This window comes from Bos taurus, chromosome 5 (assembly GCF_002263795.3).
Source record: "Bos taurus isolate L1 Dominette 01449 registration number 42190680 breed Hereford chromosome 5, ARS-UCD2.0, whole genome shotgun sequence".
NCBI classification, from domain to species: domain Eukaryota; kingdom Metazoa; phylum Chordata; class Mammalia; order Artiodactyla; family Bovidae; genus Bos; species Bos taurus.
Genome location: NC_037332.1, coordinates 73,486,058 through 73,547,259, shown reverse-complemented (window position 1 = coordinate 73,547,259; position 61,202 = coordinate 73,486,058). Strand labels below are relative to the sequence as shown.

Below are 61,202 nucleotides of genomic sequence, written 5' to 3'. Positions count from 1 at the left end.
TGATGGGCTAGAGCTCAGGGTGGCAGAAAGCATACAAATGTTGTGGGTGGTCCTAGGACACATCTCTGCCATTCATTTACGGTGTGATTCAAACAGCAGGCTTCCATTTTCTCTGAATTCTGGAATTAGATCAAGGACTTCTAAACTTTATTTTTTTAGGTCACAGGATCCTTTGAGAAATTGTACAAAGCATTCGAGCGTTTCTGAAGAAAAAAGGCAAGATAGAATTGTACCTCAGAGGGGTTCTGGGGTCCCTGAGGTACATCAGTGGACCCCAAGCTAAGAATCTCAAAGGCTTTCTCCAGCTTTGTAATTCATATATCTTCTTCCATGTTCCCGTGTGCCATGTTTCAGCTGTGTCACTTACTCATTAGATATCTTATCTATTGGTTATATTTTTTTGCTTCTAATGACATGCACTCCAAAAGATACAATAACCACTGCTTTGGTAGTCTGAGCTACTGCGAGGTGATTTAGTATTTATCGAACATATTTGTGAATTTTTAATTTGAAAGGCTAGTAATTTTCAAATTTAGGATGATAGAAAACCTGAATTACAACTTTATCGCTTCTGTATGTTAACTGAACAGTCAATAGGGTCTGACATCTTTATTGTACCATATAAAAGCTTTATTGAAATCATGTACTCCTGTGCTTTGAAGTGTTTTAATAATGCTCATGAAACATGTTAATACATAACCAGTCCCCCAGTAGTCTAGATGCTCCTTGAGGCTGGGATGCTATGTCTGTTTCTCTCACTGTTGTCCAGCACGATGACTAATGCTTGAAAATTTAAATTAGCAATGGCATTTAGCCTATAAAGGGGGGATGTGCACTTATGATGATTTTCATGTCAGGTAGGTACCTTCCATGTTTTTTTTCATTTAAGCATATTGCTTGTTAGTATGGCAAGTATTTAGCATGATTTTCCTTTGGATTCTTCCATTAACCTTTAATATCACTATGTTGGATGACTGGAAGTTCTTGCCTTCTTGCATCACTCTGGTTTGAAGTGATTATAGGCAGATCTTGGCTTTACTACAGAGAATAGAACAGCCATAAGTTTCGTCCTTCATAGTAAGAAAGCAGAAACAACCCACATACCCCCAAACAGGGAGTGAAATTATATTAACTCCATGCAGACAGAAAGTTGTACAGCTATTAAATTAGAAATGGAAGTGTGTAGATTTTGTCGATACAATAAATAGTAATGTAAATGGAAAACATTAAGTGCAGTACAAACTATGTCTTCAAACTATTTCCTAACAGAACAAACTCATTTAGTAAATAGTCTGTTTTAATTTTTCCTTTTAAGCATTTTAGCAATATCAATATCAAATGCCTTACTATGGATAAAAATGTTGAAATCCCTCAAGACTGACAATGCATAAATGTAATATAATTGATTATAACCTTTAAGTACATTTAAACAAAAAAATTAAGATACTCTGCTTCCAAAATTTAAAGACCACAGTATGACAAGAAAAGTGAGATCCCTATAGTAAAGTCCAGCTAGGACAAAAGAACATTTGGACAATGAATAGTTCTGATAGTTTTCCTGCAATCACATTTGCTCAGGACTGCAGATAATGGAGAAGGATTCCGATGAATTACATACACAATTTAAATTCGAAGGTGGCTTGGGGTAGAAGAGCAGAGAAGGCAATGGCACCCCACTCCAGTACTCTTGCTTGGAAAATCCCATGGACGGAGGAGCCTGTTAGGCTGCAATCCATGGAGTCGCTAAGAGTCGGACATGACTGAGCGACTTCACTTTCACTTTTCACTTTCATGCATTGGAGAAGGAAATAGCAGCCCACTCCAGTGTTCTTGCCTGGAGAATCCCAGGGACGGGGGAGCCTGGTGGGCTGCCGTCTATGGGGTTGCACAGAGTCAGACATGACTGAAGTGACTTAGCATAGGATAGCATGGGGTAGAAGAGAACCTCGGCTTTGGGGTTTGCTGTTCCAGTGTGCTTATTCTGGCTTTGCCATTTACTTAGCTGTTTAAACTCAGGGAAAGTGCTTTCCTGTACCTGTCTCCTTATTTGTAAAAGGGGATAATATTTATAAATCTTTGGGGGAGGATTAAGTGCAATAAAATATGCAAAGCACTCTTCAGCAATATGGTGATCTCTTTCTTGCTGCCTCTCTGTAAGAAGTGAGCCTTACAGCCAATCATAATATTTTATTATTTATGACTATTAACACCTTATGTTTGTGTTGAAAATTTTACCTTGAAAGTTCTAATCTCATATATTAGATGTTCACAGTATTACTAAACATACATGTCAGGCTGGCTGGCTGCAAGGCTTGGAAACAGGGAAGTGACATTAACACTTTTATAGACAGGACTGCAGATACCTATAAAATTAAGTGATTTATCCAATCCAGTGTAACTCAGCAAATCAGGACAGTACTGAAACACATGATTTAGCACACAATTTGAATGCAACTCTTATACAAGACTGATAGATATTTGACTTAGGCCAACAATGTAATGTGCATACAATTTCATTTGCCAGTGAATATAGCTACACTTACAGAGCCACTGGCTTTGCAATTAGCAAAAGAGAAGATGAAAGTCCTCAATGTAAAAGTTAATAGAAACAGAGCAAGATGTTTGTTAGGAAGATAGCTTTGATCAGAAACTTGACCTCTATTCCAGATGGGCTTTTTTTTTTTTTTAATGTGAAAGACAGGTTTAAAATTTCATAGGCACTTTGGTTGCCACAGGAAAAAGATAGCTGACACTGGACTACAAATATTAAAAATGTGATTTTTAATAATATAAGTACAAAATTTTATTTCTTTATACAACTGTAATGGGATTTGGATCAAACTGCTAGAATTTATTTAAAAAACAAAATAAAACAATGATATAAAAACTGCAAGAAGGTCTGAATCCAAAGTTTTTCCTCTAATAGTACCAAATACCACAAGGAACAGATTATTATACAAATGTTTACAAATTTTAAATACAAATACAATAGGGTTGGACTTTAAAGGAAAACAAACAAACAAAAAGCAGGCGCTCGTCAAGACGTCGTTAATGTGTACAAATGACGATGGTGGGACTGGCTTCTTTCTGTACTCATCCATGTCTCCGAGGCCCCTTCCCTGATACCCTGTGTCCAACAGGAGATGACCTGGGTAGAGAGGAGGTGTGCGACAAGCGCTGACACACGAAATCAAACCAGGACTTCTGCTCTTCGTAGTTTTGGTTCCCAGACATTCCTGTTCCCTTCTGTTTCCCCAGTTCAATCTCAAAACTGCTCTGAGGTGAGAAAGGCATTCGGCAGCCAGAATACCTTTAAGGAACACAGTCCTGTGACCGTATGGATGGGAAGGAAAAAGGATGGAAGGAGTTACACAGGATGCAGGCTGGGGGCACTATCCTCAGAGATCGACTCTGATGCCTCTGCTCCATCCAGGCCAAGGGAAGCAAGCAGTCACCTCAGAGCTTGGTTTTGATGTGGACTCTTGCACCAAATTTAAAAACAACCCTGAAGGGCTCAACTGTTTTCTTTGGAACTGGAAGCAAAATCTGGTTCTTTGGAAATGAGGGCAGCTGGGAATGGTAACATTCCTTTTTATTTCACTTTCTTGACATTATTTAATTGTAAAGAACTAGAATCCCAACATAATGATTCCGTCTTGAGGCACGATACCCTAAAGAGTGGGTGATCTGGAGTTTGCAGAGGAGGCCAGAGGAAGGAGGGGAGGAAGAAATGACAAATCTAGTCTCTTCCACATGCTGTTGCTGGTGGAGGCTCTTGTTTTTTAAATTATATATACAGAAATTTACAGGATAAATTAAAATCTAAGGGAGTTTAAAGAGTTAAATACACATAATTAAAACACATTCATACTCGCACATAAATAAACCTACATGAGAACACAGTACTTTTTTTTTTTTTTTTTTGCAATTCGCTTATGTGTGGAATGCGAAACGCCATGTATCTGGCCAGCAGGGGAGCCAAAGAGAAGATCCCAGGAATTAGGCTGGGCAAAGTTCACCTTCTACATCCGCCCAACAACCAAGCGGGAGAACTGTGAGCTGAGCTGATGCTGCCCATGGAAGATACCAGCTCTTAGTGCTGCTGACCAAATGCTCTGGGTCAGTTCACAGTACAGACTGTGCAACTGGTGACACTGATGACTTTACCCACTCCAGGGCTCACAAAACTCCTTGGCCCAGACAGAGGCTGCCAATGGTACCAATGATTACAATAAGTTTTGAGACATGGACACCGATAGAGCAGGAATTGGAATGAACCCTCTACTAAGTTTACTTAGGCCATCACAATAACTTTCAGATGGGAACGATGTTATCGCCTCCCACCTAGGTCACTTCAAGTTGAAAAGCTTTGTATTTTCAGTTAACTGATGTCTTCCCATAATCTTTCCCATTACATTTCAGACTGTAAGACAGGTAAGGCAAATGGTCAGTGATGGGTCTGGAGGTACAACTGAGTTTGGAAAAAAATCACATTTTAGCCAACCTTACCATGACGCACTAGGCATCCAAAACTAGCCCCCAGCCCCCAAGTTACACTGATTTTTAAGGCAGATTTATCCACCACAGGAGAAGAAAGAATTCCAAGCCCATATTCATGCCAAGGTTTCGTCTTGGCTAAACCTTTGCCATTTCATAAAATTATTAAAAGCAAAGTACTTACAGTCCTATGTATATATTTTACATTTTACATATATATATATATATATGTGCATATATATAAAAATTTAAAACCTACACCCAGAGGCCAGTGAAGGGATCTGGAACAGTCACATACACACAAGCCAGCAACAGGGCAGGAAAAGGTTTCTGTCCCAAGAGTCTTTGCTGTCACAGTCCAGGCATGATGTAAGCAATGTTGTCTAGTGTGTTTGACTGCAAAACAAGGGGAAAAGTTTCAGTCGAAGAGTACTTTACCTTAGTTCCCTGAGACATATTTCTTTGTTTAGGGGAGAGAGATCAGAAAAGGAGTCTGGAGTTAGAGAAAACGGGGGAGAAGATGGTATTCTGTTGTCTGTTTGCTGGGAGCTTTTCTGCTGACATCTCCCATTAATCCTAGTAAAGCAGTGGCAGCAGACTCGCACTCTCTTCATCTCTGGAAGAGCAAATAGGAAACACAGGCAGTGCAGTGCCTTAGGGGCTACGCTGCTTCTCTCCAAAGGAGAGAAATCTTAGGAAATGGCGTGTCTGCGATTTCACTGAGGGTCCAGCACACATTCAGCAGTCAGTGTCACGTTCCGCGGGCTGACAGCAGTGCGGTATCCAGGGAGCTTTAAGAGGTTGTGCCTGACAGGGCTCCCAAGGGTCTGGCCCCTCCTAAATCCCAGGAAACAAGGAAACTTACCAAGACCTGTTTGGGACAGCCGTTCAACTCAGGTAGTTGTGTGGTCAGACACGCCAAGGGGCCAAGCGCACAGATTATGGAGTCCAGAAGCACGGACAGACTGCCGGACACAGCCACCATGCCCTGAAAGGAAGAGCGTGAGAGGAGGAGGTTGCGGCCTGCATCACACTCGTGAGGCTCCCTCCAGGCCCTGGGTACTTCCTCGCATGGCTCTCTGAGTCTGGGGCAGTTCCAGGAAACTTGCGGCAGAAATGGAAGCTTTCTGCTTTGGTAACTCAATACATTCCAGGTTTCCTGTCTATATTTCTAAACCGTTGTATCCTCTGTGAGACCTTGGGTTGGTCCCTTAGGAAGAGTGGGGGCTGGGAGGGGGGACAACCCTACACTTAAAAATATTTAAAAAGGCCCCACCTATTGTGGAGAACTGCTGGCAAGATTTGTAGGGGTCATGAATGCAAAAGTTATTTTTCTCATGAACTCCACAAATATAGCTCAAATGTGATAACCATGAGAATTCTACATACTAATGATTAATATAAGCACACACACACACAAATTCTCCACATATGTAGCTTTTTGACAGGTGAGGATACCACTTTTCTGTTCTTTTTAAAATTTAACCTCTTCTAGAATTCATATCATTTGTTATCTCTGTGATTCAAAGAGATAAGAAATAAGATTGCTTGCTGCAAATACTGCTGCCGAGCTCTTGTGTAATCTGGTTCAACTAGGAGTACTGTGAGGATATGGGACCTAGAAGGCAGTGTAGCAGAGTCCATCAGAGAAGGAGCTCTGGGCTTCAGACAGCTGGGTTCAGAACCTGGCTATCCCACTCACTGAAAGGGGCAAGTTGCTGTCTATGCTGTGCCTGTAATAGACAGTACTAACAGCATCTGCAGCAAGGAGGGGATTAAGTGAGATAACAGATGTAAAGTACTTGGGGGTGGTTCTTGCTACCTGGTAACTGCTCAGAAAGTATCCATACTGCTTACTAGTATTACCAACATCTTCATCTCCAAAACTGCATTTCAGGCTTCCTGCTAGATCTTCCATTTTGGGTATTTTTCAATCTCAACACACTGTAAAGAGAAATAACCTACCATTCCTCCTAGCATTCCTTCCTCTGCTAAAGTCATCATCACTCACACACCTGCCCAGTCTCAAGGCCATGCCACCACTGACTTTTCTTTCCCTTCATTCTCCTCGTCTAATGTATCCCCCTACTTCCAAGTCAGAAAATAAAGCAAAGGGTTATACGAATGGGCCCTGAGGTCATGCCACCAAACTCAAGGCTCCATTTCAGCACTTAGGGGCTAAATTTCAGACAGAGTTCCTTAATCTGAAAGTCTATTCTTCCTTCTGTAAAATAAGGGAACACAAATTCTGTTTTACAAAACATGCAATGTGAATTAAACGAGAGACTCCATGTATAGCACTCACAAAGCTGCCTGAGTGAGAGTTCAATGAAAGATAGCAATTAATAGTATTACTCCATACTTTTACAGTTAATTATAGGTAATATTTTTTGTCTGACTCTCCCAATAAGCATCCTGAGGGCAGAAACCAAGTCCTATTCTTTTTTATATCCTCCCAGTAACTACTGGGGTTCTGTATAGTGTAATATCCCCCAATAAATATTTGAATTAAATTCAAATCTTTGTCATGTCTAGACTATTGTTATAACTTTTCCCTAATTCTGGTGTCTTCACTCTCAATCTAAAGTAGAAGATATTCTCAAAGAAAATCAGATGAGAGCTGTGATCATTCCTTCTACTCAAAACATCCCCAAAGCTGAGCTGTCATTTCCTTCCGCAACTTGTGCTGGGCCCTTCATAGTTCAGCCTTCCCCCACCTTGGGCGCTGGATGTTCTAGTTTTTCATCATTTAAGCAATAAAACCCTTTGAAAATAAAACCTCAAGTGGAACCCTAATACATAAAACAGTTAAAAGATCTGGTGAAGGTAGGAATGGGGGTTGAGAGCCCCACTGGGTCTCTTCTGACCTATCTTGGCAGAAGACGCCAGGGCTGAGAAGCACATGTGCACTGTGGTCTTGGTTTAGGATGCTATCTCCATGATTCAAGTCCTGCCTGTCCTTCTGGGTCCTGATGGAACCCCACCTCCCTTTCAGAGCCTCTCCTGACCCCCTCACTCTGCTCTCGACTACTGCTCTAACTGCTTCAGGTGGCAGAGCTGTAGAATGACAGCAGGCTGCACAGTGGGGCAAGCTGAGCCTGTTCACAGTGAGTTGTGCAGACTTATGATAACGGTCACAATTTTATTAGGCTTCAGGTATTCAATTTTAAACGAGCAACTATATATAAATCAATGCTCCTTAAAGTGTAGTAGTTTACTAATTTCAGGTGGCATACAGGTGAACATTAATCGGTTGATAATGCACATCCATTTTTCCAATGTACATTAGAAAAAAGACTAGAATACCACACTTGTGATATCCAGGATATCACTGTGAAAGCATGGATAAATGTATTTAAATAAAAATACAAAGTAGATAACAGTATAAGTGGTCTGAGGAAATTGCAAACTTGTGAAGATATATGCAAATGATTAAAGTCTGGGGAGAAGTGGATTAGAAGGGGAATTACTGCTTACTGCTGACACACTGTTGTTGTTTAGTCACTAAATTGTGTCCAATTCTTTGCAACCTCATGGACTGTAGCCTGCCAACCTCCTTTGTCCATGCAATTTCCCAGGCAAGAATACCGGAGTGGGTGGCCACTCCTTTCTCCAGGGGATCTTCCTGACCCAGGGACTGAACCCTCGTCTCCAACAATGGCAGGTAGCTTCTTTACCGTTGAGTCACCAGGGAAGTCCACTGCAGATACATGTGGGGTCTCTCTTGGGGATAGTGAAAATGATCTGGTATTAGACAGTAGTAATGGAGCCAGAAATCTGTGCATATACTAAGCCACTGAATTCTACATTTTAAAAGGGTAAACTTTATGGTTGTTGCTGTGTTAGTCACTCAGTTATGTTCAACTCTTTGCGACCCCATGGACTGTAGCTTGCCAGGCTCCTCTGTCCATGGAATTCTCCAGGCAAGAATACTGGAGTGGGTTGCCATTCCCTTCTCCAGGGATCTTCCCAACCCAGGGATTGAACCTGGGTCTCCTGCACTGAAGGCAGATTTTTCATAGTCTGAGCCATGACAGTTATATCTCAATAGGACTGTTTCTTATGTTTTTAAAAAAAGTGGAATAGAGGGTCTGCAACGTTCTTTTCCCTTTTCCAGTCAATATGGACATGTAACCCTCCCATGGCAACTGCTCACAGAAGCTAGCTTGTTTTATTTGCTCATTTTGTATCTATTTTATCTTTCCAGTTACACTGCAAGTTTCTTGATGATATGAAATCATCAGGAAGCTATTAGGAATTCTCCTCTCCCAGTTTTTGGAATTATGCCTAAGTATTCAACAAGTATTTGCTAAACTAAAAGGAAATGGCAGGGAAAATCTGTAACATGGGAGGTGAATTTTATTGCTGTTTAGTCGCTCAGTCGTGTCCAACTCTTTGCAACCCCAAGGACTGCAGGATGCCAGGCTTCCCTGTCCTTTATCATCTCCCGGAGTTTGCTGAAACTCACGTCCATTGAGTTGGTGATGCCATCCAACCATCTCTTCCTCTGTCATCCCCTTCTCCTGCCTTCAATCTTTCCCAGCATCGGGGTCTTTTCCAGTGAGTCGGGCTCTTCGCATCCGGTGGTCAAAGAACTGGAGCTTCGGCTTCAGCATCAGTCCTTCCAACGACTATTCAGGATTGATTTCCGTTAGGATTCACTGGTTTGATCTCCTTGCAGTCCAAGGGACTCTCAAGAGTCTTCTCTAGCACCACAGTTTGAGGGCATCAATTTTTCAGTGCTCAGCCTTTTTTATTGTCCAGCTCTCACAACCATAAATGACTACTGGAAAAACCATAGTACTGACTATACAGACCTCTGTTGGCAAAGTAATGTCTCTGCTTTTTAATACACTGTCTAGGTTTGACATTGCTTTTCTTCCAAGGAGCAAGTAACATTTAATTTCATGGCTACAGTCACTGTAACTTTTTAGGAAACATAAGAATATCTAAATACGAAAAATAAGTAAGGATTCCAGAATATTTTCTTCTAGAAATATCTATATCCATTCAAATATCCTAGCCTACCAGGAAGTGTCTGTTTGTGACACTTACTAAATTTTGAGAAATTAGCCAAAGAACTTAGACAAAGCTTCATTTCTCATGGCCTCTGGCGTTTTATTTGTTGAATAATAATTCAACTTTCACATAAAAGCCAAGTGGGTAGTTTTATATTTTTACGCTGACTTCTCAGCTTAAAAATGGCTTTAGGAACGGAGACTGATTTCTTTGCTGCAATGTCCTACTAGGACCCAGCAGAAACCTGAAATCCTACACCACTGAGTGAGCCAGGGGGCAGTATGGTTAGAAGTGGAATATGCTAACAGAAATGGGACATGACAGTTTTGCAGGTTAAGTGATTTTGAAACTGAAGCTTAAAAGGACAAAGATCTCCTTAGGGTATACAACACTGTATAATTCAAGTGCAGAGTAATGAAGAGCTTGGACACCTCAATCTCCCCGTTTGCTACCTATTTTCAAAGCTGTAGAGGAACTCTGACTCCCCTGGATAATCTAACCTGTCTATTCAAATCCTTGCTGGAAATGCACAGAAAAATCCAGACTCTCTTGGAAGTAAAAATGATGAAAGTTTCCATGGGATTTGGACTCATTTTTCAAAAATAAAAGTGAGTTGTAGGGTTATATGTCAATTATTTCTCTATAAAGAGGGGAGGGAGAGGAAGTGTCAGGGTAATTTTCTTTTGTGTCATTGTTTCAATAGAAAAGTATCAGTGTAAGCTTTGAGAGCCAGCTTCCAAATCTTTCAGTTCAGTTCAGTCGCTCAGTCGTGTCCGACTCTTTGTGACACCATGAATCGCAGCACTCCAGGCCTCCCTGTCCATCACCAACTCCGAGTTCACTCAGACTCACGTCTATCGAGTCAGTGATGCCATCCAGCCATCTCATCCTCTGTCGTCCCCTTCTCCTCCTGCCCCCAATCCCTCCCAGCATCAGAGTCTTTTCCAATGAGTCAACTCTTCACATGAGGTGGCCAAAGTACTGGAGTTTCAGCTTCAGCATCAGTCCTTCCAAAGAATACCCAGGACTGATCTCCTTCAGAATGGACTGGTTGGATCTCCTTGCAGTCCAAGGGACTCTCAAGAGTCTTCTCCAACACCACAGTTCAAAAGCATCAATTCTTCGGCGCTCAGCCTTCTTCACAGTCCAACTCTCACACCCATACATGACCACAGGAAAAACCATAGCCTTGACTAGACGGACCTTTGTTGGCAAAGTAATGTCTCTGCTTTTGAATATGCTATCTAGGTTGGTCATAACTTTCCTTCCAAGGAGTAAGCGTCTTTTAATTTCATGGCTGCAGTCACCATCTGCAGTGATTTTGGAGCCCAGAAAAATAAAGTCTGACACTGTTTCCACTGTTTCCCCATCTATTTCCCATGAAGTGATGGGACTGAATGCCATGATCTTCATTTTCTGAATGTTGAGCTTTAAGCCAACTTTTTCACTCTCTTCTTTCACTTTCATCAAGAGGCTTTTTAGTTCCTCTTCACTTTCTGCCATAAGGGTGGTGTCATCTGCATATCTAAGGTTATTGATATTTCTCCCGGCAATCATGATTCCAGCTTGTGTTTCTTCCAGTCCAGCGTTTCTCATGATGTACTCTGCATATAAGTTAAATAAGCAGGGTGATAATATACAGGCTTGATGTACTCTTTTTCCTATTTGAAACCAATCTGTTGTTCTATGTCCAGTTCTAACTGTTGCTTCCTGACCTGCATACAGATTTCTCAAGAGGCAGGTCAGGTGGTCTGGTATTCCCATCTCTTTCAGAATTTTCCACAGTTTATTGTGATCCACACAGTCAAAGGCTTTGGCATAGTCAAGAAAGCAGAAATAGACGTTTTTCTGGAACTCTCTTGCTTTTTCTATGATCCAGCGGATGTTGGCAATTTGATCTCTGGTTCCTCTGCCTTTTCTAAAACAAGCTTGAACATCAGGAAGTTCACGGTTCATGTATTGCTGAAGCCTGGCTTGGAGAATTTTGAGCATTACTTTACTAGCATGTGAGATGAGTGCAACTATGCGGTAGTTTGCGCATTCTTTGGCATTGCCTTTCTTTGGGATTGGAATGAAAACTGACCTTTTCCAGTCCTGCGGCCACTGCTGAGTTTTCCAAATTTGCTGGCATATTGAGTGCAGCACTTTCACAGCATCATCTTTCAGGATTTGAAATAGCTCAACTGGAATTCCATCACCTCCACTAGCTTTGTTCGTAGTGATGCTTTCTAAGGCCCACTTGAGTTCACATTCCAGTATGTCTGGCTCTAGGTATTTCTATCACCATCCCATTTCTTTAAAAAATTTTATTTACTTTTAATTGGAGGATAATGGCTTTACAATGTTGTGATGGCTTCTTCTATACAACAGTGTGAATCAGCCACAGGTATACACATCTCCCCTCCCTCTTGAACCTCTCCTCCACCGCCTACCTCATCCCACTCCTCTAGGTTGTTACGGAGCACCAGGCTGAACTCCCTGTGTTACACAGCAGCTTCCCACTAGCTATCTATTTTATGTACGGTAAGGTATGGGGAGAAGGCAATGGCACCCCACTCCAGTGTTCTTGCTTGGAGAATCCCAGGGACAGGGGAGCCTGGTGGGCTGCCGTCTATGGCGCACAGAGTCGGACACAACTGAAGTGACTTAGCAGCAGCAGCAGGAAGGTATGGGGAAACAGTGGAAACAATGTCAGACTTTATTTTTTTGGGCTCCAAAATCACTACAGATGGTGACTGCAGCCATGAAATTAAAAGACGCTTACTCCTTGGTAAAAAAGTTATAACCAACCTAGATAGCATATTGAAAAGCAGAGACATTACTTTGCCAACAAAGGTCCGTCTAGTCAAGGCTATGGTTTTTCCAGTGGTCATGTATGGATGTGAGAGTTGGACTGTGAAGAAAGCTGAGCGCCGAAGAATTGATGCTTTTGAACTGTGGTGTTGGAGAAGACTCTTGAGAGTCCCTTGGACTGCAAGGAGATCCAACCAGTCCATTCTGAAGATCAGCCCTGGGATTTCTTTGGAAGGACTGATGCTAAAGCTGAAACTCCAGTACTTTGGCCACCTCATGTAAAGAGTTGACTCATTGGAAAAGACTCTGATGCTGGGAGGGATTGGGGGCAGGAGGAGAAGGGGAAGACAGAGGATGAGATGGCTGGATGGCATCACTGACTTGATGGACGTGACGGTGATGGACAGGGAGGCCTGGCATGCTGCGATTCATGGGGTTGCAAAGAGTTGGACACAACTGAGCGACTGAACTGAACTGAACTGAAGGTATGTATCTTAATTCTGCTTTCTCAATTTGTCCCGCCCTCTCGTTGCCCTGCTCTGTTCACAGGTCTGCTCTCCATGTCTGTGTCTCTAGTCTTGCCTGCAAACAGGTTCATCAGTAACATTTTTCTAGATTCCATATATATGCATTAATAGACGGTGTTTATTTTTCTGATGTACTTCAGTCTGTGTAATAGGCTTTAGGTTCATCATCTCAGTACAACTGACTCAAATTCGTTCCTTTTTATGGCTGAGTACTGTTTCACTGTATATATGTACCACAACTCCTTTATCCATTCACCTGTCAGTGGGCATCCAGGTTGCTTCCATGTCCTGGCTATTGTAAACAGTGCTGCAGTGAACACTGCCACCCCTCCTTATCACTGTATCCTGAGCACCTGGTATAACAGCACACAGTAGTCGCTCACTGTGTGGATGTGGAATGAGCACACGGGTCCAGACTGTACCAGCAGCTGGAGCTTGCCACTGACGGTGCCCTTACCTCAGTTTCCTGCAGGCGGTGTCCGATGAGGCTCAGGGACTCTCCCAGCAGCTGGAGGTGAGCAGCCACATCAATGGGCTCTGTCTCAGGAGCTTTGGCTGGCGAGGCAGGTAACAGCATGGCGGTGGGTGGGGATTTCTTCTGGGGTGACAGTACTCCCATAGAAGAAGCTGAGAACAGAGAAGAAACAGAGCGATAAAGCTTGCCCAGGGCCTTGTACCACAAAACTGTTCTTCCCGGTTTTCCCTTTCTATGAGCTCCACCAGGCATATGATAAAACTGTAGACTATGGGTTGGATCTGGCTAATAACTTACTTTGTGTGGCCTGTGAGCTCAGAATGATTTTAGATTTTTAAACGGTTGTTGTAGAAGAAATAAAGAAAAATACGTGACAGAGAATGCATATGGATCTCAGACCTAAAATATGTATTCTCTGGTCCTTTACAGAAAAGTGTGCTGACTTCTGACTTAACATTTTCTAAATATTGGGGCCAACCTTTATTATCTGGTATCTGGATATCAAGATCTGCTTCTAATATAGGCCACTCTCCCCATTTCTTAGTAAAGAAGCAAAATTCACAGAGCTGTGGGGAAGAGAATGAAAAGAGAAGGATGTAGTCATTACCTTTCACTTTCATTGAACCTTCTGAGCTGGATGCTTTTCTTTTCACAGTTGTAGCTTCTGCTTTGTTCTGTTTGTGTTGTAGATACTGAGCTTTTTGCTTCCAAACCTGCAATCAGATCAGGGCAAAAATAAATTTCAAAGGGCAAAAAACTGAAAGGGAAAGCAGTCATGGAAGAACAGAATGAAGAAAAGAAAAGGAACAGTGGAGGGGAGCAGACAGAGGATTAGCGTTTCTTTTTAAGCTGGAAGGTCACTGCACAGGCTTCAGCAGTGGTGACAGCAGCATCCCAGGCGAGGACTAGGCACGTCCTTCAGTGCTACTGCTCAGACGGCAGCATTCACTCTGCGATCCCTCTAACTAAGGCTGGAATGTAAAACCACATAGGAAACCTCTGGCTCACCTTTATGTCCATCTGGTTTAAATATTTCTTCTAACCTGTCGGCTTGCAACACCAACAGTAGGATAACAATTACACAAAACTCAGAAACTAAAGATAATCTATCTGGGTGAAAAATATATGTCATCTCACCTAGATGAGCAGTACCTTAAATAAAGCAAAATGGAAATTCTAATTCCTAGACCACCTTTGTATCATCTAACTGTAAGTGACTGTGAGTGATTCAGGTATGACTATTTATCATTGTCTTATTAGTGTTTCTATAGGGCGGTATATTATTTGGTAATGGTTGATGGAGGTGATGACCCAGAATCTATCTTCCTAGTAAACACTGTCCCATGTTTTTATTATTTGCTGTGACTATGGACCTCTTTCCTCAGTTCTCAGACCACAGCTAACTACTAGCTATAGTCAGGGGCTCTGACTTTAGATCCTCTTTTAACACGTATCATTGCCCTAGGTAGGTCATCTTTTGGCTCAAATGTAAGGTTGCTAAGAAAAAAAATTAGATGAGGTTAGAAGACAGCCTCCCTGCAGCTAAATCCTCACCTAGAGTGAACTGGCACCAACTTGTTCACTGCCCTCTAAGCCATTTTCCACCAATCTATAATTTTTCTTTTTTTCCCTATTTTCAGTGTTTGGGATTTCGGGCTTCCCCAGTGGCTCAGAGGTAAAAGAATCTGCCTGCCAATGCTGGAGACATGGGTTTGAGTCTGGGGTCAGGAAGATCCCCTGGAGAAGGCTACGGCAACCCACTCCAGTATTCCTGCCTGGGAAATCCCATGGCCAGAAGAGCCTGGTGGGCTACAGTCCATGGGGAAGCAAGAGTCAGACACGACTGAACAGCTGAACAACAACAACACAGGAGGATCACACACTGGAAGGACAGAGCAATGAAAACGTGCCTGTGATAAGTCTGCTTACCAGTTTGTCCTTCTCTGGCAACTGCTTCCACACCTCAGCCAGTTTTTTACTCAGTTCCCCAAAATCTGGCACAAAAGAGTGAAAAAAACCCAGGAAAACTGAATACAGTAAAGGTTTAACCATAAACAAAACAGAAGGCCGAACAGAACAAAAACTAGGAAGAGGGTTTTGAAGATCAGATTTAAATAGCACAAGATTCTTTCAGCAAACCAAACCAAACCCCACAACTTCCCTTGGGTCTTTTATAGAAGGAAGAAGCTGTTTGGGTCGCTATGAGACAGGCTCAAAATCTCACACATCTACTCTTTAAGGATTTATGCCTGAAGCATCGTATTGGTATCTTTTAGTATGATCCCATGAAACATGGCTTATCTACTTAGGTTAAAGAAAAAATGTTATGTAGAATTTGATAAGAAATGTTAGGTTTTTACCAAATTTCTGAGAGCTCAGAAACAAAGGAGAATTTCCCTAGAGCAGCTCAGAAGCAATCTTTCAGATGTGTGATACTGTGCTCCCCACATTGTAGAGCAAGTTCACACTTTATAAAGCACATCCGAGTCTTTTCTGGTGCTTCATGTGTGCCTCACAGCAGCCCTGGTGAGAGGGTTGAGAAGCGAGTCCACACACCGGGCAGATGAGATTTGTAGATGTTACCTGACTTGTCCAAGGGCTGAGGTGTAGTGTTCTCACCTTACCAACTTCTGATACAGAGACAAATAATGAACAATGTAATATGTCATCTCCATACCCAACTCCAACCCTATACTCTAACTCCATACCCAAGAGGCGGCTGAAGGAAAAAGTCAACTATAGAATCTTGGAAAGAAACAACTGTATGTTTATATACTGTGCTTTTGGACGGGGCGTACTAAGACAAAATCTAAAGAGACCTGTGCAGTTGAGGAGAGAAATGAGATTTGTGTCCTTTTCAGGCCATGGGAAGAACTTTGCCTGCTGACTGCATTAACTGCCTTGCTCCGATACACATGGAAAGTAAGAACACTAAACATGAGAAATGTGCTCACCTATGCCTGGGTGGTCAGCCACAATGGTTACGCGGTACTCCTTGCAGAACACTTGGTAGGCCGACATGTTCTTCTTTTTTGGCTAGCACCACATAAAAACAGAGCACGGTAAGACTTAGTCAGAAGCCAAGTTCAACAACTTTGTGTCTATGAGAACAAAACAGAAAAGTGACCTGCACTTTTTCCTCAAGTGTCCTAAGTTGCCAACCAGCTTTCCTTAAATAGGATAATTATTAAACCATGTTACATATGACTCAGAGATGAGTATAAGTTTTACCTTTAGAAGGTAAAAACCAGATGCTGATTTCTAGATTTTTCAGGTTGTTGCAGCTACTTGATAATTGTTTGTAAAGCTCTTCATTCGTCCTACAAATGTTACCTAATTCTTTTAGAATTGAGTGCTAAGCAAATCTTTACCTCTCCTGGGGTAGCTATTTTTTGTCTTTAAAATAAGAACCACATAACTTTCCTTTACTTTGGGGCTAGAAAATCAAGAACCAAATTTACGTTCATATTGTGCCTCTGGTTTTCATTTCTTCTTCGTTCTTTTGGTTCTGCGGCACGTGGGATCCTCGTTCTCCAACCAGGGGTCGAACCTGCGCCCACTGCATTGGATGTGGATCCAAGGGATCACCACTGGATCACCACTGGGTCACCAGGGAAGTCCCTGGCTTTGATTTCTAATGTTAAAATTTTCTTGATCCTGCTTTGACTGTCACTTGTAGTTTATTGTTATTTTATTATTCACATTCTTGTGGTCCAAGGTGAAAAGTAAATAAATAACCGAGGACAATTCTTTGGTACTCAACGTAAGGTGAACCTTTTCCACATCAACCAAGTGCTTTGTACTACTTGAAGTATGTTTATGCTTCATTGAATTATGACAATTCCAAAAGCAACACAGGATTTTTGAAAAACAAGATTTTAAAATCAACCAAGTGTATATGAAACAGAAGGTATTATACATTACTATGCATTCCACTTTATAATTAACCATAAACTTGGAAGAAAAAAGTTTTCCTACCTGAAAAGGCACATTAGATAGCACCTGTCCAACCCCCTCACTTTGAGGATGAAGAAAAGGAAACTCAGAAAAATAGTGATTTGTCTGGGTCCTGCAGCTATGCCGGTTTTAACACCAGAATGGCTACAACCCAAGCACCTGACCTTTAGGGCTATGCACTATGGGCCAAGGGAAAAAATACATTGCTTCCTTACAGAAAAAGTTACTATTTCAGAATAAACGATTATCCCTTTGTAACTTTTATCTAATATACTGAGATGTTTTCAGTCTGGCTTTCCTTACAACCTCATTTGTAAGTATCAGAGTACGATGATTGGTCCTCCACCTCCTTCCAAGACAGTCCTTTCTGGTCCTGCAAGTTATTATAATGACATGAATGTCTGGTGCTTTAAAAGCTGCTGGAAACTTTTGTTTGCCTCAAGAGTCATATTTTACAACCAAAACAAAACAACAAACAACACCATCCCTGTCTCATGACTTCAGAGCTGCACCTTGTTTAAAACGAAGTCTAATCGCGCACTTTGGGTTCACCTGACTTAATTTTTAATACTGTTTTCATAAAACTGCTATCCTCAAAGACCAAAGGCTAGGCAACACTTTTGTTGTTGTTCAGTCGCTCAGTTGTGTCCAACTCTTTGTGACCCTATGGACTGCAGCATGTCAGGTTTCCTTGTCCTTCATTATCTCCTGGAGTTTGCTCAAAGTCCATTGAGTCGATGATGCCATTCAACTATCTCATCCTCTGTCACCCCCTTCTCCTCCTGCCCTCAATCTTTCCCAGCATCAGGGTCTTTTCCAATGAGTCGGCTCTTTGCATCAAGTGGCCAAACCACTGAAGCTTCAGCTTCAGCATTAATCCTTTCAATGACTATTTAGGGTTGATTTCCTTTAGGATGGACTGGTTTGATCTCCTTACTGTCCTAAGGACTCTCAAGAGTCTTCTCCAGCGTCATGGTTCGAAAGCATCAATTCTTCAGAGCTCAGCCTCCTTTATGGTCCAACTCTCACATCCATACATGACTACTGGAAAAACCATAGCTTAAACTATATGGACCTATGTTGGCAAAGTGATGTCTCTGCTTTTTAATACGCTGTCTAGGTTTGTCATAGCCAACACTTAAGACAATAAAAAAAGCTGTGTGACAGCTCTGACTTGAATTCCCAAAGGAATTCTGAAACCATTTTTGAAGAATGGAAACAACCCTGAGACATCTCCCAAAGTACCTGCTCTGAATGAGATAGCACTTCTTTGGCTATAAAAATTATGGCATGTTTGTTGTAAATTTACCTTCAAAAATTTCAGACCAGTCTTTTAAAAACAGCTTATTCATAGGACTGACATTTGGCCATATTATAAAACTTGTAAGGAGTTTTAACAATGTTTCCTTAGACAAGTTGTAAGACTGTGAAAGGTTATTGCCCTCTATTTCACAAGGCTATCTACAGCTATAACATAAAACTAAAATGACTTTCATAGAATGAATCACAACTCTTACTCAATACACTAGATCCCAATCCACATCCTGAAGAAAGGAGTTCCTCTCATAGCTCTCATAAGGACTTTATTCAATTGTGTAGAAAATAAACCTGCATTTTTTGAGTACCTGTACTGGATATAGTGAGTAGTTAAAGAGGATGAGCTTTTGAAGCCCAGATCTTATTCTAAGGCAGTCAAGCAGCATAAAATGGAAAACTTTTGAAACATAAAGTTTGAAGGCCCACCATCTTTTCTCAGCTTCACCTTATACTAATGATTTGATCCTGAATAAAACACAGGAGAAGTGGATAGCTCTTCTGACATGTGCCATTAAAAGTATTTCAGCGGCAAAGAAGGAAAAGCAGAGACTAGACTAACAAGGAGGAGATTGCAAAGGAAACAAAGTAACCCATCAAAGTACTGTCATTCATTTCTTAATATTTACTGAGCATCCACTATATGCCAGACATTGGGAATACAGCCAAGAACCAGACACAGAATCTAACAGAGGAGACAGATAAATGTGTCATCATAATACAATGTGACATTATTATAGGGGAAGTACTGGCTGCTACAGGAATACGCAACAGGACCGCCTCACTAATCAGGGAGTTGAAGAAGGTCCTCCTTTCTGGAGGAAAGGACATTTAACTTAGACCCTAAAGCTGGGTAGAATTATCCAGGTGAAGAGTGGTACAAGTGTTCTAGGCTCTCAGCGTGGTGATACTCATCAGAGAGGAGGTAGGAGATGACGCCAGAGAAGCAGGGAGTGCTCAGAGATGGATGACATGTAAACTGTATTGAAGAGTAAGGGTTCTATCTGAAAGAGGCAATTATTTCAAGCAGGAAGTCACTAGGTCAGATTGCAATTTATGACCATGGAGAATGGACTGGAGGCAGGGAGTCCTGTGGATGTGAGAAGGCTGCTGCAGGAGCACCCGGGAGGGGTGGATGAAGGCCCATGGCCAAGTCAGGGGTGTTGGAGAGAAGCAGGTCAATTGAAAGGGAGGGAAAAGTTAACAGGATTTATCAGACACAGTATGGTAAAGAGAAAGATCCTGGGCTTTGGGGGCCGACATAGCTAGGTTAGAATCTGACTTTAGTTTCCCTGTAAGTAAAACCTGGATGATACCACTGAGCTTGGATAATACTGTTTCCAGAGGTGGGAATTCATCAGTTTGGCACTTCAGGAGGTACTCAGTCATGTTATCTCTATGGTAGGCAGGATCCTAAGATGGCACCCAAGATTTCTGCCCCTCTGGTGGACATGCCTTGTAAAACACCCTCCCCCGACTATGGGCAGGACGGGTGAATACCAGAGGGTGTCACTCCCATGGATCGTATTATGCTATATGGCAAAAGGGGATTTTTTTGCTATTAATTAAGGTTCCTAAGAACCTGTCCAGATGTAATTAAGGTTCCTAAGCGAATTGAATCCGAGTGAATCAAAGAGAGATTATCCTGAGTGGGCCTGATGTTATCCAGTTCAGTTCAGTTGTGTCCGACTCTTTGTGACCCAAGATATTATTCAGTGAGACCTTAAAAGAGGTAAGACCCAACGGGAGACGCTCCCCTGCTGGCCCTGAACTTGGAGACAAGTTGCCATGAGTTCTACAACTGAAAGGAACTGAATGCTGCCAACAACCTGGCAGAGGACATCTAGCCTCAGCCAAGAACCCAGTTCTAGCCAACACGTGGACTTAGTCTTGTGAGAAACGGAACAGAGGGCCCAGAGGAGCCCTGGCTGGACTTCTGATCTATAGGGCAGTGAGGTGATATTAACAAATGGATACTGTGATAATTTGTGATGCCATAATAGAAAAGTTAATTTCTATTCCATTTTTTTCTTTTTTTACAATAGAAGTTGTAGCATCCAAAAAGCCAATGTGAGTTTTCTTAAAAATAGAAATTCTGGTGAAGGGGGATAGGGTGAATCCATCTTAAATCAAAGAAAACAGTGGCAAGGCCTTTAAACATTTCATTTAAATAGTAAAGGTCTTAGTTTTAGTATTCTTCTGATGCCGCCAGTCCTGTTCAGAGATGCTACAGGAGTGAGTTCTGGGTGCTGTATCTCCTTTATTAATTGAGTAACAGCCTCATATCCCCAGACGTGCTAAGTATTCTACTCCTTTCAAATCTCCCTTCATTGGGCTCAAGATAAAATGAAGTGGCATTACAGAGAAAGATATGAGTTCACAGTTCTATATTTGGCCATGAGAGAGAGAGGGAGCTATGGACTGATTAGTCTGGGTGATTCTGCTCTGAGAACCCAGTCCTTGGAGTAAGTGTGACAGAAAGCATAAATCTGCTTTCCTCAGACAGTTCCTGTATGTCTCTCTCAGTGTGTGCACCTCGCTTCCCAAGGGTAAGTCTGATGTTGGAGCTGACATAATTTAAAAAATTAAATTATGGCTTCTCAATATACATCAATGACTTCATCTGGTGAAGAATGGGCTGACATTCTGTTGGACTGAGCATCTACTGGCCTTCAGCTTTCCTAAGGGATTTAAATTTTCACCTTATGTGCTGACCTTAGAACCTAGCCTTTGTGTTATAACATGCAACTCCAGCCTAAGGATCCAAAGTTAGGAATTCAAACTTGAGGGTTAAATTTTTTTCCAGGGCAGAGCCATTTTTTTCTAAATTAACAGTCAGAAATAAAACAAATAATGGATGATCTCCAGATAAACAAAATATTTCCATATGATTCTAAGTGCAAGGCCAGTAATTTCACCCTAGAATTTTTTTCTGCTGCCCCACACAGTATGTTAGAATCTTAGTTCCCCATCAGGGATTGAACCTGAGCCCCCTGCACTGAAGCTCAGTCTTAACCATTGGATCCCCAGGTAAGCCCATACCCTAGACTTTTTATTTTTATAGTAGGATTTTAATATTCAATATTCAAGTTTAGCACTTGCTATTTACAATAAATAACCACCTCTCCCCCACTCCCAAACTGGTAATGGAGAAGGAAATGGCAATCAATTACAGAGTTCTTACCTGGGAAATCCTATGGACAAAGGAGCCTGGCAGGCTACAGTCCATGGGGTCTCAAAGAGTCAGACACAACTTAGCAACTAAATAACAAACTGGTAAACCATTTTTTTTTTCACTTATTATACAAATATTCAATCCCTCTCCCTACCCCCAAAGTCTTGTGACTCATAGTGGTTACATCTGGAATAACTGGGGGCTCTCCTTTAACAAAATGTTAATACTTCAAAAACTTGGATAGTTTATTACTAGCAGCAAATAACTACAACAAATCCACTTAAGCATGACTCAGGAGGTTGTAATTTTACAGCCAGACCTCATTTTAAATGTTTGAAGACATGTGTCACAATATCAAGACCTTCCAAGAGCAATTTCTTAATGTGTTGTATAAAGCAGTCATGCTGAACTCCTTTAGAGCACAGAACTCTTTGTGAAAGTCTGATAAAAATCGCTGTTTGAACCCATCTAGGACTCTAGTTTAAAAACCTATTTTTAAAGGGTAAAATACCTGGGGTTTAAGGCAAAACAGCTTCCCTGGTTGCTCATTCGGTAAAGCATCCGCCTGCAAAGCGGGAGACTGGGTTCAATCCCTGGGTTGGGAAGATCCCCCTGGAGAAGGCATGGCAACCCACTCGAGTGTTCTTGCCTGGAGAATCCCCCTGGACAGAGGAATCTGGCAAAACATAATTTATGAGTTTTCTAAATAAACTTGGCTTTCTTCTGCTGATGACGGAACCCAATCTCTTCACTGATGTTAATACTATGCAGGAGACAGTTACCAAGGCTTTACCTGTGGAAACTCTTTTACCGCTCCCAACAATCCTACAAGGTAGGTTTCATCATTCCTGGCATTTTAAGATGAGAACCAGATACTTGAGGCATTTACCCAGGAACTGGCAGGGCCACCATCTGATGTTCCTCTGAACTAACCTCACTGAGATCTCTAAATCTGTACTGGCCAAAGGAAAGGGTGCCGGAGCAGTCAAGTTTTCACACCAAAGCTTCTGTTTAAACCCTTCTCAATTGGAATCTAATTCTGCTCTCTCTCATATTACATCACTGAGTAGAATTTAAACATTCTTTCTGTGTCCTGTCATCATAAAAACTTGGGGTCAAACCCTTGTACTGCCACTAAACAGGTATGCATCCAGGGGCAGGTTATTTCACTTTTTTGAGCTTGTTTCTGTGAAATGGAGATGAAAATACCTACACCTCATTAGGCACTTGTGGAAATTCATCAGTACACCATAGATTAAAAAACTTAGTGCAGTTCTTAGAATGTATGAGCAACTCCATAGCAAAGTTCTTATTACCACTGTAATTTACTAACGCCTGCTTCCTGCCTTCCACACGGTTTTTACCTTTCGGCTGGCTGGACTTCCTGTGGTTCTCTGAACACCCTACCACCTCTCGTGCCTTCACATGCATTCTCCACTCCTTGACTGGAATGCCCACTCCTCCTTTCCACCTGTCAATTCCTATCTGGCCTTAAGATTCGGTTTTGGTGCTGCCTGCCCCTGAAAGCTTCCTGGTCACCCCTAGGCTCTCCTTGGCACTCGGCATGCATCTCTGCTGAGGTTCAATCCACTGGGTACTTTTCAACCCCTCTTACTACATCGAGAGCTCTTTGAGAGCTGACACTGTATCTGATCAGGGCCTGGCACAATGTAAGTGCAGAATAAATATGTATTTTATGCATAACCAAGTGTCAGAATTGTGTGTGAAAAGCACATTCATTTGTATTCCCTCATCTGCTTCTACATGAAGCAGGCTGGGTGCTTGTTCATTAAGACTGTGCAGAAAAGAATAGGGCCAGTGGCCCCTTGATGCACCTCCAGTTGATGTTCCCCTTTCCCCAGCGCCCATGAAGTGTTCCAAGGATCTGTTGTAAACTCGTTCTGTAACATCTGCTTTTGCTCCTTAGGGACCCTGTTTTCTTTCTGGTTCTTAACTGCTTTCCAAATAGATGTTAGTTGCAGAGGTGGCTTCCTAAAAGGTGGGTGTTAATATGAAAACAAAACAGAAACAAAACCATAAAAGCAGCACCCCCTTGCTTATTCTAATTTGTGAAATGAGTGGCTGAAAAAAAAAAGTTTTGTTTTCAAGAATATTTTATGCTTCCAAGGAACTTGGGATGAAAACAGTTGCTGTAACAGAAGCTCTTGATTGAGACATGCCCTGTGCCAAGCATGTTACTCATTCACCTGATTTACTCTAAGTAGCCCCTTTCACAAGTGAGCAGGGAAGTGAGGAAGCCATCTCCAGAGAACAAGTCTAGTAAGTAGCAACTAGAACAAGACCTCCCTGGAGTAGGAAATGGCAACCCAATCCAGTATGCTTGCCTGGGAAATCCCATGGACAGAGGAGCCTGGCAGGCCACGGTCCATGGAGCCGCAAAGACTTGGACATGACTGAATGATGACTGAACTCGAGTCCAAGCTTTCAGCCACTGTATTACAACATCTGTCTGTCTCCATAGGGCTGATCTCAGACACCAGCGCACTGTATCAGTCTCAGTTCCCCTAGGACCTACATTTAGCTTTGTTGAAGGCTTACTGTGGCACTGGGTAATCATCTTAAGTATTGGAAAGGCATGCACTATAGTGGAAAGAGTACAACATTAGGGTTAAAGAAACCTCTATTAAAATTCTGGCTCCATGTCTTGTCTTCTCAGCTTCCTCCTCTGTGAAAGGGAGCTAACCATACCTAACACTCAAGACCCCTCTGTGTGCAAAAAGGCCTCAGAGAGCCTGGCACATGGCAGGACGTCAGAGATGGTGCCTCCTTACTGGTACCACTTCTGGCTATTGTGACTCGTTTATGTAATACCAGACAAGACAAGCCTAGTTATCTCTCTGAATTTAGTTTATTAGTAGATCAACAGCAATGTCTGAGCGTGCCAGGCACTAGGCCAGCCTTCATTTACTTAGAGCAAATGAGATCACTCTGGAAAGAGAGATAAGTGAAGACATGCCTCTGAAGTGGCAATGTCACAGATTTTATTTCAAGTGGTAGTTTTACTGATTTAGTAAAACCAAAAGTAAGGTATCTTTGGACTTCCCTGGTGGTCCCGTGGTTAAGAATCCTCCTTCCCACGCAGGTGCCATGGGTTTGATCCCTGGTCTGGGAAGATTCCACATGTTTCAGCACAACTAAGCCCATGCACCTCAACTACTGAACCCACACGCTGCAACTACTGAAGCCTGAGTGCCTAGAACCTGTGCTTGGAAACAAGAGTAGCCACCACGATGAGAAGCCCGAGCATCACAACTAGGGAGCCCCCACTCGCTGCAACCAGAGAAAGCCTGCACAAAACAATGAAGACCCAGCACAGCCACACACACACAAAGGAAAAGAGTCTTGGAAATGCTACCATATTCTGCTCGTCCAATATAAACCAGAAGACCCCCACTCCAACAGCATGATCTTAAAGGGGAAATGATGCAGCAAGGTACCACCTCACGATTTCGCTCTTCCTCTTGGAAAGCAGGATGCAGTAATAAAGAAGCAAAGAAGCGAATAAAAAAGCTAAAAACCTCCTCCAAGATAAAACTCCACACTGAAAGCGTGTCCATGAGGGAGACAGTCAAGTCTCCCTTATTTGTATCGACAGTCATGGTTCTTTAGGAAGAGCTCCCCCCATGTCACTTCTCATTCTCATGGGAACTCTGCCAACCTGGCTTCCGCTCCCATTACACCTGAACTTCTGTCTTTACTAGGCCTCTCTGGTCTTTCCCCTCCAGGGCCTTCGTGTGTGTTACATGACTCTGCTTTGGGCTTGATGACCTCTCATCCACTCACGTTTCGTTTATGCCCACGAGCACCCAACTTCTAACCCAAGTTTCAGGTGGTCCATCAACCTCAAAGGCCTCACTTTTCTAGTGCTCCCTGGAAAACCTCCTGAGATGATGACTCGTCACTGGTGACTTGTCAGTGACAAATGGTAAGTATCGAGTGCTCTTTGGCTAGCTTGCCGAACACCGTGCAAAGTCGAGGGCTTCCAAACTTTGTTGGGTCACGGTGCCTGTGCAGGTCTTCAGGTGGTATAGGTGTTTTTTTTTTTTTTTTTTAATTTCCTTGTTTAAAAAACATATTTATTTTTTTAGCTGTATGGCATGTGGGATCGTAGTTTCCCAACCCGGGATTGAACTTGTGCCTCCTATGGTAGAAATCGGTGTCTTCAACACTGGACCACCAGAGAGTATATGCTTTTTATAACAGCAATCGCTGAAAACCTAGCTTTGAAAAGATATGGCATTACGGAAAGAAATGGAGTATAAAAAGATGTTGAAACTGAGAATTACTTCACTCCAGTAGTTCAGAAGGTACTTGACAGATGGCATATATGGCTGTTTCTCCTGAAATTTTAATGTTGAAAAAAATCCCATGGTACCCCTGTGAGTTTGCTATTGGTGCCCCAGAGGGCCTTGGCATACAGAGGCCCTAAACACCTCTCCATGTATCACCTTACTGAACCTTAACAACCCTACCAGGTTGGTCCATCCTCACCCCCAACTTATAGATGGAGGAGTTATGCAACATGTCCAGCACTGCACAGCTTCTGAGTGGCAGAGCCAGGAATGGAGCCCACGGGGCTGGCTCCATGGCCTTGCTCTTCACCACTTAGCTTCACCACACACTTAGCTCTGCTGAATCTCTAGATTCCTGTCTTGGAATCTACACCTAACTTTTCTTCTTCTTCCAAATCAGACATTTTCTTGCTTCTCCATGGTTACTGCTGTCCTGGTCACAGAACCTAGGGTAGAAAGGGCACACGGAGGCCTACCACACTTCCACAGTGAGCTCCTCATGTGTGTTTCCTGCAGGCCAAGGGAAAGCTGTTCCTGAAGCCTTCCTTTCTATCTTGAGGTGAATTTTCAGATAGTTCTATTTTTTTTGGCTACACCGAGTAGCATGCAGGATCTTAGTTCTTCAACCGGGTATCAAACCTATGGACCCTGCAGTGGAGGTGCTCAGTCCTAACCACTGGACCGCCAGGAAAGTCCCTCAGATAGTTCTTTTTTTATACTGAAACAAAGCCCAGGGAAGGATTTTGTATTTTTTTCAAGCTCCATGGAAATTTTCACACACAGTGAAAACTCAGTGTATGTCCCATAAATAATCTGTTGGAGAAATAAAGAATTACATTCAGAGTAATCAGGTTTCAGCTGTGGACAGTCACAATCAAATACTGATTCATAGTAAGACTTTTTGCTATAAACTCAAATTCATTTTTCACTAGCAACCGCTCACCACTTGGGGGAGTTATAAAAAAGTCCTCACCCTTGAGGAGATTATAATTTTATCTTCCTAGGCACCCAGGTTCAAAACCTAAAGGGACACCTATGTACTCACTCATGTTTCTGGCTCCCCAGAGCCAAGCCCAGCTGCCAGATCTTGTCACTTTTTCCTTCAGAGTCTCTCCTGAATCTGTCTCTTCAATTCTATTTCTAACAGGCTTTCATTACTGACCTCTGACTATAGTAACTTCCTGGGTGATTTGCCTCAAGTCTCTCCTCGGTCTAAGCCACCAGGTATAGCTTCATCATTTTATTCTTAAATTATCATTTACCGCATATTTAAACCCTGCTCAGAACCCAAAGTGCCATGGCCAAATCTCTCACTTTGCATTGGAGATTCTTTACCATTTGTTTACAACCTACATTTTGGATGCTGTTTTCACCCACATATTCATTCATTTGACATGTGTCACAAAATGCCTACCAAGGACATTGAGGAGTTGAAAGCTATCACAGTAGGTGGCTAAAAGAGTCCCTAAGGAGCTAAAACATCCTCAAGGAGCTTACCATCTTCAACAGGGGAAATGGAATACACACAAAGACAAATCCAATGTAAAGAAGAAAATAAGTGCAGTAACTGCCCATAGCAAGGGTGTTCTGGGAATTCATTAGTTACTTATAACTGGAGGGTCAGGATATCTTAGAGGAGGTGGCGTTTGATTGGGTCTTGAAAGGGAAGCAGAGCTTCACTATGTGAAGGAGAAAAAATAAGGGGAAGAAGGTCACTGCAAAATACAATCCAAGGAGTGGAGGTCAGACTGTGAGGAGCAAGTCTGGTTTCTGCACAGTTGCATGCAAATCAGACTGCTAGCAGGTAAAGCTGGAAAGGGAGGCTTCAGGCTAGATCACCATTATGAATGCTTGGGCAAGGGTTTGGACTTTGATATTTATTCATTCAACAAGCATTCATTGATTTTCGACAATGGGCCAGACTGCAGATTACGTATTAGGGACAGAGTGGACAGCAAGGCAGACATGATCTCGGTCCCCCTGGAGTTTATGGTTTAACATGAAGACAGTAAAAATTCACTGAGGATGTTGAGCAGACAACTGTCATCATCAAGGGATACTTAAGTTCATTCTGGCATCAGTGTAAGACTAATTAACTGCATGGGTGAAGAGATGGAAAGAGGGCTATTTATTACATTAAGTACTGAGAGAGATGAGGCAGTGGTGATAGAGGGCATAAAAGTGTGGAAGTTATTAAAAAGGAAGAATATCAGGCTCAATCCTTAAGAGGAGGGAAATGTAAAAGTGAACTATAAGGTTGGAAAAAAACATCAGAAAAAGTGGGACTGACTGAGAATGGGTACGAGAAATACCTCTGAGTATCTGTGATGAGGGTAGTACCTGTATCATGATAGAGGTTTGGTCACATAGGTGTGTGAACATATCAACACTCATCACACGGTATACTTAACATTTGTGCATTTTTACCATATGTGAATTTTACCTAATAAAAGCCCAGAAGACAAATATTGAGCTTAAGTTAATGATATGCAAACTGAAGTGTCTAGGGGTGAAGTGTATGATACATACAACTTACTTTAAGATATATTAACAAAGATAAGATAAATGGATGGATGACAAAGCAAATGGCCAAATACTAACTACAGAATCTCAATGGGTGGCATATGGTGTTCACTGTATAATTCTTTAATGCTTTTAGCTTGAAAAATTTCATAATAAAGTACTGAGAAAAATAATAAGCATATAGATTTGAGTCTCGGTTGACTGGTAGGACATGAGGATTATAGGAAGTGATGGAGGGGGAGAGGCAGGCTTAGGGGTCTGGCGATGAGCTTCGTGAGTGACACACGGTCTGAGGTAGCCAAGGCGTTCAGGTAGAAATATTATGAGAGAGTTGGAAACACAGGACCGGAGTTCAGCTCTTTTGCTCTCCTGCTTCCTAAACATCTCTCTGCCTCCATGCCCTTCCGCTGATTAACCTTTTTCTCCTTCAAGCTTTCTGTGATCACCTTGCCTTCCTCACATTTAACTAGGAGATTAATTAATGGCATTAGCATGTATCACTAGAGTGGAAATTCTTGGAATAAACAGTATCTTACACAGGAAATGTATCACTTCGTGAAATAATTTTGGAATAAACAATGAATAAAACCTGCCCTGGAATTTGTCCAGTTCTTGATGATCCTTAGATCAGAAGGTACAGTTTTTTTCTTTCTGATCTGTATATTTTCTTAAACAGCAATCTTACTAGTGGGGAAAATAAGTTGTGCCTCAATTATAGGCCAAAATGAAATCACCAATCCTATGTTCTTAATATAGTTGATTTTCTCTTTCTTAGTTGCTTTTTTTTTCTGATTTTACCTGACATTTAACTTTGCAGGGGAAAGGAAGAAAATGGTTGTCCTTGGGTGGTAAAAACTATGATAGATTTTTTTCTACTATTCTGAATTTCTAAGTTTCTAGACAAATAACATGCTACTTTGATAACTGGGGGGAAAAAGTTTATCTTTTAAAGGAAACCTGTAACTGTTAGAAAACTTCTTGAGTTGTGAGACAGAAATCAAACCAAGGCATCTGATTTCTATTCCTTTCTTCTCAGTAAATGGTGAGCTTCCTGAGATCAAGAGCTATAGGCCCCTTGCTCCTCTTCCCACCTCTTAACTCATATGGCAGCACTGGTCTTGGCACACAGAAAGCACTCACACGGTGACAGAACACATCTCTGACGCTAAAAAGAACACCGCATCATAGCCAATATCAGTTAGTGGGAAGCCATTACCTTATTTTGTCATTCTAATTTAAAAAATCTGTTTTTCAAGATGAACTCACAGAATGAATACCTTTTCATCTCTCTCAACTGCCTTAGGCAGACTGCACTGCTGAGTAAAAGAAATTGGGTTTGGCTCCTTCTATGAATTCCAAGGGCCAGTCAGAAAAAAAACCTCGGTATTTCTAAACCCATGCTTGGCACAGTGGGAGAACAACTTTCTCATGAAAACCCATGAATAATTAAGATGGCTCCTATTTCTGTACCATTGGTACTATTTTATGAGTGAACGTGTTAGTTGCTCAGTCGTATCCGACTCTTTGCAAACCATGGACTGTAGCCAGCCAGGCTTCTCTGTCCGTGGGATTTCCAGGCAAGAATACTGGAGTGGGTAGCCATCTCTTCTCCAGGGGGTGTTCCCAGGGATTGAACCCGGGTGTCCTGCATTGCATGCAGATTCTTTACCATCTAAGCCATCAGATTTATATTTCAGTAGAACTGTTGCTTCTGTTAAAAAAAAAAAAGTGGACTAGAGATTCTGCAATGTTCTTTCGTGAGCCACCAGGGAAGCCCAGCACTATTTTATACTTTGCATCGTTCCAGTGGATTTATCTTGCTACATTCCCAATGGTTCACCTGCTTAATTCCAAGTCCACTTACTATGGTCAAGGAAAAAACCTGCTTCACCTCTTGTCCTCCGTCATACTTAAAAACATGCCTTACCTTTTCTCCTCGGTCTCTCTCTCTGTCCTTCTCCTCTCTTTTCTTTTTTTTCTCGTTGTGCCCGTCTGTGTGGAGGCTGGGAAGCGGTGGGGGCGGGGTGGGGGCTCCGGCGTACGGGAGGCTGGGAGCGGGGACAGGCGGCACGGGGACCTCTCCTGCCACCGCAGCAGGGGGAAGCCCCGAACTCCTCTTGGACTTGGAGTGTCGCTTCTCTTTATGCTTCTCCTTGTCCTTCTTCTTTTTGCTCTTCTTTGACTTCTTTTTCTTTTTGATTTCCCGGTAAGAATCATCGATCACTAACTCCCCAGCCTCTAGCTCCCCGCCAGAGGAGGAGTCTGATTCTACCAGGATAGGTTCCAGCCCTGAAAGGTCAAGGTTAGCACTGTGGGATTCTGGGAACTGGGAGGCCTCAGAGCCACAGCCTTCGGGGCCAGGAGATGAACGTGGGTCTGAGGATGACTTGTGCTTCTTCCGGGCTGTTTTTAGAAAGCTCTGTAACTCGTGTCCTAGGAGTAAAGCACCCTGCTCATCCCGAGCTGACTTTTTAGAAGATTTTTTCACAGTCCCTTGTTGAGAGGGGTACTGAAAAGACTCCTCGTCAACGGAGCTGCTCCCCTTCTCCTTGGGCGAGAGGATAAGTTTCATCTTTAAGCCGTCAGGCTCACGGAGGGTCAGTGTCTCTGTGTTCACGTAGAGCGGTTTCATTTTTTTGGATTTGTGGGAACTGCCATCCTCCAGGGACAGCTCCCCACTGCTTCCGCTGACTTTCTTCCTGTGGTGTTCCTTCTTACTCTCCGAATGGCTTGAGGAACTGGACGACTTTTCTCCTATCTTTTTGGAGGGTTTGGCCCCTGTGGCCAGAGGGGAAGTGATTGCTTTCAATAGGTCCATAGCTGTATCAGCAGACTGTGGGCTGGACTTTTTCTTTTTCTTCTGTGACGGCTCCAAAGACGAAATATCTAGAAGTAATCAAGAGAAGTAATTGTCCCTATAGCAGAGTAACTTCTAGCAAGTTTCCTCTCTCACCAAAAACCCCCAACTAAGATGAGGAAGAGGCTAACAGGAATGACTGGAGGGGAGGCCCTTCAACTGATCGTAAACATTCAGAGATGATGCCCACGTGCTTCTTGGCTTGGTAGATCCTGCCTCTGACCCTGAAGACAGTTCTTGCCACTCAAGATGTTTTTCTTCACTGAGTCTTCACAAGCCACCAAAGACAGCATGCTCAGAAGGATGGACTGTGGCTGCGGGGTTACGCGTAGTTACAACTTTAGATTACGCTGAAGACAAAGCCTCATTTGTTTCTGGGTTCAGGACAAATCCATTCTAGCAAAGAGTCGGTCTCGTCAGCTAAGTGCATAATATAGCTCAGAAAAGCTGGTCTTGTGAGTGGATATGCGCTGGAGTGAGAAGGAACCCACAGGCGCAGGCTGGAGGGCCCAGGACTACAAATGGCAAGAGGGATGCTAATAACAATGGGCGCAAGATAAGTGGATGATTGGGGGGAGAAGGAACCTGGTACCTGGTGTATCACAAATGAAGACTGTTCTTCTATGCTGAATCCTCCAAAATACCAGCCCTCCACCTCTCTCCTCCTTCACACTGGTTTATCGGCACTCAGAACAAGAACCACTGTCCTGTTAAATAGGCCACTGAGTCAGCAACATCTGGATCTCTCTCCCCTACCCCGACTCCAAGAACCAGTGAAGCGTCTGTCCCGCCTGCTGCCGCTCCCCAGCCTCACCTCCATAGTAGTAGTCATCGGAGGAGTGCTTCCTCTTTTTCCTGTGCGTGTCCGTCCCCAAGAAGTAAAGCTCACTGTCCTAGAATTCAAGAGGAAGGAGAACTGAGCAACGAATAAGACGATGAGGCACAGGCACTTTGGAACCAATGTTGTTTTCTGACGATTTCTGACTTTGGAAATAAAGTACCACACAGGAAATAGTAAAAAAAAAAAAAGATGTGAATGATGCTTATCTTTCTTTTTAAACGTTTTTCAAAGAAGCATCTTTCTTCGAATACTAGGAAACACGCTATGAACTAGTTTAAACATTCCTAATTCAAATGTTTAGAATTTACCTTTAATTTCTTCTTGGAAGAATTCCTGACCTGAGCAGCGATTTCTTCCTCTTCCCTCAAAAAATCTTTGTAAGAACGTTTCTTTTCTCGTTGGCTTCGGCCAGCAGCTAGCCCTATGTCCTCAAAGCTGTGATCACCATCAAAGCAATCTGAGAAGCACAGGTTCATTTGGGAAAGGAAATGAGAAAGTCAAGTAAGTCACGACTGCATCACCACCCATGAAATGCAACAGTCCCTCCATTTCCGAATTAGAATCATGTCATTTGGTAAGTCCACTGGAACACAGGGCTAGATCCGAGGGGGTGAGCATTATGTCCTGACGAGTTGGCTGCAAATAAGAATCAGACCTGAAGAAACAATGCTTCCATGCTATGCAAAGGCCCAAGGTGCATCCTGAAACATGGTTTCTTGGTTGTGGTTTGGCAGGTGGACACGGACTTGCAGAGGTAAGGCTGAAAAGAATAAGGATTCATGTGCTGTGCTGCTCTGTGGGCGTCCACTGTGTGGTTCCTATCCCCAGGCTCCTGCACACTGGAGCTGGCAAGGACCACGAGTGCTGCTGGGGATCACCCCATAGACTAGAGACTTATGGCTCAGACTCTCGGGTTAGAACCCTGTCCCAGTTTGCGTTTCCATGGGCCCAGTCTGGGGATGATGTGAAGTTTTACTAGTGCTCTGGGTCATCACTTGGGAGTCCAGGCTGTGATGGCCAGTCCTGGTCTCTATGTCCATGGGCTGCAAGGATTGAAGAGGACACCCTCTTTGGAATGCTTCTCAGGTTAAGGGGTCATACCTTCTTTCTTCACGGAGTCATCATAAGCCATGGCGGTCCTGCAGGGCCTTTGAGAATGGGGTCCCTGTGTCCAGGCTCCTTCCCGTCTACAGGACCAGGTCTGAGAAACAAAGAAGGAAAACCCGCCTGTAATGCGAAATCACTGTGGAGAAGCAACCGTCCAGGTGGAAATGCGAAGTGATCCAAGGGCGGACTGGAAGGGCAGCAAGGAATAAAGGAGGGTCTTGTCACCACCTCCTCTTTCTGTTTGTAAATATACTAGGGATGAAGCTGTAGCAAGTGCATTAGGCTTAATTCGATTTGATTCATGAATTAAAGCTGTCAGTTGGGGAAGTATATAAAATACCTCCCATTAAAAAAAAAAAAACTTCAAAAATTCATGAGAACTTGTGAAATGCCAACAGGCCTAGTAACACTGAGACAGGGTGAAAGCCGACATGAAGTCAGGGTTAGGTTCAATTACGGTCACAAAATGCACAGACAAAGCAGGATGCAGAGGAAGACAGATCATGCCAGGCATTTGAGACCACAACATCCTACTGGTTGAACTGGTGACAGGCTAAAATCTGTTGTATTGCAGTTTAAGCAGAAATGATGACAGGGATAGTAAAGATCTTGAGAGCATAATTTTTTGGTGTGTATTTTGTTGGGCTCTTTGAATTTGCTCAAAATCACAGAAGTGTAAAAGTAGGCACACTTCTTATATTAGTTGCCCATAAAACAGCTTTAATGCCATCAAGCCTTTCTTAAAGGCTACAGGTGAAAATGGGCTTCCCTTGTGGCTCAGCTGGTAAAGAATCTGCCTGTAACTCAGGAGACCTGGGTTAGGAAGATCCCTAGGAGAAGGGAAAGGCTACCCACTCCAGTATTCTGGCTTGGAAAATTCCACGGAGTGTATAGTCCATGGGATCGCAAAGAGTCGGACACGACTGAACAACTTTCACTTTCACAGGTGAAAATAAGGAGGAATTGCCACCTGTCCACTGGTGATGGAATTTTTATCATTATTAAGATATTCACTAATTTGAAGAACTGTTAAAATTTAAGTGTTCTAAATACTGCTTTAAATTCGTTAACATTACTTTTTTGGCATTCAACTTTATATGTCCATTTTGACTGTGAAGATGACAAGCCATAAACTGCACTGGAAGGTAAGGTTCTTCAAATATTTTTAGGACAGGCAATGTCACAATTCCTGCAGGAAAAGTTTTTGCAGGAAGTTTAAATTTTATATACTAAATATATTGAAAATGTCTTCATTCTGTTAGTGAAATGCTTAAAAGTTGATCTGATTATTTACTTATATTTTACCTTCGTAACGACAGTGGGGTTTAGAAATGCTGAAGGACACTTCAACGAGATATTGACAATCCCTTTGAGGAAGGTACAGGTAATTGTGAAGTATGCAACTTTTAGGAAAGAAAAGATGAATGAACAAGGGCAACTTTCCTAAGAGTTACATTTAAAATAAACCAAAAGAAAAAAGACCTACTTGCACAAGTCAGATAAGATGCAATGCACAGATAAGTTTATGTTGAAAATAGAAAAAGAAGTATTACCAGGAACGATTTACAAGTAACATTCAGAAATGTGAAAAAGCATTTCTCCACTTCCCTAAGGAATGGAAAGAAGAATGGACTTGGTCAAGGTAAGAGAGGCTTGAGTGAAGTGGAAAAATGAAATGAACTTGGTTCTTTTTACAAATAATTGGAGAACTGCTTACTCAAAGGGCTTTTCACAGGAAATTATGGGGATATGAGGTTGGGTATAATGTAGAAATTCATAATATAGCCAGCTTTCCATGTTCCAATACTAAGCGTTAAACTTTCTCAAATAGAAATTACTGTTGCCCCCTGTCCACCCACATGGTGCAACTCCAGGAGGGGTCAGAGGAGAAGCATCATCATAGGGAATTACATCCATTCATTTAAAAACAGAATATCTGCTCACTGGCACTAAAGCATAGTAAGTTTATTAGAAGAGTATATGGACCCCATTCATTTTCATAGGCTGATAATGCCAAGAAATAGCACAACTTGTGACCTCAAGTTAAATGTTTTCCATGCCAAATGGATTCTGGCTAAGAACCTTTGAGAAATAATGGGCAAAAAAATCTGAAATATTCAACGCCAATGCGGCCACCAATCTGTGATCAAGAACAAAATGCTCTACTGTATGAAGTGAAGGCAGGTCCTGAGACTTATAACCAGGCCTTCCCTTTGGAAATATCAAAACTAACATAAAACAGAGCTGAACAACTAACAGTCAGAATAGGAGTAAGTAGTTCTGAAGACAGCTCCAGAAAGAAAACAATGATGTCACTTACTGGACTATGAAAAGGCACTCATGGTCTCTTAACTGCTTTGAAAAACAACCAGTGGATGAAAAAACTGTACAAGGGAACAGAAAATTAGGAGCTGATCCTCAGAGGCACAGAACAGCACAGAAAACGTGTGCTGGTGTTGGCATTTTGTATTACAATCAGGTCTGCTACTATTATTCTAAAGACACAGGAGGAGCATTTATAAATTACAAGATTAAACAACCTATAGTAAAAAATGAACGGGGCCTGAAGGCAAGTCCAACTCAGTAAAGAACTGGGACGGTCAAGAACTTAGAAAACTAAAATTAGATACAATGGTCTCACTCACTCACAGCTTGGGCAGACTGATGGACCCTGAACTTGTAGGTTCTTTCAAGTGAGGATATTATTGCAGCCCAGGGGTTAGTTTTGGATGCTGACTCATAGAAGGAAGATGAAACCAGATAAAGAAGTCTCAAGCAACAGTGTGGAGGAAAGGCAAAGTTAGGGCAACATTTATATAAGATAACTCTCCTGATGTTCTTTCCAGGTCTTGAACATTATCCATGATAAATTCAGAGTCCAGGCTTAGGCAGCAGATTGTGAGGATTAATGAAATTGAAAAATATTAGGCTGGATATTCACATTAGAAAACAGAGGCCATAATTACATTAAATGTTGGCAAATGTAAAAACTCATTTCGATGTTTAAAGCTCATTCTCCGGAACTCCATAAATTTTGGTGTGTGTAGAATTCAAAACTGTCAACTTCAAAAGGTAGGATAATTTTACAATTATGTTCCTCTCAGTGGGTTAAGAAATGACAACAGAAGTAAAAGTTCATTATTTATGTTGTTTGTGGAAGTAAGAAATATGTCATCATGAAACATGTGTACTTTTGGAAGGTGAGAATTATCAAACTTGTGGACTTCTCTTCAAGAGATGAAAAAAGGAGACAGCGCTACTCTTCCACTTGTAGGTAAGTATATGGTGATGTTTAGGCTTTGCTTTCGGAGTTATCAAAGCAATCAGGAAAAAAGGGGAAATCATCAGACATAGTACTTTGTTATTTTGAAAGCCCAAATTAAAAGTACTTTGGAAAAAAAAGTTTCAGAAGATGGTGTTTTGAGGTCATCTCAGCCCCAGCATTCACTAGCAAGCTTCTTCATCCCAAAATGTAAGTGTGTTTTGAAAAAGACAAAGTAAGCCTCGGAAACCCGGGCAGTAAGCGAAATCCTGAGGCGCGGGTCCAGTTCAGGAGGCAAGCCTTTTTCAAGATTTTCAAGATTCCACGTTCTCTTCTTCCAGCCCTTCTTTCAGGAACTCAAGCTGCCAGTCGGTGCAGGAAAAGGAAGATGCACATACAGCTGTTGCCAGTTTCTGAATTGCTGCTGTTGTTACTTTGAGGATAGGAGCAGGGGATGCCTTCTCATTTTCGCCCAGATTTCCTCCAATCTCAGAACCCAGAGCCTGGTAATTCTTGCCACTCCCTTCTCCACGAACCTACCTATGCAGCACTCACAGCCCCTGCCAGCTCTGGAAACTGCAGAGATCCCGACAGCCAGGGGTGGGGATTGAATCCTCTCACTGGGGTGCAATTGAGCGGAACCACGACCACCACACAGATCTGCTGACAACACACATTTCCAAAAAAACCCAGCGGTACAAATTTTGACAAGCCTTATCCAATCAACAGGCTCTACTCTAGATTCAGTGGTTGTTTTTTTTTAATTCTGCTATGGGGTAATATAATCAGCCACCAACTTAGCCATCAGGTAGCAGAGAGATAAGATGGTTCTCCTCTTCTGCCCGATAGAAAAATTAAGTGAAACCTACAAGTAAACAGCTTTGGGTTTAAAATGGGTCTGGATGGAGCAGATCCCACTAAGGAAGGCACGTTCAAACTGGGTCGCACGCAATGATTACATACCACACAGGTTATTGCTACAAAGAGCCCCCAAGACCACCATTTTTGTGGTCCCCACGGCAAACCAACGGGATTCTCTTGGCAGTTTTGCAGCAACAGCTAGTTCAACAAAGCTGGGCGAAGAGGGGAAAAAAAAAGAAAGCTCGTCGCATCCATTCCTGCCAGCCGCGCCCCAGCCCTCCCGTCACCCCGGCTCCCTTGCCCCTTGACAGCCCAGGGACCGTGTCCCGGGTCCTGAGCCGCAAGGCGGCCGCGACCCGGGTTCCCGCGTCCCGGCGGCTCTAGGCGCCCCCGAGGGCGGAGACGGCCGGGCAGGGGGAGGGGCGGCCTCGGCCCGCGGGCCCCCGGGGCGGCCGCACGCCCCCTCCCGGCCCGCACTTTCCCGCCTTCCCCATTTGAACAGCTCCCGCCCGCCTTCCTCCTTCGGCCCGCTCCAGCCCCTTCCCGGGGGCGGACTGCGGCCGCTACTCCAGTCCCCGGCTCGGCCCCTGGGCTAGGCCGCGAGGGGCCCGGGGCGCTCTCGGGGCGGTGTCGCGGCCCGAGGCGGCGGGTGGCGGCGGGGCGGGGCCGCTGCCGCCTGGGGGTGGGGGCCTAGCTCGGCCTCGTGGGGGCTCCGCTCGCCGCTACCTTCACTAGGCTCGCCCGGATCCCGCCTCAGCGCCGCCGACCGCCGCCATCTTGGAGAAGGAGAGAAAAGCGCGAGCGACCAGGGAGCCTCAGTCGAGCCCAGAGCGCAGACTCTGCTTTGGAAGGGGAATCCCGCTGGTGCAAGAGCGCCGAGCGCATCGAATGAGATGCTGGGCTTGTTGAGCCCCGGAGCTAGTCTGTAATAAGAATTAGTTCTGTGTCAGGCTTGGGCTAGAAGCTTTACGAACAGGACAGCATTTGATCCTCACTGCATCTCTGTGAGGTAGGTTCCGTCACATTTTACAGATCAGAAATGGGGTTCAGAGGGAGGGGTTAAGTGACTTGCCCAAGGATACACAGGTAGTTGGAGTGCAAGACAGGCTACCAGCCACTTATAAGACTTTTGAGTTTTACTGAAGTGCTCTTTCCGAAAAACCCTGCTGTTTCCTTCAAGATATTTTTATACAATAACTTCTGTCTTTGCAAAATCGTGCAGATCAATACCAGTGCTGCTTGTCTGGAATTTAGCATCTGCATTTAGAAGATTGGCGTATTTGGGGTGAGGTAGGCAGAATGTATCTTTATAACAATGCACTGAAAAATAATTTGCACGGCACATCATCTGCATTTCTCCCCATAAATCGTTTGCATTTCAAAGTTAGAAACAGTTTTCAGAGAAATGAAAAGTTGCTACACAAAGGAGGGAAAGGGTTTTGTTTTTTCCCCATTTTGCTCTGGAGAATTCAGACCAATGGGTAGAAGTTACAGTGTGCAGCTCTTGGTTCAATATGCAGACAAATTAATTTTTCCAGCGCAGTTCAGTTATGTTTGACTACTTTGTAAGGTAGTGAGCTCCCTGTCACCAGAGGAGTCCAAGCAGAAGCTAGTGTCATAGTTTCTGTGAAGCAGGGAGTTTAGAGATATAGAATGACTTATCAGTTCAGTTCAGTCGCCCAGTCGTGTCCGACTCTTTGGGACCCCATGAAGCACAGTGCACCAGGCCTCCCTGTCCATCACCAACTCTCGGAGTCTACCCAAACCCATGCCCATTGTGTCGGTGATGCCATCCAACCATCTCATCCTCTGTCCTCCCCTTCTCCTCCTGCCTTCAATCTTTCCCAGCATCAGGGTCTTTTCCAATGAGTCAGCTCTTCGGATCAGGTGGCCAAAGTATTGAAGTTTCAGCTTCAACATCAGTCCTTCCAATGAACACCCAGGACTGATCTCCTTTAGGATTGACTGGTTGGATCTCCTTTCAGTCCAAGGGACTCTCAAGAGTCTTCTCCAACACCACAGTTCAAAAGCATCAATTCTTCAGCACTCAGCTTTCTTTAGTGTCCAACTATCACATCCATACATGACTACTGGAAAAATCATAGCCTTGACTAGACGGACCTTTGTTGGCAAAGTAATGTCTCTTATTTTTAATATGCTGTCTAGGTTGGTCATATCTTTCCTTCCAAGGAGCAAGCATCTTTCAATTTCATGGCTGCATTCACCATCCACAGTGATTTTGGAGCCCAGAAAAAACAGGCAGCCACTGTTTTCACTGTTTCCCCATCTATTTGCCATGAAGTGATGGAACCGGATGCCATGATCTTCGTTTTCTGAATGTTGAGCTTTAAGCCAACTTTTTCACTCTCCTCTTTCACTTTCAACAAGAGGCTCTTTAGTTCTTCTTCACTTTCTGCCATAAGGGTGGTATCATCTGCATATCTGAGGTTATTGATATTTCTCCTGGCAATCTTGATTCCAGCTTGTGCTTCCTCCAGCCCAACGTTTCTCATGATGTACTCTTCAGTTCAGTTCAGTTCAGTCGCTCAGTCGTGTCCAACTCTTTGCAACCCCATGAATCGCAGCACGCCAGGCCTCCCTGTCCATCACCAACTCCCGGAGTTCACCCAGACTCATGTCCATTGAGCCAGTGATGCCATCCAGCCATCTCATCCTCTGTTGTCCCCTTCTCCTCCTGCCCCCAATCCCTCCCAGCATCAGAGTCTTTTCCAATGAGTCAACTCTTTGCATGAGGTGGCTAAAGTACTGGAGTTTCAGCTTTAGCATCATTCCTTCCAAAGAAATCCCAGGGTTGATCTCCTACAGAATGGACTGGTTGGATCTCCTTGCAGTCCAAGGGATTCTCAAGAGTCTTCTCCAACACCACAGTTCAAAAGCATCAATTCTTCAGCGCTCAGCCTTCCTCACAGTCCAACTCTCACATCCATACATGACCACGGGAAAATCCATAGCCTTGACTAGACGAACCTTTGTTAGCAAAGTAATGTCTCTGCTTTTGAATATGCTATCTAGGTTGGTCATAACTTTCCTTCCAAGGAGTAAGCATCTTTTAATTTCATGGCTGCAGTCACCATCTGCAGTGATTTTGGAGCCCCCCAAAATAAATGTACTCTGCATATAAGTTAAATAAGCAGGGTGACAATATACAGCCTTGACGTACTCCTTTTCCTATTTGGAACCAATCTGTTGTTCCATGTCCAGTTCTAACTGTTGCTTCCTGACCTGTATACAGGTTTCTCAAGAGGCAGGTCAGGTGGTCTGGTATTCCCATCTCTTTCAGAATTTTCCACAGTTTCTTGTGATCCACACAGTCAAAGGCTTTGGCATAGTCAATAAAGCAGAAATAGATGTTTTTCTGGCACTCTTTTGCTTTTTTGATGCTCCAGCAGATGTTGGCAGTTTGATCTCTGGTTCCTCTGCCTTTTCTAAAACCAGCTTGAACATCTGGAAATTCACGGTTCACATATTGCTGAAGCCTGGCTTGGAGAATTTTGAGCATTACTTTACTAGCATGTGAGATGAGTGCAATTGTGCAGTAGTTTGAGCATTCTTTGGCATTACCTTTCTTTGGGGTTGGAATGAAAATTGACCTTTTCCAGTCCTGTGGTCACTGCTGAGTTTTCCAAATTTGCTGACATATTGAGTACAGCACTTTCACAGCATCATCTTTTAGAATTTGAAATAGCTCAACTGGAATTCCATCCCCTCCACTAGCTTTGTTTGTAGTGATGCTTCCTAAGGCCCACCTGACTTCACTTCCCAGGCTGTCTGTCTCTAGGTGAGTGGGAGTGATCACACCTTCATGATTATCTGGGTGATTAAGATCTTTTTTGTGTAGTTCTTCTGTATATTCCTGCCACCTCTTCTTAATATCTTCTGCTTCTGTTAGCTCCATACCATTCTGTTCTTTATTGACCCCATCTTTGCATGAAATGTTCCCTTGGTATCTCTAATTTTCTTGAAGAGATCTCTAGTCTTTCCCATTCTGTTGTTTTCCTCTGTTTCTTTTCATTGATCACCGAGGAAGGCTTTCTTAACTCTCCTTGCTATTCTTTGGAACTCTGCATTCAAATGGGTATATCTTTCCTTTTCTCCTTTGCTTTTTGCTTCTCTTCTTTAAACAGCTATTTGTAAGGCCTCCTCAGAGAGCCATTTTGCTTTTTTGCATTTCTTTTTCTTGGGGATGGTCTTGCTCCCTGTCTCCTGTACAATGTCATGAACCTCCGTCCAAAGTTCATCAGGCACTCTGTCTATCAGATCTAGTCCCTTAAATCTATTTCTCACTTCCAGTGTATAGTCATAAGGGATTTGATTTAGGTCACACCTGAATGGTCTAGTGGTTTTCCCCACTTTCTTCAATTTCAGTCTGAATTTGACAATAAAGAGTTCATGAACTGAGCCACAGTCAGCTCCTGGTCTTGTTTTTGCTGACTATATAGAGATTCTCCATCTTTGGCTGCAAAGGATATAATCAATCTGATTTTGGTGTTGACCATCTGGTGATGTCCATGTGTAGAGTTTTCTCCTGTGTTGTTGGAAGAGGGTGTTTGCTATGACCAGTGAGTTGTCTTGGCAGAACTCTGTGAGACTTTGCCTTGCTTCATTCTGTATTCTAAGGCCAAATTTGCCTGTTACTCCAGGTGTTCCTTGACTTCCTACTTTTGCATTCCGGTCCTCTATAATGAAAAGGACATCTTTTTTGGGTGTTAGTTCTAGCAGGTCTTGTAGGTCTTCATAGAAGTGTTCAACTTCAGCTTTTTCAGCATTACTGGTCAGGGCATAGACTTGGATTACTGTGATAATGAATGGTTTGCCTTGGAAACGAACAGAGATCATTCTGTTGTTTTGAGATTGCATCCAAGTACTGCATTTCGGACTCTTTTGTTGACTATGATGGCTACTCCATTTCTTCTAAGGGATTCCTGCCCACAGTAGTAGATACACTGGTTATCTGAGTTAAATTCACCTATTCCAGTCCATCTTAGTTCCATCTTACAAGAAGTCCATCTTAAAAGAATGGCTTCTAGAGTTGTGAAACCCATGAGACTCTATGCAAAATTATGTGTTTGTGCACGTGTGTATTTTTCTGGGGTTTAGATCCTATTAAAGATTAGGAACCTCTATCCTAGCCGGCTGTCCATTCCAGAATTGGACAGGTGCTTGAAGATGATATAGTCATTCTTATCACTTTACAGACTTACAAATTGAGGTCAAAAGGAGCAGGGGGATTTGTCTCAACCCATGCTGTCAATTAGTGATCAGATTAGGATTAGATACCAGGTTATTGGACTCTTGGTTTTCACTGCCGTTTTCGCCATATCACTCTCTCTCTTCCTCTATGCTATGTAGAAGATGAGATTCTGTTTAATTACTGTTCTTACAACTGTGAGATGCTGAGATGTTAAAACACTTGAGACAGAGTTGTTGAATATATCCCTCAAGTGTAAACACCCACACATGCACACAAAATAACTCTGGCATAATGACCTTCTGCACAGCCCCTATCCTGCTCACCAAAAAGACTGGCAATGAGTTTCACCAAATGGTATGGGATTGCACTTCTGGGACACCTTACCTGACATTAGCATCCTTGCTAAGTATTTAAGAGCCTCAGGAATGTATATCTCTCTTCTTCAATATTGGTCAGGATGTTTCTAGTTGTAAGCGACAGAAACCCAATTCAAATTAGTTCAGCAGGAAAGGGGAATTTATTGGCTAACATTATTGAGGTGTCCAGTGCATTCAGCTGTGGCTGGATCCAGGGAGGAGCTCCAGCTGCTCTCTTGACATCTCTCTTTGGTGCTTTCTTCTGAACTGGCTTTATTCTCAGGCTCCAGGTGGTGACTCCAATAGTTCCAGGCTTTATTATCTTTATTGCTAGCAACATCCCTGGAGAGAAGGTTTCTTTTTCCTGTTTGTTTGGTAGGTATCATGGGACTGACTCTTCTTTCCTGAATTGGATCATATGTCCAAACAGAAAGCAATTGGTATGAGTAAAGGCATGGGGTACGCTCATTGGTTAAATTAGGTCACATCCTCACCCAGGAGTAGGTCAGGCAGAACCTTAAGGAAAATCAGAGATTGTTGTCAGAAGAACTGTAGGGAGAAACAGACAAACACAATTATGTCAGAGATTTCAACAACTGTCTCTCAATAACTGATAGAATACCTAAATAGAAAATCAGAAATGCAACTAAAACCTTGAGCAGCATGTTAATTGGCTTTGGTTCAGTTCAGTTGCTCAGTCGTGTCTGACTCTGCAACCCTGTGGACTGCAGCACCCCAGGCCTCCCTGTCCATCACCAACTCCTGGAGTTTACTCAAACTCATTTCCATTGAGTCATTGATGCCATCCAACCATCTCATCCTCTGTTGTCCCCTTCTCCTCCTGTCTTCAATCTTTCCCAGCATCAGGGTCTTTTCAAATGAGTCAACTCTTTGCATCAGGTGACCAAAGTGTTGGAGTTTCAGCTTCAACATCAGTCCTTCCAATGGATATTCAGGACTGATTTCCTTAGGATTGACTGGTTTGACCCCCTTGCAGTCCAAGGGACTCTCAAGAGTCTTCTCCAACACCACACTTCAAAAGCATCAATTCTTTGGTGCTCAGCTTTCTTTATAGTCCAACTCTCATATCCATACATGACTCCTGGAAAAACCATAGCCTTGACCAGAAGGACCTTTGTTGGCAAAGTAACGTCTCTGCTTTTTAATATGCTGTCTAGGTTGGTCATAACTTTTCTCCCAAGGAGTAAGCATCTTTAATTTCATGGCTGCAGTCACCATCTGCAGTGATTTTGGAGACCCCCCCCCCCAAATAAAGTCTGCCACTGTTTCCACTGTTTCTCCATCTAATTGCCGTGAAGTAATGAGACCAGATGCCGTTATCTTTTTTTCTGAATGATGAGCTTTAAGCCAGCTTTTTCACTCTCCTTTCACTTTCATCAAGAGGCTCTTTAGTTTTTCTTCACTTTCTGCCATAAGGGTGGTGTCATCTGCATATCTGAAGTTATTGATATTTCTCCCGGCAATCTTGATTCCAGCTTGTGCTTCATCCAGCCCAGTGTTTCTCTTGATATACTCTGCATATAAGTTAAATAAGCAGGGTGACAATATACAGTCTTGACGTACTCCTTTTCCTATTTGGAACCAGTCTGTTGTTCCATGTCCAGTTCTAACTGTTGATTCCTGACCTGCATACAGATTTCTCAAGGGGCAGGTCAGGTGGTCTGGTATTCCCATCTCTTTCAGAATTTTCCACAGTTTATTGTGATCCACACAGTCAAAGGCTTTGGCATAGTCAATAAAGCAGAAATAGATGTTTTTCTGGCACTCTCTTGCCTTTTCACTGATCCAACGATGTTGGCAATTTGATCTCTGGTTCCTCTGCCTTTTCTAAAACCAGCTTGAACATCTGAAAGTTCATGGTTCACGTATTGTTGAAACCTGGCTTGGAGACTTTTGAGCATTACTTTACTAGCGTGTGCCACCCAACAACATACATGCTTTGTAAGAGCACATGGAGCATTTACCAAGATAGACTATATATTGAGCCATAAAAAAAGTCTTAATAAGTTTAGAAAGGATTCAAGTCATGTGAAATATGTTCTCACTATAATGGAACTAAGCTAGAAATCAGTGACATAGGGATAATGTCTCTATGGAAAATTCCCAATTATCTGGAGATTAAATCATGTACCTTCAAATCCTGCAGACATTCAAAAATGAGTCAAAAGGGAAATATAGAAGTATATTGAACTGAATCAAAACAAAAAACACAAAACATATCAAAATGTGTGGGATGCAGTTAAAGTAGGGCTCCGAGGAAGATTTATAGTACTAAAATCTATGGTACTAAATCTGTCAATAAAAGACAGGTCTCAAAGTTTCAAGTCAATAACATCAACTTTCACTTTAAGAAATTATCAGTGGGTTGGGGGCTTCCCTGGCAGTCCAGTGGCTGGGACTCTGTACTTCCACTGCAGGGGTATGGGTTCGACCCCTGGTTGGGGAACTAAGATCTCACATGCTGCACCATGCAGCCAAAAAAAAAAAAAAAAATTAGAGAAATTAATTAAAATTAAAGTCAAAATAAGCAGAAAAGAGGAAATAATAGAGGAAGGGCAAAAATCGTTAAAATGGAAAGCAGACAAATGATAGAAAAAATAAATAAAACTGAAAAACTGATTCCAGGGTTGGGGAAGAGAAAGTATAAATGAGCCCAAAGCACGCTGTAGTACCAGAAAATAAGAAGAGTTCTTCAGAAAGAGAAACGGAGGGTGTGTGTGTTTGTTGTGTGTGTGTGTGGGGTGGGGGGGAGGCGAGGGTATGTCAAAGGGACAGACGAATTGACCTGAAAGAGCTCCCGATGGTCAGAGCTGGAGCAATTCAAGAAACTAACTAAATGGTATCTATTGGATCATAACCAAGGTTATAAAATAAATATACAGGAGTTGATAATGATGTAAATGATTGAAGAGATAAATAAATAGGGGAAAAGAGACAAATATGCATTGTAGAAAAATCCCAAATAATATATGCAGGCACTCCTGGCCCCCACCAGGAGGTTGAGCTTAATTCTCACCTTTCCATTTGAGAGTTGGCTAGACTTAGTGACTCAATTCTGAAGACTGTAGTCACGGAGAGAGAAGGTAGTAATTGTAGATGTCGAATTCTGTCACGTGCTGCCTTAACCAAGTGATACTAGTTACCTTTGATATGACAGGATGAGAAAGACTCTTTACCTTGAGGTATTCTTCCCCTGGCTTCTCAGGTGGCTCAGTGGTAAGGAATCTGCACGTCATCGCATGAGACGTGGATTTGATCCCTGGGTCAGGAAGATCTCCTGGAGTAGGAAATGGCAACTTGCTGTAGTATTCTTGCCTGGAAAATTCCATGGACAGAGGAACCTGATGGGCTACAGTCCTTGGGGTCACAAAGAGTCAGACACAACTCAGCGACTGAGCACACATTCTTCCCTTAAATCCATCACTCCAGCCAAATCATGATAAAATACATCAGATACACACCCAAATTGAGGGACCATCTCCAAAGCACCTGACCAGTACTCCTTAAGTCTGTCAAGGTTGTGAAAAATGAGGGAAGGTTGAAACATAGTCACAGACCAGAAGACAGAACACAGCAAAATGCAAAGTGGTAATCTCTACAGTGTAATGGATCCTAGAACAGAGCGAGGACATTAACAGAAAACCTGCAACATCCAAAGTCTAGAGTTTCATTAATAGTAATGTGTCTTTGTTGGTTCCTTATATTTTGACAAATATACAACAGTAGTGTGACATAGTAACACAAGGGGAACCTGAGACTGCAGAGTGAGTGGTGTATGAGAACTTTCTCAGCTATCTTTGCAAGTTTTCTGTAAGTCTAAAATTATTCCAAATAAAGGTTTATTTTCAAAAGGTTATCCTTTGAGAAGATCTATAAAATGGGTAAATTTCTAGTTGGACTGATCAGAGAGAAAAAAGAAAGAAGGCATGAAATAGTAAAATCAGAAACCCAGCTGCAAAATGCACACACACAACTTTTGCCTTCGCTGTCCATCTGTGTTGACACACGTACATGAAGTGATTTATTTTCACAGCTGCATAGTATTCTATGGTGGCAGTGTACCAGATTTTATTTTTTCATTCTCATCACTTTGGGCATTTACATTGTATCCATTTAAAAAATTATTAGAGACTTCCCTAGTGGCCCAATGGCTAAGATTCAGAGCTCCTGATGCAGGGGGCCTGGATTCAATTCCTGATCGGGGAACTAGATCCCACATGCTGCAACTAAGAGTGTGAGCGTTGCAACTAAAGATCCTGGATTCCAAATCTTACACATACCGCAACCGAGACCCGGCACGGCCAAATAAATAAATACTTAAAAATGGTTGTAAGCAGTAGTGCAGCAATCTTGTTTGAGTGCCCTGTGCATTTGTGTGAGAGCTTCCTCGAGAAGTCTTCTAGGAGTGAAAATGCTACTACGCGTGTGTGCTAAGTCGCTTCAGTTGTGTCCGACTTTTTGCGACCTTATGGACTGTAGCCCACCAGGCTCTCTGTCCATGGGATTCTCCAGGCAAGAAACTGGAGTGGGCTGCCATGCCCTCCTCCAGGGGATCTTCCTGATCCGGGAATTGAACCCTCATTATGCCTCCTGCATTGGCCGGTGATTTCTTTACCACTAGCGAAGTTCTTTACCACCTGGGAAGCCTGGAAGTACTATAACCTAGTGCATATCACTCTTTACCGATATCACCAGGTTACTTTCAAAGTGGTTGAATGAACTTCTGTGTTTTTCCTATGTTGACTTCCTGAGTTCTGTTCTGTCTCAGCTTGGGGGCTTCCATCTCTCTCCCTCCTCTCCATGCCTTTCACCTATGAGATGACCAATTAAGGTTAATCCTAGATGATGGAAACACCCAGACCTCCTGAAATACATTAATAACCTCTTGAATTTTGCTCTTTCAAAATATGATCAAAGCTTCAACCTCCCGGTGAAGTCCAGTGTAAGAAAAATTAACATGGTGTACATATCTGGCAATTTTCTGTATGACCCAATAAACTGAAGGACCCGTTCATAGACACGAAATCATTTGCTTGGTCATTTGAGACATACATTGTATTCTCGTAAATACTCCTTTTGTACTGGCTGGCCTCATCCTCCTGGTTTTTCAGATATGAGGAGTGACTTATCCAAGGTCCCATAGTAAATTAATGGCAGTACTGAGATGAGAGGGCTTCCTAGGTGGCTCAGTGGTAAAGAATCCGCTTGCCGATTCGGGAAATGCAGGTTCGATCTCTGGGTTGGGAAGATCCCCTGGAGAAGGAAATGGCAACCCACTCTGGTATACTTGTCTGGAAAATCCCATGGACAGAGGAGCCTGGTGGGCTTCAGTCCGTAGGGTTGCAAAAGAATCAGATATAACTGAGCGACTGAGCACCACGACCACCAACACCAAGAGAAGAACTCACTTTCTCTCGACCCCACCAGAAAAGTCATTCCCAACCCCATCTTTGTGTTTGAAGGCTAGTAACTCTGATTCAGTGCCCAGGGATGCAGAGAGTGTATCCTGATGTTCTCCATTTCATGGAGCCAAGCACAGCTGCATATATAAACCTGCTCAAATGGCAACTGCTCTGAGCCCTCAATTTATTTAGAGGGGGGTGATCGTTTTCCCTCTGGTCTCCTAAATGCTCAGAGGTCCTGTCACATACCCATGATTTGGCTTTCATCCTGCCACTCCTGGTCCCCAATAGCTCTTCCTGTTCTCCCACCTCACTGCCCATTCCCTGTGACCCTTGCTTTGCCTTCCTCCTTCTCTCTGTGTTATGCTCAGCCGGGGAGTCACATGGGTCCCCAAGGGTCCCAGCTCTTCAGTGATGAGTTCCCAGAGGATGATGGCAGCCTTGTCTTGTCCCCCTGGCACACCCACAGTGCCAGTTGGCTGGACCATCACCTCTCCTCGAGGACAGGATCTCAGTGCAGAGTCTAGTCATTGCTTCATCCTCATGCTCCTCAGTTCCCAGCCCCTCACTGGAAGGTGAGCTTCCTCCCAGCATCTTCCTTTCCAGCAACCAAGCTCCAGCTGGCGCTACCCAGTCTGTAAGACATGTTTTAATGACTTTAAACTACAGAGGGAAGGGATCAGAGTTCTCTTCCTTATTCCTGTGGCTACAGATAAATAAAATGCAAATGGGAAGGATGACATCTTATTACTTTCCATTCTGGCTCTAAATCCCAGGTGCTTGCTGAGCACTGTCTTCCTGTGACTTTAAAAATATACTTTATTCTCACCAGCTCCCAAACCCGCTCACCTCCCAGTCTTTCTTACTGGCCAAATTGGTGGCACCATTTGAGGATGAAAATAAACAACAGTAGTAGCAGGTTCGCTGGAGGAGGGCATGGCAACCCACTCCAGTAGTCTTGCCTAGAGAGTCCCCATGGAGGGGGAGCCTGGTGGGCTGCAGTCCATGGAGTCACAAAGAATCGGACATGACTGAGTGACTAAGCGCAGCATAGCATAGCATAGTAGCAAATACAACCCCATAATAAAGGAAGAATCACTGAGTCCACTGATAAAGGTAAGTACGTAAATTAAAAAATGGGCTAGAAGAGAAAGCTCTGCCTTATGAGAAAAACCAAATAAACAAGAGAAAAAAAGATGGCATTAGACAATCATTCTTTGGCAACTATTATAGTTACAACTGAGGTGAGAGTGGGCAAGGGATGCTGATATAGTGGGCAAAGTTGGGGGGTGATGGATGTTACACAATCTCAAATTAGCTCTCCACAAGGTACTTATTATTTACAAAGGAAAACCCAGCAACATTACTGGGGCAACCTGGCAAAGGCCACTTTAGCCAGGCATCAAAGATAACATCACCAGCAAACGGACAACTTGACATCATGTGCTTCTCAATAGAAGGCACTGAGAAGAAAACATCACTCTCGTGTTATTTTTACCAAAGATGCACAACCCAAATCTAATTACGAGGAAACATCAGACAAATCCAAAATGAAAAATGTTCTACAATATTAGCCTGTCCTCTTAAAAATGTCAATGCCAGGGAAATCTCTGTGCCTCCCTCTCAATTTTGTTGTAAGCATAAAAAAGCTCTAAAAAAGTCTTAAAAAAATGCCAGTGTTGTAAAGTATGTATGTACACGAGATTGAGAAACTGGCTCAAATTCATGGGCACAAAAAGACATAACAATTGAATGTCATGCATGATCCTGGATTTTCTTTTGTATTGCTGTTCAGTTGCTAAGTTGTGTCTGACTCTTTGCAACCCCATGGACTGCAGCATGCCAGGCTTCCCTGTCCATCACCAGCTCCTGGAGCTGCCTCAAACTCATGTCCACCGAGTCGGTGATGCCATCCAACCATCTCATCCTCTGTCGTCCCCTTCTCCTCCTGCCTTCAATCTTTCCCAGCATCAGGGTCTTTTCCAATGAGTCAGTTCTTCACATGAGGTAGCCAAAGTATTGGAGCTTCAGCATCAGTCCTTCCAATGAATATTCAGGACTGATTTCTTTTACTATTGACTGGTTGGATCTCCTTGCAGTCCAAGGGACTCTCAAGAGTCTTCTCCAGCACCACAATTTGAAAGCATCAATTCTTTGATGCACAGCCTTCTTTATGTCCCAATTTTCACATCTCTACATGACCACTGAAAAAAACCATAGCTTTAACTGTACGCACCTTTGTCTCTGCTTTTTAATATGCTGTCTAAACTTTTCATAGCTTTTCTTCCAAGGAGTCCTTTAATTTCGTGGCTGCAGTCACCATCTGTGGTGATTTTGGAGCCCAAGAAAGTAAAATTTGTCACAGTTTCCACTTTTCCCCCATCTATTTGACAGGAAGTGATGAAACTGGATGCATGATTGGGTGAGTTGGTAAAACTGAAATAGGGTTTGTGGAGTTGATAACATTTATGGCATTTATGTTGATTGTCTGTTTTTGATCACTGAACTGTGATTATAGAAGAGCCTGTCCTTGTTCTTTTTTTTTGGTTGTGCTGAGTCTTCATTGCTACGTGCACGGTTTCTCTAGTTGCAGCGAGTGGGGATTTCTCTCTGGTTGTGAGGCTTGGACTTATTGCGGTGGCTTCTCTTGTGGAGCACAGGCTCTAGGCCCGCCAGCTCATGTTATTTAATCTTAGAACCACCCTGGAAGTAGACATTTAATTTAATCATATTCAGATACATATTATTTACAGGAAAGGAGATTGAAACTCAGAAGTGTAAGTTACTTGCCTCAGACTCAACTACAGGAAACTGTACATCTAGGTGCTTATCTCTGAGCCTCTAGTAATAATTACACAATTCTGGGGTCAGTAGGTGAAGGTGATGAGAAACTTTTGGGAATCCAACGGCGAAAACTGGCCTGCCTGGCTTTGTTGGTAGCGGAGTCGGAGCTTAGGGGCTCTCTAAGGCGTTCCTCCACATGTCCACTAGAGGGCACTGCTGGCCCAATTTAGAAGTATTGGTACCCGCTTTCCAGCTTAGGTGTGGTCAGAGTACAATTGCTATTAAAGCCCCGAACGCTTAAGCTTCTGGGTCTCTCACTTGCACAACCCCCTTCTACTTTTGTACGCAGTTTTGCATTCATAATTTTATATTATTTTTCCATGATAGGATTCTCTCAATAAGCTTCAGACTCCTCCAAATGTGAATTTACTCCAACTCTTGCAAGTACTTTAATAATTAAGTGCTGGGAGCTTTGGGACATTGATGCTCATGAGCAGCACAGAAAGTCTCTCTCCATGGGATGAGGCTGTGCCCTTGGGGACTCTGCCCTATCTGACCCTGATTCCTGGTCTGTAGCACACGGTAAGCTGTCTATACATGTTTGTTGAGTGAATAAACGAGGGGCGGACATCCACCAGTGCCACAGATTTTCTCTTTTCCTCTTTCTCCTCTTTGGGTCTCAGTTTCTCAACTTCAGAAGTGGGAGGATGAGATCTAGAATTCATATGAGGCTTCTTCCTTCCAGTCAGAGATTTATTCTCGATTCCCTCCCTCTTCTCTCTCCTTTTTGCCCCTCTGCTGCCTCCCATCTGACTTTTTATTTCTCTCTTTCTGCCCTCTTCCACCTCTACCCTCAGCCTGTGCCTCCTGGTGAGAGACCTCTTCCTGGTTTGCAAACAGTTGCCTTCTCTTTGGTCCTCATATGGCAGGAAGGGAGCACTGGTGTGCCTTCCTCCTCTTAGAAGGTCACTAGTCGAATCATGAAGGCTCTACCCTCATGACCTCATGTAAACTTAACTATCTCCTAAACAGATAACTTAGGAGATAATTAAAGGCGTCAGCTCCAAGCATCATCACATTGGTTCAACATAGGAATTTTAGGGGGACATGATTCAGTTCTTAGCAGCTTGTTAAATGATGATAGTTTATCTCTGTCCATTAAAATCTGTTTCTACTTCTCTATTCCTTATCTAGGGAAAACAGTCACTCTTTTCATCCCTGATTCCCTCCTCCTCTCATGTCCAATCAGGTGTCAAGTCTTATCAATTATATCTCCTAAGCGTCTCCCACATTTTCCCTTTCTGTCTCTCTACAGCTTCTCTATGTCAAACCCTCAGCATTCACATCGGCTAGGATTGAGTACCAGGAAACTCTGTTGCAGTGGCTTTAAGAGGTAAAGGGTATGTTTCTCATGTGCAAAAGGAAGTTTGGGACAGGCAGTTCAGGATCGAAACAGAAGCCCAAGGATGTCACCAGGGACCCTGGCTCCTGCTTTTTCTCTTCTGCCATCCTCAGTGTTGGTATTGGTTCTCATGACCACAATATAGCTGCTGCTTCTCCAAGCGTCACATCCACATTCTGGGCTATCACTTCTAATTGAGAGCCTTTGTCTTTTTATTTGGGAAGGGAGTTTCTCTCTTCCATCTATGTCTCATTGGCCAGAACTGTGTCACGTGACTCCCCCTGGTTGCTGTGTTTCACTTTCCAGGCTCTATAGGAGAGGGAAGCAGGGGAAAGAGGGATGCATATGGCTTCAGGTAGCCAATCTTGGCATCTGCTATGTCATGCCTCAACCTAGCAGCCTCTGAATTGATCTTTCTGTCTCCATTCTCACCAGAGTGTTCCCGTTGACAGTATGTCTGTCTTAGGGGCATAAGAAACCATTATATCCAGCAAATCAATTAAAGTACAAATGCAACAGTAATACTTATGGCAAAAGTCTATTAGATGTGTCCTGGTGTGTCAAATGAGCTTCCCTGATAGTTCAGTTGGTAAAGAATCCACCTGCAATGCAGGAGACCCTGGATCGATTCAGGACCCCAGTTCAAACATTCAGGACTTGTGAGGTGTAATCGTAAAAGTCACTTTATTATTGTCTCTCCCTAGCCCTCTAAATTTGGCTTTGTCCCTTCCCTTCCCTGGAGGAAAACTCTGGTGGTCCCTTATGGCTCTGCAGGTCAGCTGAGGAAAGGGAAACCCCTATGGTCACTTTAAGTACAAAATAGAGCCTTGGTTCAGAAATTGGAATGTACAGTCTGAGATTCCCAGGTGGCTCAGTGGTAACGAATCTGCCTGCCAGTGCAGGAGCTACAGGAGACCTGGGTTTGATCCCTGGGTTGAGAAGATCCCCTGGAATAGGAAATGGCAACCCACTCCAGTATTCTGGAGAATCCCATGGACAGAGAAGCCTGGCAGGCTGAAGTCCATGGGGTTGCAAAGAGTTGGGCACAACTGAGCATGCATTCACTTACATACATCCAGTCTAGATCTATTCAATATTAGTACTTCAATGGGTTTCCAAGGTAAGTCACCTCCCTCTCCCTCCGCCATCCAGCTGGATTGCAGACAGGGCTCTGGCTTTGGGAAGGGGATGGTCCTTCTCTTTTCTTCTTATGGATAACTGTTATTTCTGGCTCCTCTGGGGCTGTGGAGCATTGGGTAGGGGAATGTGGAGGGAAGAAGGAAAGGGGATTCAGGGAAGGTCTATTTGCCTGGTAGTGTCATCACATGCCTTCCTGACCTTTGGACTGGCTGATGGAGCTGACCCTCTGCCAGACGTTGGATAGATTTTCCGGGGATCCCCCTGCTGCCCTCCACTCCTATTCTGTTCCCCTGGACATTGCTGCCCCATCAGCTCCTGGCTTTCCCATGATCCACTGCTGCAGACCCTCATGGTTGGTAGAAGGCTCCTGACTGCAAACCCTGTGTCCTTTTCCAGAGGCAGACATTGAGATCAGCCTTTGTATCCACATGGTTTATTAAGGAGATGCTCCCTGGAGAAACCTGTAAGCTAGTAGGGGAAAAGTGGACAGGGAAGGGGAGGAAGACAAAGTGTGGGTGAGAGACGTCGGGAGAAACCCCAGCATCAGTCAGGTTCCGTGGGAAGCTCTGGAGTGGATATGAAACCTCAGAGCACTTCCCCACTCAGAGCAAGACGCTGGTCTTTCATAGCGTCACACCAGAGAGCAGCCTCCGGTCCGGGGTGGGACGCTGCAGAGCGGCAAAACTACTCCAGTAGCCCAAGGGTGGGCTTCCAAAGAGAGTTTGCACTTGTAGCCTTTATAATCAAGGCATCTCGCAACTGAGAGGTGGGCACACAGGTCGGGTAAGAGCTATCTCCGTGTTAGTGGCTTCAGTCATGCCCGACTCTTTGTGACCCTGTGGACTGCAGCCTGCCAGGCTCCTCTTGTCTATGGTATTTCCCAGGCAGGAATCCTGGAGTGGGTAACCATTCCCTTTTCCAGGGGATCTTCCTGACCCGGAGTAGGGCACCAACAGTGTCCCCAGTACCATCCCTACTTGGATGGTTTTATTTTATTTCCCAAGTTGTTTGTCCAGCGATCAGCCCCCTTGTTTATCCTCATACCTCAGCCCTCCCTGGCATTTTAATTCCAAAACCCCTCACTAGAGACTGAACCCACTGGAGGAAAAGCCTGTCATGAGCCTGAGGCCACCCCCACCCCACCCTTCTCCCAACATCCGTCACAACTCATCACTTTCCCCGTAAACTTGGACATACACTTTGTGTATTTCCATAATGTTGTCAGCTGCCCATATAGCATTGAGAATATATTTCCCCATTTTGGAGTGCTGGTAACTCAATTTACAGCGATTTATTCCACAAAAGCAGACAGTAACTCAACTGATGAGAGGAGGGGCGAAAACCCTACCAACCCACCACCGTCTCTCTGCACTGGAAATCAAAATGGTAATTCATGGAATAGATTACGGCAAGTAATAGGCTTGGTCTGGAGACGTGCGAGCTGAGTTAAATGCCTTTTAAGTAAATCTCACTGTGAGTTATCTGTTCACTCAGACGTGCCTGCATGGAGACAGAGGGAGGCTGTGTGGACAGACGGGCACACGCTGTAACTTTCATTATCACACACTGAGGTTCTTTGTTAATAACCGCAGTCAGAGGGACTGCACATCTTCTGATCACTGTGACAGGTGGCTACCAGCGTGAGGTTGAGGCATTCATTCGTTCATTTGATCATTCATTCCCCAAGCCTCTGGGAGGCCCAAAATACCCTAGGCATTATGCTGGGCATTGGAGGCACAGAGATTCAGAGATGGATCGACCAGGTCCAGCCCCTGCAGAGCTTACAATCTGGTGGGAGGAGATGAAATAATAAACAGGTCAGGTGATCAGATATTCATGTGCTATGAGATTCGGCAAGGTCACAGGCTCTGGCATCAGACTGCTAGGATTCGAATCTGAGTCCTGCCGTTTACTTGGGCAAGATACTTACCCTCAGTTTCCTCATCTGTAAAGTGGATAGAAATAGTGCCTATTTGATAAAGTGGATAGAAATAGTGGATGGGAGGTTTAAATGACACATACATGGCAGACTGCCTGGTGACACTTAGTGCTCAATAAACGTCTTTTGCTGCTGTCAGGATTGCTGATGTCTGGGTAGGACCAGCGTCAGAAGGGTTCAGAATGGTTTGATGGAGTGGGTGATGCTTGTTGGGAGATTTGAGTGGTTCTAGTGCATCTAAGCCAGGAAAGGGACCTAAGAGCAGGGAATCAGGATGAACAAAGTTCAGAGTGAAGGGTAGGTGGTGGGGCACTTTAGGAAGGTGCTGCTGTCTGTCTTAGTCTGCTCGGGATGTCAGAACAATGGACCACAGACTGGTGACTTGAACAACAATTATTTTCTCACAGGTCTGGAAGCTAGAAGTCAATGATCAAGGTTCTGGCTGATTTTGTTTCTTAATGAGCACTCTCTTCCTGGCTTGCAGGTGGCTCCCTTCTTGCTGTATCCTCCTATGACCTTTTCTCTGAGCAGGTGGGGAGACAGAGGAAGAGACATCAGTGAGGTCTTTCTCGTTGATGTCTCTTCCTCTTCTTATAAAGGATACCACTCCTGTAGGATTAGGGCTTCACCCTTATGACCTAATTTAACCTTAATTACTTCCCTCAAGGCCCCATCTCTGAATACAGTCATACAGTCATTAGGGCTTCAACATACAAGTTTTGGAGAACACAAACATTCAGTCCATAACAGAGGCGCTGGAAAACTGGGTCTAAGAACCATGTTTCTCCATTTACTAGAGGTGTGGGCTTAGGTCAATTATGGCTAACTCTTGGGACTTTTGTATGAATTAATTCAGGTAGTATTTTGTGTGTTGAAGTGGCAGAAAATGTCGAAGGCTGTGGTTTCTTAGTTGGAATGGTAGAGATACGGCTCTCAGCGGAAGGAGAACCGTGCAGGGGCAAGAGTGTTTTCCATGTCCACTGGTGCCAAGGTCACCCAACCCAGTGGCCCATGGACCCACTGTGGAGTCTGAGCCTGGTGTCTGCAGCAAATCTAACTTCTGTTGTGGGATTTCCCAGGTGGTCCAGTGGCTAGGATTCTGTGTTCCCAATGCAGGGGGTCTGGGTTTGATCCCTGGTCAGGGAACTAGATCTCACACGCTGCAGCTAAATATCCCGCATGCTGCAGATGTTTGAAGAAGATTGAAGATCCCACATGCTTCAACTAAGACACAGAACAGTCAAATAAATAAGTAAGTATTAAAAAAAAATCTAACTTCTGCTGCAAATCCATCCAAGACTTCGTCTCCTGATGCTTTGGATGATGTGTGCTGCATGAATTCTTGGGGCTTTCTGTATCACAAGAGACTGTACATGTCACTGCTGATCAAAACCACACACAACAAATCTCGTTGGTGTTCTGTCCACTCTGTACATCCTGTCTTACTGCCTGTCATTAAGTATGTCCTTCCTTAGCTAGGTCATGAATAAAACACAAAAAGGAAATTTGGACAATCTAACAAGACCAGACAACAAGCTGCCTGGGGATCAATGAATCTCAGGGATGACTTTTAAGTTTGCAGTGTGTCGAGCTAATTCTACGGCATTCTCATTTTGCATAAGACTGGCATCTCAAAGATATCATTGCCCATTGACTAATGCTATGGCCTCCTATGAGGTTAAAAACATCGTCACTCATATAAATTGTAGGCCACTTTTTCTCTGTTCTCAACGGGAATCCCATGCAAAGAATGATCTGTCCAGAATCCAAAAGTAATTGAACAGGCAATTTAATTTTTTATTGCAATCCTCTTGAGAAAATAACAAAAGAAACTGGCGTCAAAAGGCATAGCAAAACTTCTTAAAGCTCCTTTCTTCTTATTTCTTATACTCTTCCTGTCTTTCATATACATAAAGCTCCCCTCAGCCCAATCCTCTCTGCTATAATGACCCTGTTACTTTTGTCCCCTGCCATCCACTTCCATTACTATTTATTTATTCAGTTTTGCATTGAGTCTCTCTTATGTGCCAATTTCTGAATATAATGGCAGACCAAAGGCTCGTGGCTCTTGCTTTCTCAAATTTGCATTGCTTTCCCCAGCTCTTTCCAGGTCTGTGTCCACCATTCCCACTGTTGTCGCTCACCTGGTTGACACCAGTGACCTTAATTTCTGGCCTCTTCTGCCCTTGCCCTGTGGATCTGCTGTTCAGACTGCCTGTCTGGGTTCTTGTTTCCAAAGTTCTCCCTTCTTTCCTTCTTTCACTTTGTTGCACTTCCCTCCCTCCATCTCCCTTTGTTGAGATATGATAAAGTTTATATTCTTTTTTTTTTTAATTTAATTTAAAAAATTGTTTTGGCTGTGCTGCATGTGGGATCTTAGTTCCCTGACTAGGGATCAAACCTGCACCTCTTGTGTTGGAAGCACATAGTCTTAACCACAGGACAAACAGGGAAGTCTCAAGTTTGCATTCTTTGATAGAAGACATATAGTTCCTTTTCCAGTCTCCCTAGATGATCCCTGGAAGCCTCTAGTCCTACGTGAAATTTGTAATGGGGAAAGGAACATCGGGACAAGAAAAACAGATCTGCTGTTTGGAAGGAATTTTAGAGATTATCTGGTCCAATTGGAAAGGGTTCTTTCAATCTAGACCCTCTCTGCAGTGTTCTTGGAATCACCCAGACTTTGCCTTGGCTTATCCAGCATATCATTTCCAAGGGTAGTTAACTTTCTATAGTGTTCCTGAGAGTAATGCAACACCTGGAGCTGTAGGTGCCTGGTGAGTAATCGTTGGCTTTTGGATAAATGGGGAACTTCTTTAGAAAATGGGGAACTCCCCTCAAGGAAGTTCTTCCCAATTGTTGTTGTTGTGTTCAATTGCTAAGTCGTGTCTGACTCTTTGTGACTCCATAGACTGCAGCACACCAGGCTTCCCTGTCCTTCACTATCTCCCAGAGTTTGCTCAAACTTATGTTCATTGAGTTGGTGATGTCATCCAACCATCTCATGCTCTGTCATCCCCTTCTCCTCCTGCCTTCAATCCCTCCCAGCATCAGAGTCTTTTCCAATGAGTCAACTCTTCGCATGAGGTGGCCAAAGTACTGGAGTTTCAGCTTCAGCATCATTCCCTCCAAAGAAATCCCAGGGCTGATCTCCTTCAGAATGGACTGGTTGGATCTCCTTGCAGTCCAAGGGACTCTCAAGAGTCTTCTCCAACACCACAGTTCAAAAGCATCAATTCTTCGGCGCTCAGCCTTCTTCACAGTCCAACTCTCACACCCATACATGACCACAGGAAAAACCATAGCCTTGACTAGATGAACCTTTGTTGGAAAAGTAATGTCTCTGTTTTGAATATGCTATCTAGGTTGGTCATAACTTTCCTTCCAAGGAGTAAGCGTCTTTTAATTTCATGGCTGCAGTTACCATCTGCAGTGATTTTGGAGCCCAAAAAAATAGAGTCTGACAGTGTTTCCACGGTTTCCCCATCTATTTCCCATGAAGTGATGGGACCAGATGCCATGATCTTCGTTTTCTGAATGTTGAGCTTTAAGCCAACTTGTTGACTCTCCACTTTCACTTTCATCAAGAGGCTTTTTAGTTCCTCTTCATGTTCTGCCCTAAGGGTGGTGTCATCTGCATATCTGAGGTTATTGATATTTCTCCTGGCAATCTTGATTCCAGCTTGTGCTTCTTCCAGTCCAGCATTTCTCATGATGTACTCTGCATATAAGTTAAATAAGCAGGGAGATAATATACAGCCGTGACGTACTCCTTTTCCTATTTGGAACCAGTCTGTTGTTCCATGTCCAGTTCTAACTGTTGCTTCCTGACCTGCATACAGATTTCTCAAGAGGCAGATCAGGTGGTCTGCTATTCCCATCTCTTTCATCATTTTCCACAGTTTCTTGTGATCCACACAGTCAAAGGCTTTGGCATAGTCAATAAAGCAGAAATAGATGTTTTTTCTGGAACTCTCTTGCTTTTTCCAGATCCAGTGGATGTTGGCAATTTGATCTCTGGTTCCTCTGCCTTTTGTAAAACCAGCTTGAACATCAGGAAGTTCACGGTGCACATATTGCTGAAGCCTGGCTTGGAGAATTTTGAGCATTACTTTACTAGCGTGTGAGATGAGTGCAATTGTGTGGTAGTTTGAACATTCTTCTTTATGATATCGAGCCTAAATCCTCCTTCCTATCCCATAGCTCTATTATTCTGAGCCCTTTCCTGCATAGAATGGTAGCTGCCAATGAAGCTGTACTTTCCAAGATCAATTCTAAGACAATTTCTGCAGTTCCTCTTGAAGAATGGTTTTTGGTGCTATTTCTGAGTTATATGAAGGAATGACACTTGGTGCTTTATCTTAATATCAGCGTCCTGGAGTCTTTCCTTTATTGGGATTTGCAATGGTCCTGTATTTAGACCAAGGGAGACTCAGATGGTGGGGGGAGGGCAAGGCTGGGTTGCAGAAATCACTTAGTGAGCTGACTCTTTCCCAGGGCTCATCTCTTTCTGATCAACAGATTAAAATTGTATGTAGAGATTTTTTTCACTCATTTATTTATTCAATAAACATTTATTTAACACTGACTGTGTGCCAAACCCTGTGTTAATCACTGGATACAGAGATGAATGAGAAATCTTATTTTCTCCAGAAGCTGTTAGCCTGGTGGGGAAATCAGATAGGGAGACAATTCTGATACACTGTGATACATACTAGAATAGTCAGTATGGTGCAGAAGACTCACTGGGAGCTCTAGAGTGGGAGGGTACATTCTACAAAGCAAATGGGGTCAGGGTAGTCCTCACTGGAGATCTGACACTTGAGCTGAAGTTTGGAGGTAGACCAGATGGATGGCTTCGAGGAAGGTGTTGGACAAACTCCCAGGTAAATGTGCAGGAAATGCAAAAGCTTGTTGAGGTGGGGCGTGAACGAGTGTGGTCTATTTGGGGAACTAGGCATGCTTGAGGATGGCAGACTTAGAGCACACAAGTAGGAAAGGATGGAGAGGGAAGACGGGGCAGACCTTTGGAGAAAAGCCCCTCAGCTCAGAGCTGCTTGTATTTTCAACACAGTTTTACTGAATCTTGTATTTCTAATGTGGAGTTCTTGGCTTTATGGAGATCATAAAAGGGTAGCCAGGTTTAAGAAAATAATTATAAAAAGTTTGAACAGGGGACTTCCCTGGTGGTCCAGTGGTTAAGAGTCTGTGCTTCTGCTGCAAGGGGCAAGGGTTGGATCACTGTTTGGGGAACTGGGATGCCATATGCCACAAGGCCAAAAAAAAAAAAAAAGAAATATCAAACTTGAACATACAAAAAGTTGAGATACAGTACAATGACTTCTCATATATTCATCATAATTACCTTGTTTGTGCTGCATTTGCTTTATCCGTATTTTTTCCTTTTTCCCTGCTGAAATACCTG

The 61,202-nt window shown here is 43.3% G+C and overlaps 1 protein-coding gene across 6 annotated transcripts; it reads right to left on the bottom strand.

The window, feature by feature from the left end:
- Positions 1 to 2,764: 2,764 nt before the first annotated feature.
- HMGXB4 (HMG-box containing 4) lies at positions 2,765 to 38,307 on the bottom strand. 6 transcript variants are annotated; one of them, XM_024991463.2, is made up of 12 exons: positions 38,248 to 38,307; positions 37,624 to 37,733; positions 33,393 to 33,492; positions 32,600 to 32,748; positions 32,265 to 32,343; positions 30,521 to 31,479; positions 16,266 to 16,347; positions 15,241 to 15,305; positions 13,919 to 14,024; positions 13,294 to 13,463; positions 5,363 to 5,485; positions 2,765 to 4,893 (listed from the first exon to the last, which is right to left on the bottom strand). In XM_024991463.2, exons 3-12 carry the CDS (start codon positions 33,421 to 33,423, stop codon positions 4,849 to 4,851), a joined length of 1,809 nt encoding a protein of 602 aa, XP_024847231.1. In that variant the 5' UTR covers positions 33,424 to 33,492; positions 37,624 to 37,733; positions 38,248 to 38,307; the 3' UTR covers positions 2,765 to 4,848.
- Between the last annotated feature and the right edge of the window lie 22,895 nt (positions 38,308 to 61,202).

Bases quoted from the DNA above. Each gene is read 5' to 3' on its own strand.
- HMGXB4 (XM_024991463.2), bottom strand. From the start codon at position 33,423: ATGGCTTATGATGACTCCGTGAAGAAAGAAG. The intron at 32,344-32,599 runs GTAAATTCTAAA...CTTGAATTCTAG, and splicing joins CTTCCAAGAAGAAATTAAAG to GACAGTGAGCTTTACTTCTT. The intron at 14,025-15,240 runs GTAAGCAGACTT...ATCTGATTGCAG, and splicing joins TGCCAGAGAAGGACAAACTG to GTTTGGAAGCAAAAAGCTCA.